Source organism: Nerophis ophidion, linkage group LG05 (assembly GCF_033978795.1).
Source record: "Nerophis ophidion isolate RoL-2023_Sa linkage group LG05, RoL_Noph_v1.0, whole genome shotgun sequence".
NCBI classification, from domain to species: Eukaryota; Metazoa; Chordata; class Actinopteri; order Syngnathiformes; family Syngnathidae; genus Nerophis; species Nerophis ophidion.
The window spans coordinates 16,586,701-16,658,789 of NC_084615.1; the positions used below are offsets into that span (position 1 = coordinate 16,586,701).

Below are 72,089 nucleotides of genomic sequence, written 5' to 3' on the forward strand. Positions count from 1 at the left end.
GCGGGCGCCTTCTTGTACGCCGTGGCTTACTGGGGCAGCGGGCTGAGAGCAAGGGACACAAACAGACTGGACAAGTTGGTAAAGAAGGCCAGTAACGTGGTGGGAGTGGAGCTGGACTCTCTGGCGGTGGTGTCAGAGAGGAGAAGTCTAGCAAAACTCCTAGCCGTTATGGACAACACCTCCCACCCACTACACTTGGACATTGCAGAGAATGAGCATGTTCAGTGGAAGGCTCAGACTCCCAAAATGCAACACGGAACAACCACTGACATGAGCCATCAGACTGTATAATGCATATGTTCCTTGACTGCACTTAAATGTAGAATATATGTACAATATATTTATATTATATTATTATCATTGTTTATTGTGAGCGAACTGTGGTGCTGAAATTCCCCCAGGGATCAATAAAGTACATTCTATTCTATCTCCCACGGCACACCAGACAATATCTCACAGCACATTACTGTGCCGCGGCACATTGGTTGAAAAACACTGCCTTAAGTGACCTCAGAGACTCGCGCGTCTAATTATATCTCTGATCCTCTTATCACAGCGGAACATCTCACACATGCCAGCGGCCCCGTTATCAATTTATTAATACGTCCATTTTTCTTATTAATACAACATTTTCACTATTTGCACTTTGTACACAGAAGGTAAGTAAGGCCAGTCAGCCCAGAAAAACAGGTGGAAGAATGTAACGTCTTCTTAAAAATTGGTCATTTAAATAAAATCCTGTACATGAAATCAAGAGGGAAGTCTAGTGTGTATGTGTTCCAAACAAGTCACTTCCAGGGTTGCTTAGAAAACCATCAAAACAAGCCGTTCAGAAGCACAGATGTGTGTCAAGCTTGGCCTCTCCAGGTAAAAGTGCACTGCTCCTGCACACGTTTGGCAAATCCAACATTTCCACAAATATTTGACATAGTCAGCGGCGCCTGCGGGGGGAGGGGAGCTAGGCTCAGAAGAAAAATGAGCGTCATGTCGACAACGCAGCTTGCAGTTTGTCTCTGGAATATCAAATTCATAGTTAGAAGGTAAAGAAAAGTGAATTAAAACAGTTTGCAGAATCAAACCATTATTTGGATTGAGTCTTCAGGAATAATTGGTCAAAGTATAAGTCAGAAGAGCTTTCTAGTCACTTGCTACAAAAAGGGGCTTTAAGATAACTTATTTTTCTTTTGTGTCTTTTGGACAAAAGTTCAGCGTTCCTCCCTTCAAGGTGAAGTCTTTTGGAGAAAAGTTCCTACTTCTTGTGGGAGAATCCAAAGCTTGTGTCTAACCGTTCCTTCAAAAGCGAGTCCAGCTCTTGTCTCTCTTCCCATCATGCAATGTGCTCTCCTTCTACTCGCCCGCCGTTCTTCAGGCGAAGAACACGACAAAAACGATGAAGAAGACCACGAGGACCAGGAAGATCTTGATCATCAGCCAGCGATTGGACGACACCGACTGGAAGTACTTTAGGATCTCGGAGTGGGCCGCTTCCACGTTGAGCTGAGAGTCCTCCACGTTGGAATCGATCCTAGATTCATGACGCAGCACATTAACAAACGGAGAGTCAAAAATAAAATAAACAAATGTCCAGCAACCTTTGGATGGTCTCCTCCTGCTCCTTGACCATGTGGGCCAGCTGCTGGAAGATGGAGCCCAGTTCCACGATGGTGCTCTCGATGTTCTGCATGGTGTCAGCACGGCTCTGGATGTAAGAGTCCTGCCAACATACTCACGCTTACTACCGTACACTTTTTAGAACAGACCCGAGTCTTCAACATGTTCCAGACCCAGGACCCCTAAACTGATTTACAGAAGGATCAGGGACCCCCTACTTATTAAACTTGTATGAAATTATACTTGCATGTACGTGCAACTGCTCCGAAAACTACACCCTTGTTATGAAATACTTATGCAATATTCAAATGATAACACTATTACGGCGCTAATCATTGGCCAGCGCGCACAGGGCGGCAATCATTAGTTAGCAACTAGGGCGCCAAACGCTGGCAGGCAGCCAGGGCGCCGAACGCTGGCAGGCAGCCAGGGCGCCGAACGCTGGCCGGCAGCCAGGGCGCCGAACGCTGGCCGGCAGCCAGGGGGCCGAACGCTGGCCGGCAGCCAGGGGGCCGAACGCTGGCCGGCAGCCAGGGGGCCGAACGCTGGCCGGCAGCCAGGGGGCCGAACGCTGGCCGGCAGCCAGGGGGCCGAACGCTGGCCGGCACCCGGGGCGCCAATCGTTGGCCGGCACCCGGGGCGCCAATCGTTGGCCGGCACCCGGGGCGCCAATCGTTGGCCGGCACCCGGGGCGCCAATCGTTGGCCGGCGCCCGGGGCGCCAATCGTTGGCCGGCGCCCGGGGCGCCAATCGTTGGCCGGCGCCCGGGGCGCCAATCGTTGGCCGGCGCCCGGGGCGCCAATCGTTGGCCGGCGCCCGGGGCGCCAATCGTTGGCCGGCGCCCGGGGCGCCAATCGTTGGCCGGCGCCCGGGGCGCCAATCGTTGGCCGGCGCCCGGGGCGCCAATCGTTGGCCGGCGCCCGGGGCGCCAATCGTTGGCCGGCGCCCGGGGCGCCAATCGTTGGCCGGCGCCCGGGGCGCCAATCGTTGGCCGGCACCCGGGGCGCCAATCGTTGGCCGGCACCCGGGGCGCCAATCGTTGGCCGGCACCCGGGGCGCCAATCGTTGGCCGGCACCCGGGGCGCCAATCGTTGGCCGGCACCCGGGGCGCCAATCGTTGGCCGGCACCCGGGGCGCCAATCGTTGGCCGGCACCCGGGGCGCCAATCGTTGGCCGGCACCCGGGGCGCCAATCGTTGGCCGGCACCCGGGGCGCCAATCGTTGGCCGGCACCCGGGGCGCCAATCGTTGGCCGGCACCCGGGGCGCCAATCGTTGGCCGGCACCCGGGGCGCCAATCGTTGGCCGGCACCCGGGGCGCCAATCGTTGGCCGGCACCCGGGGCGCCAATCGTTGGCCGGCACCCGGGGCGCCAATCGTTGGCCGGCACCCGGGGCGCCAATCGTTGGCCGGCACCCGGGGCGCCAATCGTTGGCCGGCACCCGGGGCGCCAATCGTTGGCCGGCACCCGGGGCGCCAGACGCTGGCCGGCACCCGGGGCGCCAGACGCTGGCCGTCAACCGGGGAGCCAGACGCTGGCCGTCATCTGGGGCGCCAGACGCTGGCCGTCAACTGGGGCGCCAGACGCTGGCCGTCAACTGGGGCGCCACACGCTGGCCGTCAACTTGGGCGCCAAACGCTGGCCGTCAACTTGGGCGCCAATCGCTGCCCGGCATCAAGGGCGCCAATCGCTGGCCGGCGACTAGGGCGCTAACCGCTAGCTAGCACCTAAAGCCCTAATTGCTAAAGGGCAATTACAGTCCTAATTGCTAGGTGGCAACTAGTGCGCTGCCGAACATGCTCCTCTGCCCGTAAAACCTGCAATGTCACAAAATGACTACGACGTGCCATCATGCCCGTTAAAGAAAAAAAAAAGGGGGCGAGGACCGGTACTTTTTAGAGGCGGTGTAGTACCGAATATGACTCATTAGTATCACGTACAAGCCTGGTGTAGACAGGTTGAGTTTGAGGGTTTGAGTGCATGTGTGAACCAACCTGCTCGTCAATAAGCTGCAGCTGCAAGGGATTGTTAGCGTGCGAGTCCATGTCGATGGCAACGTCGCCCAGACTCCTGGACTCATCCTGCATCAGGACTGAACTCTCTGGGGAAAAGACAAGAAGTGCAGACCAGGGTTCACGTGTACGGTAAGTCCTCATTGATAGAGGTGAGGAAAGCAGAAAAGAATGGGCGGGGCTTATAAGTGTAAGCTTGTGATAATTCATCATTATGAACGCTGAGAGAGTCAAGCGGTCCAGGGAAATACCTTTTACATTTGAGGTTGTAAAGCCCTGGTAGTCATTGCGCGGCTCGCGAGCTGCATGCGGCTCCTGGGCCCCTTTTTTGCGGCTCCCTAAAATATTTGGTCATTTTTGCATTACAGAGGACCAAATGCAGGGGAAGAGTCATTCACATGGATGTCTTTCTTTTCACAGCAGCTGGGGGGTTTCCCCAAAAGCACACTGGCAGTTAAGTGTTGAGTTTGCTATTCAACTGATGTGCCCGGTCTAACATTACGTGTAGAAACCACAAACTGTGTCCTTGTCACATGCTGAGTTTGGCTAATGAGTCATGTCTGTCACTTTTCTTCTGCATGGTAAACATTTTTGGGGAATTTCCTTTTGTCCACAAATGTTATGGGATAACATTCATTTGCCTTTTTTTTGCATTCTAAATTTGAAAATAAAACACTAGCAACAAGTCGCCAACAATACAGGTAATGTGGACTCCATCTATTCCGCCTAATAAGCCCTCGAAAAAAAACATTCAAAAACCTCCTTCAGCATTTCATATACATGCTGTAAGTACAGTGGGGCAAAAAAGTATTTAGTCAGCCACCGATTGTGCAAGTTCTCCCACTTAAAATGATGACGGAGGTCTGTAATTTTCATCATAGGGAACACTTCAAATGTGAGATGACAGAATGTGAAAAAAAAAAATCCAGGATTTCACATTGCTGGAATTTTAAAGAATGTATTTGTAAATTATGGTGGAAAATAAGTGTTTGGTCAATCATTCAAAGCTTTCACTGATGGAAGGAGGTTTTGGCTCAAAATCTCACGCTACATGGCCCCATTCATTCTTTCCTTAACACAGATCAATCGTCCTGTCCCCTTAGCAGAAAAACAGCCCCAAAGCATGATGTTTCCACCCCCATGCTTCGCAGTAGGTATGGTGTTCTTGGGATGCAACTCATTATTCTTCTTCCTCCAAACACCACGATTTGAGTTTATACCAAAAAGTTCTATTTTGGTTTCATCTGACCACATGACATTCTCCCAATCCTCTGCTGTATCATCCATGTATCCATTTTGGTATAAACTCAACTTGTTTGGAGGAAGAAGAATACTGAGTTGCATCCCAAGAACACCATACCTACTGTGAAGCATGGGGGTGGAAACATCGTGCTTTGGGGCTGTTTTTTTGCTAAGGGGACAGGACGATTGATCCGTGTTAAGGAAAGAATGAATGGGGCCATGTATCGTGAGATTTTGAGCCAAAACCTCCTTCCATCAGTGAGAGCTTTGAATGGTTGACAAAATACTTATTTTCCACCATAATTTACAAATAAACTCTTTAAAATTCCTACAATGTGAATTCCTGGATTTTTTCCCCACATTCTGTCTCTCACAGTTGAAGTGTACCTATGATGAAAATTACAGACCTCTGAAATCTTTTTAAGTGGGAGAACTTGCACAATCGCTGGCTGACTAAATACTTTTTTGCCCCACTGTATATACGTAATGTAGTTACAGGCACGCTCATATGTAAGAGTAATAGTATTTTGGTCACTTTTACAGTAATCTATTTATTTTTATCTGCACTTTATTGCCGTTTTGTCCTGCACTACTATGAGATAATGCACCAAAATTTCGTTCTTATCTGTACTGCAAAGTTCAAATTTGAATGACAATAACAGGAAGTCTAAGTTTAAGTTAAACATTGTCAACATTTGTTGGGGGGTGCATTGATTCGACAAAGCGCATTGAGTTTTTCCTTGCCCTGATGTGGGATCTGAGCCGAGAATGTCGTTGTGGCCTGTGCAGCCCTTTGAGACACTCGTGATTAAGGGCTATATACATACACTTTGGTTGATTGATTGATTGCAACATTTCTTATTTCCTCTAAAAATAACAACTCCCACTAATCCTGGCAGACTTCAGGGGACTTTGGGACAAACGATGATCAGAAGCTTATCTTACGAACAAACTACAAGTTTGAGAAGCTGGGTGTTAAGCAGATCTAGCCCTAGTGAAACATTAAGCATCATGTAGCAGCATTGCTTGGTACTAAACAAGAAATAGACTACAAAACAATCACTTATTGTTCACAGTCCGCTACGGATGTATACACAGTACCGGTATTTTTGGTCCCGGTTCCTTATTCAGTGGATCCTCCTGGACCGTGAAGATTCTGGACTAAATGCTACTACTGTCTGTATTTCTTTTTTATTCAGCTGACCGTCGTAATTTTGACAACGCTGTCACATTCGGTTCAGCTGCATACACATTACAACATCAGGATTATGAGTAAGGAGCAACTTTAGACACAAGTTTGTAACAACATTCATCCCCATAAGTCCCTCAAAGTCACGCATGCTAGTAAGAGTTAGTTTCAAGTGAACACCAATTAGCTCACGACCGCCACTACTGCACTTCAACAACCTTCCTCATAACTATTCAGTCAATTTTAATCCACTCAATTAAGTGAAACATTTAAGTACTGTATTTTCCGCACTATAAGGCTCACCTAAAAACTTAACATTTTCTCAAAAGTGCGCCTTATAATCCGGTGCGCCTTATATATGGACCAATATTGAGCCACAACAAGTCTCACAACTACGGTAAGCAGCCGCCGATTTCATTTTCTCCCGTAGGAGAAGAAGCGCAGGGTGCATGCTGGGATATATGACTGCGCCAGGTGTGCCGTTTTCATTTCCATTTGTGTGTTTATGAAAAGACCCCAAAATGGTTCCTATTGAGAGACATGATTTCAGGGAAGCAGGAATTGTCACTGAACCCCTAGACAACAGCAGCAACACTGACTCCATTAACGACGTCTCGAAAAAGTGCAAAGCAATAACAATATATCAATAACTCAACGTTGCTCAAACGATAATGTCACACAACACAACACACAAAATAAACATGTAAAGCTCACTTTATTAAGTTATTCCTCATTCACGAATCCCCCGAATTCTTCTTCTTCAGTGTCCGAATTAAACATGCCACAAGAGGTCTCGCAACTACGGTAAGCAGCCGTCTACCTTATTATCCCCCGTAGAAGAAGTGCGCTTCTTCTTGTACGGTAAGCAGCCGCCTACCTTATTTTCCCTCGTAGAAGAAGAAGCGCGCGGTCCATGCTGAGCTATATGACTGTGGGAGGCGTGCCGAGTTTAAACTCAAGTGATCAGTCACATAGTAGAACACGGGAAAAGAGCAGCAGCGAGATAATTTAACATTAACAGCAGCGACACTGACTCCTTTAATGACGACTTCGACGAGACGGAGCCGGGCATGTGGGATGAGGTATTTGCTCAACTGTTTGATTCGAACACTGAAGGAGAAGAATTTGAGGGATTCGTGGATGAGGAATAACTTAATAAAGTGAGCTTTACATGTTTATTTTGTGTGTTGTGTTGTGTGACATTATCGTTTGAGCAACGTTGAGTTATTGATATATTATAGCTTTGCACTATTTGGAGTGTTACTATATTGTGATTGCACTAAGGTTTGATTTACCGTAACAGTATCAGACTGTTTTTTAAGTGTTAATTGAATCGGGGTAAATAATAAAACAGCTGTTTATTCATTTTGGGAGTGAACGGAGTTGTCAGAACGCTGGTTTGTAATCTATTACTAAAGTTTGACTGACCTGACAGTTTTGCTGACATTCCCTTTAGCGCAGCTCCATATAATGGATGCATAACGTAACCCCAGCCTCTACTGTAGCATCTATTCTATGCGCCTTATAACGCGGTGCGCCTTATATATGGCCAAAATACTTTTCCTACATCTTTATTTACACCAATTACATGGAGTACTGCTAAGAGTATAGTACTGATAAGGAATAATGGTATAGTTTCAATTAAGTCTTAACGATATACAATCTTACTGTCTGCTCTCACAGGAATGCCAAGTGATGGAATGATTAATTTTTTCAGCACAATAACTGTGTTCCCTGTTCAGGTGATGACTTCATAATTAGGTAAAAAAAAATGCTGGGCTCAAACGAGCATTTTGTCGTGTCTTTGGGTTTAAGTAGACCAACTTCTTGACTTATGGCCACAACTTTCTATCATATAAGTGTGAGGCATGATTTATAATCTAGCACATTGTTTTTTAACCAGTGCCGTAGCACACTAGTGTGCCGTGAGATATTGTCTGGTGTGACGTGGGAAATGATGCTACATCACTTAATTGTTCCCAAAAAATATATTTGTAGATCAATAATCATCATCTGCAAATAATGTGCCGCCCCAAAAGGAACAAGCGGTAGTAAATGGATGGCTGGATGGAAATAATGGGCCGTTGTCGAGTGTCTGTACTGTCTGTAGGTGGCAGCAGGTAGTTCACTGCTTTGTAGAAGTCGGAACGCTTCGAAGATGGTTTGTCGTGAGACGGCGTTCAGGTAAAAAGAGGTATGCAACGCTGACACCAAAACAGAACAAAACGGAAAGGAAAAGGCAATGGCTATGCAAAACGAAAGAAAAACTGAACTGGCTCCAAAGGTAATAAAAACTAAATGCTGGACGACAGCAAAGACTTACAGCGTGTGGAGCAGAGATAGCGTCCACAAAGCACGTTCATACAAGACATGACAATCAACACTGTCCCCACAAAGAAGGTAAGCGTCCACACAACTGAAATAGTTGTTTGCCAATAGAAAGCAGGTCAGGCAATGGCACTTAAAGGAAGACGTGAAGATGGTACAGGAAAACGCCAACGAAACCGGAAGGGCCACCAAAATAACAGCACAAGACAGGAACGACAACATGGTGGAGTTACATTTTTTAACAATTTCTGCTGGTGGTGTGCCTCTGTATTTTTTATTTTATTTAAAAAAAATGTGCCTTGGCTCCAAAAGGTTGAAAAACACTGATCTAGCAAGAACTTTTACCAACTTGGGAGGCGATGCAGCAGCTCAGTAGAAAGCTTCGGTAGCTACGTTCCCTCTGTGATCAAGGTGCCGTGTTACTAAAAATAGTTCCTCAGCATTAGCTCTTTAAATAGCAATGTTGCTGATACTTGGTTAATATTCAGGTTGTAAACAGAGTATTGTTGGCCGTTTTTGAATGTTTTTAGAGGCGGAATAGGTTAATCCCACTAGCCGTATCGTACTACTGTTTTCTTCGATTTAGAATGCACAAAAAAAGGAGCAAGATGTGTTCTTGTTTCATCTAGGGACTGTGAATGAAATTCCAAAAAAAGTGCAATTTCCCTTTACTGAAGAAAAAATTACCACCCTGTTACATAATCAAATAAAATTAAGATTTGCTCGCCTTCAATCAATATAAGTCACTGTGAAGTAAAGCATATTGCTTGAAAATGGAATGAATGAAAGCTGAATTTAACTGGCAGAGTCAAAGCAGGTTCTGTTAGGCAGCTAAATGTTGCTCCATAAATAAATGGATAACATTACTAAATGAAGCTATGACAAAGACGTGTTCACTGCTAATCTTCACTTTGAAATACATCGTGTGTAATGCTCGGGTTTGGATGAGGTTAACTTTAACTTAGAATACAATGTGTGTAATGCTGGGGTTAGGATGAGGTTAAAAGATGCAAGTATTAAGTGGAATGCATGTGACAGCAGGGCTTGCACACTCAGTAGGGACACACTGATGGTCCAGCTTACATTTTAGACACAAAAAATGTGTTGAGGGACTGATTTGAATCACCACAGAGGGAACATGCCCTCAGGAGCATTAACGTAAAGTGCTGTCTTTACCCCCTTATGCCAAAACATTACTGTGAGCAAAATCACAGCAAGTCAATTAGTAGTGCGGAGTTGAGAAGAGACTGAACTTACTGAAGTTATTGGCCATGAGTGGAGAGGCAGCAGCAGGAGGCTGAGAGAAGTGCTCTCTCCTGCTGCGCTGCTGCTTCAGGTTCTGTGTGCAAACACAAGAAACATGCTATGAAGGCAACATGACCCCCAAATGAAGATTGCACACTTACAGGTGGTCCTAGTTTTACGCCGTTCTGTTACATAACATTTTGTGGTTATGAACGCACTACGATCAATTGTTTATTCTCTACAAACAAAAAAATGGTTTCTTGTGCAAGTTGGACTGATACCTAGTAGGAATCAGGGCTGGGCGATATGGCTTTTTATTTAATATCTCGATATTTTTAGGCCATGTGACGATACACCATATATATCTCCATATTTTGCCTTAGCCCTGAATGATGATTCTATGTGTCTACATTAAAACATTCTTCTTCATACTGCATTAATATATGCTACTTTTATGCAGAGAGGGAAATAACAACTAAAAGTGTATTTATTAAGCAGTTATTAAGCAGTGGCACAAACATTCATGTCATTTCCAAAACAGAAAGTGCAAGATTGTCAGAGACATTTTAAAACAAGCTATGAGTGCACTTTTGTGCAAGATGTCACTAAGATGACATATCAAAACAACACTCAATTAAAGTGCACTTTTTGTACAGAACGCCACTACAATAGTTTGGAGCAAATAAAGTGCACTTTTGTGCATGATGTCACACAAGATATTTTAAAAAGTGCCAAATAAAAATGTTCTGCATAATAGGAAATCAAATAGTGTATTTCTGCGGACGTTATGTCTTTCTGTTGACTATTTTTTTCATACGGTTTTGATGTGGAAATGGTTGCTTCGGCATTTTGTTGGTGTGGCACCGAACGGAGATGTTGACATGCGGAGTTTCAAGCACTCATTCTCTAGCGCGGGGGTCAGGAACCTTTTTGACTGAAAGAGCCAAGAAGTCAAATATTTTAGAATGTCTTTACTTAAGAGCCATATAATATTTGTTTAACACTGAACACAACTAAACGTGTGCATGTTTAAGTAAGACCAACATTTCTAGAGTATAATAGGTCTCTTATTCTTTGTAATAACATTGTTATTCTGAAGCTAAATGTGGAGGGGGAGTGGCCTGCGGGCCTGCAGCGAAGCAAGGTGTTGCCAGGATCGGCCTTGAAATCAGCTACAGGTGTGTAGATGGCCCACTTGGGCCTTGTTATGTAATCATCTGTCGCACTGTTATAAGCAGCAGCCAGGAGGAGAGACGGGGTTGGGGCTGGAGCTGGAGTGCGAGCGAGAACAAAAGAGAAAAAGACAATTGCTGGAAAGCAACAGAGACTAATTGAACAATAAAACAATATTGTAACCCTGAAACAGGCTCTCATGTCGGTGCTTGGTGGTCTGAAGAACCCCCAGGAGGACAAGCCCTACACTAACCTATAATAAATAAATAACTTCTTACCTTTAACCTAACTTCTTGAACAGGTGCGGTAGAAAAACGGATGGATGGATTAAAAATGCATGAGAATGTTTTATATTTTGAACGTTATTTTTAACACTGTGATTACAAGTGGAATTATTCATTATTTATCGTATTAAGCAATGTCAGCTCAGATTTATCCGAGAGCCAGATGCAGTCATCAAAAGAGCCACATCTGGCTCGCGAGCCATAGGTTCCCTACCCCTGCTCTAGCGGGTGACTTTTCAAATGATGCTACATAAGTCGAACAGCTACTTTTTGTAGCAACGCTTTTGCCGCATACTTGACATTTTGCTTATGTCTGTTCAAAATCCTCCCGCTTGAAGCCAAACCACCGTCAGATGATGGACCCCATGCTGTTTTTCTTGGGAATTGCCTATTCTTCTTTCATTTCTTACCAGATTCGCACCTTCTTTCTCTTGTATTACCGCTAGCACCACAGCTAACGTTACCCATACTGCTACCTCTCTGATCCGCGATGGCGTATGAGGTTGCACGCGAGACAGTATGTGGCGTATATAAGAAAGTGCGCTTGTTTTATGTCTTTGTGAGAAGGAGAGACAAGACAGAGTGAGAAAAGCCTGTAGTGTAATGCCCGCAGCTAAAAGCAACTGCGTGAGAACGTATACTCCAATATCACCATATAGTCATTTTCTACAAAGCACAGACACAAACCAGCGATATATCCAGTATATTCCATATATCGCCCAGCCCTAGTAGGAATTATATCACTTTTCTTTTTTAAATTAACTTACCATCTTTAACCTACATTACATGCCTCGCATCTTTAACTTAGATTACAGCCCTCAATCGTGAGGCCGACTTCTGTTGTCAGTGCGCCAAATAAAACGAAAGTGAAACGTGAAGTAAAATTAGGCAAGGTAAAACACTTAGTGGAGAAATGTCCAGACCGAGCCGCTCACACATCACGACCATCATGAAGGATAAAGATTGCATCTTTAAACATGTGAATAGTCTTTTACTAGGAAATGGACATTGGCAACTAAGTAGTTGCCTCATTTTTCATTCCATGTACATGCCAACCACAGGGATAAAGGTAGTTAATTTTATTTGACCCTTGTCTTTAATATATCTATCACAGTATTTCAGATGGTCTTAATGTGTTGTGTGTACACTGTGAGTGAATTGGGTCTTCCTTTTGGTAAAGATTTGGCATAGGTTCTGACTGACACTAAAACTCAAAATTACTCAACTCAAATCGCAGTTGTAGGAACAGAACTGGTTTTTCTATACCAAAGAAATTTGACTACTGACCTCGGTTCTGACTTCCAGGACTGACTTGAAGTCATTGGACATTGAAGCCAGTTTAGACTAGGGAGGGGAAAAAAAAAAAAAAGAATCATTCATTTTGGCCACACGTCTCAAGGTTTACTGTATTTGTAGAACATCTTAGTTAAGAACTTGGCCAACATTAGGTTAAAACCGGGCTACAAAATGACCAACACTGATAGTGTATGGAATGTTACCTGTAAGGACACCACTATTGTGTTGGAGTGGGTTTGGATGTGTTTTCCACCTGGAGCTCCACGAGACCTGATCAACTCTTGCAGCTGTGCTATCTGTTTGTTTAGGCTGTTGATGTCCTATAAAAATAAACATTTGATCTCCATTTAAATGACACAAAAAACAACTGTATCACGTGACTAGCTGTTGACTCACTTGTTTAATAATATACGTTAGCTCCTCGATCTCCACAGCCTTGTCATCAAATAGAGATTTTCTTTTGGCCACTAATGACACAAGCAGCATAAAAAGAATAAGCACATAAAAGCTGTTTACAAAAAAAAAAAAAAAAAAGCACAGGAATGACATTTTTAGCTTACATATTGTGAGCTTTTCCAGCTTGGCAAATGTATTGCTTAGGTCTTTTCCAATTCTCCTACAAGCAAACAAAAGATTAGTGTGTGTCAATAACATTATAAACAACAAACATGTTTGTGAGAGTGTTCGTTACATGAGGGAATTAACCACAGTAGAAAATAAGATGCAACATTAGCAGAAAATAAAAATGTCAATTTTATGAAACCAAGTGATGCCACTCACTGAATATTCTGTGTGTTATGTGATTAAATATTTGTTAAAACCCCAAACCAGACAAAAAGTCTTTTTTATTACAGAAACTTACTTGGCCATGACTGTGAAGTCACTGCGCTGCCTGAGAGCGCTGAGAGCTGGTTTATTGGGCTGCACTCCATTCTAGGAAAACATTCAAGCATAGTAGATAGTGATACATTGTTATATTATTCACAGAGCAAATATCCCTCCTTTAAAAATGCTCTTAGAGATGACAATGAGCAAATTCAACCACGGTTTCTTGCTCGCGACTATAATGATATAGTGAAACTTGTGAAAAATGTCTCTCCTTTTTTTAATGATAAGGTTGCTTCTATTCGGGCAAATCTTTCTCATTTTCCATTAAGTTTTAATGTGGCCACTCAGTGCTCGACTGTGTTCTGTCACTTTGAGCCTGTGTCCATGCCTGAACTTACAGGAATAGTCGGCAAGCTAAAACCCTTGTCATGTCCCACAGACCCAGTCCCCCTTCGCTTTTTTAAAGAAATCTGGGACACTATTGACTTGTCTGTTAGGAACATCATCAACAGCAGCTTGAAGATATTTTTAAGAAACATGGAGTGTTTTATCACTTTTACGCAGATGACTGCTAAATTTATATGCCGATTTCAGAAAGCCACGGCTCTCTGACACCCCTTCTTAACTGTCTATGCGACGTCAAGGCTTGGTTAGCCCAGAATTCTTTCATAATGAATGAGGGAAAAACGGAAATTTTAGTTTTTGGTTCCGCCCTCACTGACTTGGGACCATTGCAAAATTATGTGTGTGACTATAGACAGCGATTTTAAACTAGACAAGTCAATGGCGTTTTAAAATCGTGTTTTTATCACCGTCTTTTAGTAAAGGTTAAACCATTTTTATCTTTTAACCTTTTTGAACAAGTCGTGCATTCTTCTATTTCAAGTGGCCTGGACCACAGCAATGCACTTTATGCTGGCATTAGCCAAAAATCTCTCTCCCGGTTGCAGTTAGTCCAGAAGGCAGCAGCACGACTTTTAACAGAGGCCAGGAAACGCCAGCATATAACTCCAATTCTTCAGAGTTTTCACTGGCTCCCTGTTCATTTTAGAATTGATTTTAAAACATTGCTGATTGTTTTTAAATCTTTACATGGACTGGCACCTCAATATATCTCAGACCTCATCCAAATTTACATTCCTGCACGCACTCTGAAGTCTGAGAGCCAGTTCCAGCTTGTGGTGCCCAAGACCAGACTTAAAACAAGGGGAGACAGGGCCTTCTCTGTGGTCGACCCGAAGCTCTGGAACACTCTGCCCCTCCATGTTCAAACTGCTTACACAGTGGAGTGTTTTAAGTCTCGTCTTAAGACCCACTTTTATTCTTTGGCTTTTAACACTATGAGTTGTGTGGTCCCCTGTCCTCTGTGGTTTTTTTTTTTTATACACTTTGATTTCTATTTTACTGTTTTAATTGATTTTACCCTTTAAAATAGTTTTTAATCATATTTGTTTTTATATTGTTTTTTTAATTTTTTTTGTATTATTCAGTCATTGGTGGAGCATAATATTGTTTTTTTTAATATTGTTTTTAACATGGCTGTGCAGCACTTTGGAAACGTTATTGTTGTTTGAATGTGCTATATAAATAAAGTGGATTGGATATTTGGTAAGCACTCGGGTCCTGTTTCTGTCAGCAGACCATATAATGCTCAGTTCAGCGTAACATAGTGCCATGAAGTGGACATGTACCTTGATGACTTCACGCATCTAAACCATTCTGACCTATTCTAGGTCACATACGCACGTAGGACCTTTTCCTACTAAGGGCTTATCAGCTGAGACGTAGCAGAAAGTGTAACAAATTGCATAAAGACGACAAAAAGGCTTCCAGAGCTTTGCTGCAAATAGACCCCGTTTCTAAAAAATTCACTGAATTATAAATCGGCAATACAACCCTTTTATCATTAAAAACAAATTGCTAGGTACTATTTGTTTAATTATACTGTATTCACAATCCTGGGCTTTTATATTTAAGGGTTTGGATTTGCTAGTTTGGTGACATTACATGCAGTGTTTTGGTGCATCTGCATTCCAACTAGACTTCAGGACTGAGAGGCATCTCTAAGTTCACGGTTCAGTGGACATGAGACCATCTGTCAGAAAAATTGTATAGAAGTTATCACACAACTTCTGTGTTACATTGAGTTCTGGTCCCCTGCGAGAAAAAAAAAGATGTCTTTCATCTTGTAAAACTCCACTGTGTGCGATGTGACATGGAGGTGTCGGTTTCTTTGATCCATTGTCAGCCACAGGAAGATTTTGTCCTGACCCGAGATCTAGAAAGCGGAGAGGGAGCAGGACCTGACACGGCTCCAGGCACCTTTTCTTTGTACTGTTTACGACCCACCTCCCCTTAGGAGCAGCTGCTTAATGTAATGTCATGTAGTCAGAATAATAAAGGAGTGCGTTGGTACTGCCTTCAGAGCGTGGTGGGAGACTGCGCGAAGTTGCAGCCCAGACCTTTCTCCTCATGAGCTAAATTGAATCCTGTCTGTTTGATTTCTTTGCTTCTCGTCTGGTCTAATAGATGTCATCAGTGTTCGAACCTGACACAGGCTTAGCAGAGCATAAGGACTAGTTTTTGGTTTAAAGAATGAGCTCTGCAGAAGTACCTGAAATGTGAAATCAAACCATTGAGGTCTTGCAGAGAAATTTATTAAAAAAAATCTCGTTTTGCTTCATATATCCAAACAAGCCGCTTGGAATTTGCCCAATTTGTGACGTTTTTCCAAGCTGTGACGTCAACAGTTATCTTTATATATGGTAGAGATTTACCCAAAGTGCTATGCACCTGGCCACCATTGCCGTCCAGCGCTGTAGTTTTTTTCCCCCATTTCTTCTTGTTGTAGGACACGCTGGATCGTGCACACACATGCATCCTGCTGCCTTTTCTAATACAACTTTGCTTATAATTATGACGTATATTTGTTAGTAGATTCAATATGGAAGCGCTAAAACTCCAACATGGCTGGTGAGGAAAAGACGGAGTCAATGTGGAGGCACGTAAATAAGGCCGCCCACAAAACTGCATCCTAAAGAGACAGTCAAATAGAATCAAAGCAAAATTTTGACCAATGTCTACGTAACATGTTACGTAGACCACAAAAAAACGTTTTTAAATGTAGAAAAAAAACCTATGACACCTTTCACCGAACAAAATTGTTTTAAATGTAAACACCCTACAAATAAAACAAACCAGATCCATGTCAAGGACAAAAGCAGAAAAGATGTAAACAAGCAACCAAAATGAGCAGTTACGGAGAACCACAAATGTGTACTTCTCAAAAGGCACTTTTTCACCGCAGTAACTTTTACTTGAATTTTCCCCGTTTACCCTGGTGAATACAGTTCTCCCTGTGTTTCCACTAAAAACTACCTGGGTAGATTTACATTTTCCAAGACCTATTTTTAGTTCCTGCTAGCTAAGTGAGAGTTAGGCAGGTTCTTAGAACTTTCGAGGAGGCGGGCTGTGCGGTCGACCGGTGATTGGTTGAATACAGTTTTAAAATACCCAACTTTCTTATTTGTTGTGTATTTATTTTACAACAAAAGGAGAAAAAAAACAACAAAAGGAATTTGTAACTTGTAGGACATTTTGTGCGGCATCTGCGTGGAACCACTTTGCAGTTTTAACTGAGCTGCGGTCTTTAAACCATATGCAGTTTAATGATTATTTTTCTTAAACTTCATTTTAGTACGCAAAGTTGACAGAAGAATATGAGGTATTCAGACAGACTTTGTTGGATAAATGTGAAGTAAAGGAGGCAGGACACAAATGGAACTAAGGCAAATCACATTAAATGTTCACTTTTTACCTTGTTACAAGCTGTAAATGTAGTCAGTGACATGCCAGTTGTCTTATTAGCCTCAGCCCGAGTGAACCAAATGCTCACAAGCCAACGCTAAATCCGATGTGTTCTTGTTGCCTTTTGATAAACACTGACTTTGTCTTTATAAATTGTTATTCACAGCTCAAATAGACCGTAAGGAAACGCCTGACCCTCATGAATTACCATCTGCCGAGGGCACAACTTCCTGACTCTTTATAAACAATTTGATACGGTTGGTTTTTAATTTGTATTATTTTGTATATTATTACTTTGTATTTCATTTACTTACACTACAGTAAAAAATATAACCTAAAATTGTGTGCTTGTTTACATGGTATCAGTGGAGAAACATACTAAAACCAGACCTTCATACGTCATCAGCCGAATTTGTACTAACTACCCTGAACTGTGAAATGCAGTGGAAATATAAACCACATATTTCTACAGGAACTTTTCGTTCCTGGTACTACAGGTTCTAGGAACTTAAATGTCCTGAAGTAGAACAAAACTTATACAAGCAATTGAATGGTTCCATCAACCCACTTGGGCGGCAGGCAGGGTGTGCACAGCCTGGACAAGTCGCTAACACAGATAGAAAACCATTAACACTGACATTCACACAATAGGGCCAATTCAATCAATCAATCAATCAATGTTTACTTATATAGCCCTAAATCACTAGTGTCTCAAAGGGCTGCACAAACCACCACGACATCCTCGGTAGGCCCACATAAGGGCAAGGAAAACTCACACCCAGTGGGACATCGGTGACAATAATGACCCAGTGGGATGTCGGTGACAATGATGACTATGAGAACCTTGGAGAGGAGGAAAGCAATGGATGTCGAGCGGGTCTAACATGATACTGTGAAAGTTCAATCCACAATGGATCCAACACAGTCGCGAGAGTCCAGTCCAAAGCGGATCCAACACAGCAGCGAGAGTCCCGTTCACAGCGGAGCCAGCAGGAAACCATCCCAAGCGGAGGCGGATCAGCAGCGCAGAGATGTCCCCAGCCAATACACAGGCAAGCAGTACATGGCCACCGGATCGGACCGGAATTAAGGCTATGTCCACACTAAGTCATTTAACCCTTTAAAACTAATAATTATTTAGCTAAAGCACCGGTACAGTCACACTAAACCAGCGTTTAAAGGCCTATTGAAACCTACTACTACCCACCACCTCCCGTCCAAAGGCAAAACCCAGTAACTCAATTTTGGTCAAAACTGAGCTGATAATTTTGGAGTTCCTAGGTGATATGCTTTACATTAGTGTATGCGATATTGTAATTTGTTCTGTAAGTAAGCTGTTACGCGCATGGCAGGACCAAGCAACTACCACATAACCGCGTAGATACAACAGAAAAACCTAGTATCTCAAGGGACCACTCGAAGCTTCTTTGTCAGTCGCCTTATTGTCTTTAATGAGACATTTGCACGAATGGGGGCCGATGGTCAAACTGATTATGTGATATTATGGCACGAGGGGATATTTGGAAGATTGGCCCAGGACGTTGCAAGCACCTTCATTAAATGTATTGTTCTTGATTCTTCCCCTTGCATACTCTTTTGGGCGGATAACTGTGGAGGTCAAAATAAAAACTGAACGCTGTACACGGCTCTTGCCCAATGTGCAAAAGCAGAATGGGGCCCACCCGAGATTGTGATAAAATATCTGGAGAAAGGGCACACGTTCATGAGAGCAGATTCAATCCATGGCTCAATCGGCAAGAAAATGAAAGCTCAAGAAAACATCTATACATTTGATGACTTTGTAGATCTTTGTAAGACAGCATCAAGATAAGATTGGTTTTCCTTTGTTTTCTCAAAATCAAAATACGGGAGCCATGCAGTCTGATAGTTTATATATCAATGATGAAATATTAACATTGAAACACATGCCAATACGGCCTTTTTAGTCTACTAAATTGCAATTTTAAATTTCCCGGGAGTTTCGTCTTGAAAACGTTGTGTAATGATGACGTGTACGCAAGACGTCACAGGTTTTTAGGAAGTATGAGCGCTACGCACACACACAGCTAAATGTCGTCTGCTTTAACGGCATAATTACATGGTATTTTGGAGATCTGTGTTGCCGAATCTTTTGCAATTTGTTCAATTAATATTGCAGAAGTCAAAGTTGCAAGATGGAGTTGGGAAGCTTTAGCCTTTAGCCACACAAACACACGGTGATTCCTTGTTTAAAATTCACAGTTGAAACTTTCCTATGGATCACAGTGGACATGGATCCCGAATACATGTCAACCAGCAGGTTTCGGTGAGAAAATTGTGGTTAAAAAAACGCCATTTACCGGATATCAGCTGAGCTTGCGCCTCCCATAACGCTGCCGTCGACTTCCCTGGGACACTGCGCGTCAACACCCGGCCGTGGCTGTACACTTCCGACTATCATGTACTGTTAAACTCACTAAAACACTAGCAACACAATAGAAAGATAAGTGATTTCCCAGAATTATTCTAGTAAATGTCTCTAAAAACATATAAATCCGTCTCAATGCAACGTGGTTGAAAATTGCGTTGTTTTTTTTCTTCTAGTCCGTCGCTATCAATATCCTCAAACACAAATCTTTCATCCTCGCTCAAATTAATGGGGAAATTGTCGTTTTCTTGGTCCGAATAGCACTTTTTGTTGGAGGCTCCCATTAAAAACAATGTGAATATGTGAGGAGCCCCCACACGTGTGACGTCATCGTCTGCGACTTCCGGTAGAGGCAGGGCTTTTCTCCAGTTGCAAACTTTATCGTGGATGTTCTCTACTAAATCCTTTCAGCAAAAACATGGCAATATCGCGAAATGATCAAGTATGACACACAGAATGGACCTGCTATCCCCGTTTAAATAAGAAAATCTCATTTCAGTAGGCCTCTAAGGTCCCCCTCCTCGGACAATTTCTGACACGGGTAACTGAGCCGTGTATTTCTTGAATCACTGGCACTTAGCTTTGTATGGACTCATTGATCGTTTACAAACTGAGTTCGGAGAGGAAGTGACGCCAGAAAGATCGCGCCCCACACAGGAAATGACGTCAGAAAGAACGTGCCACAGCCAGCAGCATAACAAATCGGTTTCGTAACTTGGAGGTAACTACTGGAAATATGGAGGCGAGTCATCCACACATGCCTGTATTTCTTCTTTTGTCTATACAGACGCTTGTGGAAATCACACATGGATACCTTACGTGAAAGTCATTGCAGCTATTTGCGATACAACACTTCTCAGACGGCAAGAGAACTTTCCAACGTCCAAGTCAGCTGTGATTCTATTCAGCTAAAAATGTCCATTTGTCGAAGGAGAGACAACGAGAATGCAGGCTCCCGTGGATGTGATAAAAAAAGGTAGCGTGCTTTGTAGTACTTGGCCGTCGAGGGAAGACTACGGAAAACGGCGAATGCTTTTAGACTGGGAAAGCAGACTGTATCAGTTATTGTCCGCCATGTATGTTGCCGACTCAACTAGGTCCAGAGTATACAAAGTCACCAAAAAGGAATGGACAATGAAGAGGAGGGGAAAAGAGTGAGGAGTGTCCTGACCTGATATCTAGTTCCCGAGTTTGATTGATGTAAAATGTTCTTTGTCACATTGTTTACTTGTCTAATAAAAATGTAATTAATGTATGATGTCTCAGGCGTGATTGACTACAACAGGGTCCCAGAGCACACTGGATTCCAGTTCATTGAAATACCACAACACTGGATATTGTTCAGATAAGTTACATTTAAAGGGGAATATTATCACAATTTCAAAAGGGTTAAAAACAATAAAAATCAGTTCCCAGTGGCTTGTTTTATTTTTCGAAGTTTTTTTCAAAATTTTACACCTCCCGGAATATCCCTAAAAAAAGCTTTAAAGTGCCTTATTTTCGCTATCTTCGAAACCACTATCCATTTCCCTGTGACGTCATACAGTGCTGCCAATACAAACAACATGGCGGTTACCACAGCAAGATATAGCGACATTAGCTCGGATTCAGACTCGGATTTCAGCGGCTTAAGCGATTCAACAGATTACGCATGTATTGAAACAGATGGTCAGATATGGAGGCAGATAGCAAAAACGAAATCGAAGAAGAAATTGAAGCTATTGAGCGAATAGCTCAGACAAAACTGCTTTTAACTCACTGTAGGACTGTCATACACACATGAAACAAAAACCTCAATATAGGTCTCATTGAGACATATTTCTACACTGACAACCCGCAATTAAAATCAACAGGAAGTTTGCTATTCCCACTTCAATACAACAACTGCATTACAGTCTCAAAATGGCGGCACCAAGGCGTCCTTATAAAATGCCCAAGCCACGTTACAAGTGTTATTACTAGGAGACTGATGTATAACACATGTGTATACAACTTTTTCTCTGTGTAATAATCCATCCATCCATCTTCTATCGCTTATCTGGGCTTGGGTCGCGGGGGCAGCAGCCAAAGCGGTCCCGTCCATCGCTGCTTGCAGCTTTAATTTTCTCTTGATTTTGAAGACTGACTTTTTGCAGTGTGATCTCATGAACGTTAATTAGCGGCATCAGCCTTTTTTTTTTTAAAGGGCAACATTATCACAATTTCAAAAGTGTTAAAAACAATAAAAATCAGTTCCCAGTGGCTTGTTGTATTTTTTTAAGTTTTAAAAAAAATGTTACCGGTCCCGGAATATCCCTAAAAAAAATCTTTAAAAGGTCTTGATTTTCGCTATTTGCGATGCGACTGTCCATTTCCCTGTGACGTCATACAGGGCTGCCAATACAAACAACATGGCGGTTACCACAGCAATATATAGCGACATTAGCTCGGATTCAGACTCGGATTTCAGCGGCTTAAGCGATTCAACAGATTACGCATATATTGAAACAGATGGTCGGAGTATGGAGGCAGATAGCGAAAACGAAATTGAAGAAGAAACTGAAGCTATTGACCGAATAGCTATTGACGCCATTTCGCCCATAGCATGGCTGCCTTATTAGCATCGCCGGTAAAATGTGCGGACCAAACAATCAGGACTTTCGCATCTTGTGACATTGGAGCAACTTAAATCCGTCGATTGGTAAGTGTTTGTGTCGCATTAAATGTGGGTATCTAGTTTCAAATGTACATACAGCTAGCGTAAATAGCATGTTAGCATCGATTAGCATAGCATGTTAGCATCGATTAGCTGGCAGTCATGCCGTGACCAAATATGTCTGATTAGCATATAAGTCAACAACATCAACAAAACTCACCTTTGTGATTTCGTTGACTTTATCGTTGCAAATGCATCTGCAGGTTATCCATATATCTCGGTGCCATGTCTGTCTTAGCATCGCCAGTAAAATGTGCAGACACTCTGGCACATTCAATGGGGGTCTGGCGGCAGATTTCTTGCCAGTGGTGCAATTTGAATCCCTCCCTGTTAGTGTTGTTACACCCTCCGACAACACACTGACGAGGCATGATGACTCCAAGGTTCCAAAAAAATAGTTGAAAAAACGGAAAATAACAGAGCTGAGACCCGGTGTTTGTAATGTGAAAATGAAAATGGCGGGTGTATTACCTCGGTGACGTCACATTCTGACGTCATCGCTAAAAGACCGATAAACAGAAAGGCGTTTAATTTGCCAAAATTCACCCATTTAGAGTTCGGAAATCGGTAAAAAAAAATACATGGTCTTTTTTCTGCAACATCAAGGTATATATTGACGCTTGCATAGGTTTGGTGATAACGTTCCCCTTTAAGAAGTTGCACACAAAGCAACAATGGAGGTGACTATGATGTGCGCATTTTCCGAGCATGCGTATTAGGTCGCGTTGCGTCGGCCGATGAAGGGGTTGAGAGACCACACACACAATGGTCTTAAACGCCCATTGTGTGTGTGTGTGTGTGGACAAGGGATGAAGTTTGTTAAGAAATTATTGATGTCAATGCCATTATCGAATACTCTTATCGAACCGATTCCTTATCGAATCTCTTATGGAATCCAGATAGGTTGTTGTGTGTGCACTGAGTTCCAAAAGCCACAGATGTTATGTGACTGGGCTGGCACACTTTTTGTATGGAGGAAAGGCGGACGTGACTGAGGACAGCATGCGGAAGTTTTAGCGCGAATGTTTAAGGTGAGAGAGGACGCAACCAGTGAGCATATTGTGCTATGTGCGTTGTAAATAAAAAAAATTGCCTGCAAACACATCACCAACATGGACGAGGTGCTGCTCTCTTTCCACATCCCGGTGGAGAAGAAGGGGACCAGCACAGGTAGCCAATCCATACGCACACCGGGGAAAGAGAAGTCGGCTTTTACTTTTTCCGAGGAACGCCACGGCAACAAGACTGACTTTGAAAATGAGGCGAGGGAATCTGGCGTGTTTGATGGAGAACTTGCCCAGCTATTCATTTGGGACACAGAAGATGAGGACTTTGATGGATTTGTGGATGAGAATTGATCAAAAAAATTATGCGAGTACATTGATAAATACTTCAATAATGTACAACCCTACTTAGCTTTGTTCCTGCTGCCTTTTTAAAACAGTGTATGTTTTAAGCTAACGTAAGTTTTAACATGCCTGCGCCCTATTTAAGCGTCAGATACAGAAATAGCACCCGTAGCTGACACGGTGCATTTTAGTACGGTGCTCCCAATGGTCGCGAAAATACGGTATAGTGGCTTCGATAACGGGAACCTGTTCTCATAAAAGGGATTCCAATCCACGGAATCGGTTCTTTTCTTATCAAACAATCGGGAGAACCGGTTTCGAACATCATCCCTACCAGAGGTGGGTAGAGTAGCCTGAAATTGTACTCAAATAAAATAACTGTTACTTTAGAGATTTATTACTCAAGTAAAAGTAAGGAGTAGTCACCCAAATATTTACTTCAGTAAAAGTAAAAAGTATGTTGTGAAAAAACTACTCAAGTACTGAGTAACTGATGAGTAACTTGTTCGTTTAATGATGACGGCAACAAGTAATGCACAAAAACATAAAATAGCAATAAACCAATTCAGAGCCAGGAATATCTCTTAAGCAACTAAAACAATAATATATATTATAAAATAATATATATTTGGCTTTACACCGTAAATTGAAAATGAATTTTCCCTTTGTAACCTCATTATACTATTGGCTAAGTTTTATATTCATAAATGTAAGTTTCTCAATACCCGACCTGTTTTTTGTGCCTTTAAAAAAGATTTAGAACTCTACATTAAAACACTCTACCTCTAACAACCAAAAAGTTGTGAAAACGATGATGCTGTGTTCCAAATTTAAGTTATTTAATGAGATTGAATGAGCCTATGGCTTTGCACTTTGTTTATACTATATATATATATATATATATATATATATATATATATATATATATATATATATATATATATATATATATATATATATATATAACTATATATAGATATACATATATATCTATAGATATATATATATATATGAAATTATTTATAAATATTGAAATTTATAAATAAAAGGTTTATAAAGAAAAAAAGTGCAGTTAATTATGTGACCGCCTGGCTCTGTTTGATTGGTGAAAGGGAGTCAAACGTCACCAGTGACTGCATTTGATTGGTGAAACGGAATCAAACATCACCAGTGACTGAGTTTGATTGGTGAAACGGAGCCAAACGTCACCAGTGACTGCATTTGATTGGTGAAACGGAGCCAAACGTCACCAGTGACTGAGTTTGATTGGTGAAACGGAACCAAACGTCACCAGTGACTGCATTTGATTGGTGAAACGGAGCCAAGGGTCATCAGTGACTGAGTTTGATTGGTGAAACGGAGCCAAACGTCACCAGTGACTGCATTTGATTGGTGAAACGCAAGCATGTGATAGATCCTACTTTGAAGGTCTGTCGGACAAACCAAAGCAAACAAAGCATGCATTAACAGATTGATAAAAATCGGTTGCGAGCTGAATGTAGATAAATGGAGCGGAGTAAAAGTAGCGTTTCTTCTCAATAAATATACTAGAATAAAAGTATGTTGCATTAAAACCACTCTTAGAAGTACAATTTATCCTAAAAGTTAACCAAGTAAATGTAACGGAGTAAATGTGGCGCGTTACTACCCACTTCTGATCCCTACACATTCCCCACCCCACAATCCAACACACTTGACGCAAATCCCATAGGGTAGATGGACGGATGGGCAGCGCCTGAGAGCTGCAGCCCTCCACCATGGCTCCCCACTCCCTCCCGTCTGTTGCTAGTTATCTGGAGATGTACGTTGTAATACGTATATGTACTTTGCTATGGAGGTTTTTTCCCACTCCAGACTGGGCCCCCTTAGAAGCCCAGTCTAGATAGCATTTTTTTTTACTCATCCTTCCACAGCGTTTACATTTTTCCCATCTTTTGTGGCGACCCTTCAGCATTCCTGTTCTGTAACCCTGTACACTGTTTGTTTGTCTTATCTTGAAGGGGTTTGTGCTGAAAACAAAGTTTAGTTGTACTTGTGCAATGACAATAAAGACCTACCTAGGTGGGATTTACCCTGGATAACCTTAGCCTAGTGTAGAGGGGCCTAAGTGTTGCCAATCAGCCTATCCCAATTTGTTAAAAGCCTACTCAAGTGAGATTTTCTTGTTTAAACAGGGATAACATGTCCATTCTATGTGTCATACTTGATCATTTTGCGATATTGCCTTATTTTTGCTGAAAGGATTTAGTAGAGAACATCGACGATAAAGTTCGCAACTTTTGGTCGCTAACAGAAAAGCCCTGCCTTTACCGGAAGTCGCAGACGATGACCTCACCCGATGATGGCTCCTCACATTCTCACTTTGTTTTTAATGGGAGCCTCCAACAAAAAGAGCTTTTCGGACCGAGATAACAATTGCCTGTACCGGAAGTAGCGGACGATGTGCGCGTGACGTCACGGGTTGTGGAGCTCCTCACATTGTTTAAAATCTTGGCCACCAGCAGTTAGAGCGATTCGGACCGAGAAAGCGACGATTTCCCCATTAATTTGAGCGAGTATGAAAGATTTGTGAATGAGGATAGTAAGAGTGAAGGAATAGAAAAAAAAAAAAACAGGGCATTGGGAGCGATTCAGATTTGTTATTAGACACATTTATTAGGATAATTCTGGAAAATCCCTTATCTGCTTATTGTGTTACTAGTGTTGTAGCGATATTATACTGTCGTACCTGAAAGTCGGAGGGGTGTGGTGACCGCCAATGTCTCTGAGGGAAGCCATGTTTCTCGACGAGGTGAAGCGAAGGCAGCCGGTCAGGCCGGGCTGAGTTTTTTTCCCCCCTCCTCCACGGTGAAGCATTCCACGTTCGGGGGCGGCCGGTCGGAGGAGGCAAGACAGTCAGCAGCTGCCTCTTTGACGGATGCATTATGAACGACGCAAGCTCCGCTCATGTGTACAGTAAGAGCCGACTTATTACTACAATTTCCTCACCGAAACCTGTCGGTTGACATGTGGTCGGGAACCATGTTCGCTTGACCGCTCTGTTCCATAGTAAAGCTTCACCTTCGGGAAGGTAAACAAAGAAACACCGGCTGTGTTTGTGTTGCTAAAGGCGGCCGCAACACACCGCTTCCCACCTACATCTTTCTTCTTTGACGTGTCCATTATTAATTGAACAAATTGCAAAAGATTCAGCAACACAGATGTCCAGAATATTGTGTAATTATGCGATTAAAATAGACGACTTATAGCTGGGATCGGTGCTTGATCAAAATGTCCACTACAATCCGAGACGTCACATGCACGCGTCATCATATCGCGACGTTTTTAACAGGATACTTCGCGCAAAATGTAAAATTGCAATTTAGTCAACTAAAAAGGTCACATTGGCATGTGTTGCAATGTTAAGATTTCATCATTGATATTTAAGCTATCAGACTGCGCGGTCGGTAGTAGTGGGTTTCAGTAGGTCTTTAAAGAGGACAGTGAAGCTTTAATATGGAACAGAGCGGTCAAGCGAACATGGCTCTCTAAGACATGTCAACCGGCAAGTTTCGGTGAGAAAATTGTGGTAATAAGTCGGCTCTTACCGTAGACATGAGCGGAGCTTGTGTCGTTCCTCCTGAAGCTGCCAATGAGGCAGCTGCGACTCTCTTGGCTCCCATGTGGCTTCCCTCAGAGACGCTGGCGGTCACCAAACCCCTCCGACTTTCAAGTATGACTATATTATCTCACTAAAACACTAGTAAAACAATAAGCAGATAAGGGATTTTCCAGAATTATCCTAGTAAATGTGTCTCATAACATCTGAATCGCTCCCACTGCCCTAGTCTTTTCTTTTTTCTTCTAGTCCTTCACTCTCACTATCCTCATCCACAAATCTTTCATCCTCGCTGAAATTAATGGGGAAATTTTTGCTTTCTCGGTCCGAATCGCTCTAGCTGCTGGGGGCTATGATCGTAAACAATGTGAGGATGTGAGGAGCCCTACAACCCGTGACGTCACGCGCACATCGTCTGCTACTTCTGGTACAGGCAAGGCTTTTTTATTAGCGACCAAAAGTTGAGAACTTTATCGTCGACGTTATGGCAATATCGGGAAATGATCAAGTGTGACACATAGAATGGACCTGCTATCCCCGTTTAAATAAGAAAATCTCATTTCAGTAGGCCTTTAAAGTAGACTACTTATAACTGGGATCGGGGCTGGAAGAAAATGTCCGGTACAATCCGAAACGTCACACGCACGCGTCATCATACCGATGTTTTCAACAGGATACTTGGCGCGAAATTTTAAATTTCAATTTAGTCAACTAAAAAGGCCGTATTGGCATGTGTTGCAATGTTAATATTTCATCATTGATATATAAGCTATCAGATTGCGTGGTCGGTAGTAGTGGGTTTCAGTAGGCCTTTAAACCAAGCCGTAGACAAGAGCCCAACTCACCTGTCTGCCTTGGAGAGATTTACAGGCCGACTGGAACTCGATGGTCCGGTCACGGCACGTCATCTTGTCGCCGGTAAACGCTCAGCAGCCCCACGGCTCGTCAAAAAGCCACTTGGAAGTGCAGCACCCTCGTCGTGGAGCGGACCTGGGGAAGACAAACAACAAGGCTGATTGTTGGACACATACTTTCTATTTGGCAATGCAAGACGTGGCGATGACGTCACTCATGTTGACTGACTCACAGATGACGTAGCAGCTGTTTGCCGATGCTAACTTCAGCTAGCTGTTCGCCTACTCAATGTTAAAACATTACACTGTGACGATAAATTATTGTAGACATGGTGAAAAAATAACATCTTCAGCGAGTTACTTTCCAAAGTTGCTGCCAATGTGACATTAAAGTGTGTGTAGTTGTAGGCCGTCATTACGTCACACAGCTGACCGGCTAACGTTAGCATTAGCAACAGAGGAGCTAACTGGTCCTTCTATACGGCTCCTTTCGCTTTCCCTCGCTCAAACTCGACACAACATACCACACTAACCTTGGTTGACGCGGAAACAATGCACACAAACCAGTTAATACTTACTTGTGAGTAAATCACACCATTTTCAGAGAGCTGGCGATGGAGGAGGGAAAAAACACAAGCCGACTTTAAAGTTTCGATCCGGGGCATTTCCGGCTTTGACGTCACTGCCACGTTTGCTTAAATGGACGGTCGGTGTAGGTCCGAGTTGTCGCCGCTAGAGGCCGCCACACAACCACCTCTGCAGCCCGGTGAGGGAAGTACGTGTCAAGATACTGTCACTCAACAGGTGATAAGGAAGAAAATAGAAGTCAAATATGACTATATATATATATATATTTACATATATATATATATATATATTAGGGGTGTGGGAAAAAATTGATTCGAATACGAATCGAATCGAATACATTGTACATCCATTGCTTTCGTCCTCTCCAAGTTCTCATAGTCATCATTGTCACCGACGTCCCACTGGGTGTGAGTTTTCCTTGCCCTTATGTGAGCCTACCGAGGATGTCGTAGTGGTTTGTGTTGTGGTTTGTGCAGACCTTTGAGACACTGGTGATTTAGGGCTATATAAGTAAACATTGATTGATTGATTGATTCTCATTTGTTTTAAAATCCATATATATACATATGTTTTTAATCAATCCAACAAACCACTACACAGCAATACCATAACAATGCAATCCAATTCCAAAACCAAACCTGACCCAGCAACACTCAGAACTGCAATAAACAGAACAACTGAAAGGAGACACAAACACGACACAGAACAAACCAAAAGTAGTGAAACAAAAATGAATATTATCAACAACAGTATCAATATTAGTTATAATTTCAGCATAGCAGTGATTAAAAATCCCTCATTGACATTATCATTAGACATTTATAAAAAAAATTTAAAAAAAAGAACAATAGCGTCACAGTGGCTTACACTTGCATCGCATCTCATAAGCTTGACAACACACTGTGTCCAATGTTTTCACAAAGATAAAATAAGTCATATTTTGGGTTCGTTTAATAGTTGAAACAAATTTACATTATTGCAATTAGTTGATAAAACATTGTCCTTTACAATTCTAAAAGCTTTTTACAAAAAAATCTACTACCCAGCTAGCATGTCAGCAGACTGGGGTAGATCCTGCTGAAATCCTATGTATTGAATAAATACATAATCGTTTTGAATCGGAAAAATATCGTTTTGGACTCGAGAATCGCGTTGAATCGACAAAAATTGATAAAATTGATAAATAATCGAATTGCGACGACAAGACTCGATATTGAATCGAATCGTGGGACACGCAAAGATTTGCAGCCCTAATATATATATATATATATGTATATATATATATATATATATATATATATATATATATATATATATATATAGTCCAGGGTGTGGGCTGCACAGTGGAAGAGGGGTTAGTGCATCTGCCTCACAATACGAAGGTCCTGAGTAGTCCTGAGTTCAATCGGGATCTTTCTGTGTGGAGTTTGCATGTCCTCCCCGTGACTGCGTGGGTTCCCTCCAGGTACTCCGGCTTCCTCCCACTTCCAAAGACATGCACCTGGGGATAAGTTGATTGGCAACACTAAATTGTCCCTAGTGTGTGAATGTGAGTGTGAATGTTGACTGTGTGTGTTCATCACTCCGCTTGACAAAATTGGTGCAGTTCAGCTAAATTGGTTGGTTTTCTGACGTGGACTTGTTTCTTCAGCATTGTCCATACGTTTAAGTCAGGATTTTGGTAAGGCCATTCTAAATCCTTCATTGTAGTCTGATTAAGCCTTTCTTTTACCACTTTTGACGTTTTTATGGGGTCACTGTCCTGTTGGAACACCCAACTACGCCCAAGACCCAACCTCCAGTCTGATGATTTTAGCTTGTCCTGAAGAATTTGGAGGTAATCCTCCTTTTTCATTGTCCCATTCACTCTCTGTAAAGCACCAGTTCCATTGGCAGCAAATCAGGCCCAGAGCATAACACTACCACCACCGTGCTTGACAGTAGGCTTGGTGTTCCTGGGATTAAAGGCCTCACCATTTCTCTTCCAAACATATTGCTGGCTATTGTGGCCAAACAGCTCCATTTTTGTTTCATCTGACATCACATGGACAAAGATAAGACCTTCTGGAGCTTGTGGATGGCTGCCAAAAGCACCTTATTGCAGTGAAACTTGCCAAGGGACATGTAAGAAAGTATTAACATTGCTGTATGTATACTTTTGATCACATTTTCAGTAGAGTCATAATAAATTCATCAAAGAAGCAAACTTCATGAATATTTTTTGTCACCAACAAGTATATGCTCCAATCACTACATCACAAAAAAATGTACATTTATCCTGTTCCTAACCATCTTTAGTGATGTGGAAGGTGGTACCTGCATGGAAAAAACCCACACAAAAACATTGGAGAACATGCATACTCATCAAAGAGATTCTAACTGAGATTGAAAGCCGACTCTCCAGCCTTGCAGGCCAATACCACACTGCACATGTGCAGTACACTCCATATAGTGATGTACACTATAGGTAATATCAACCACGGGGGCCTCGGTCTTGGTCTCTGGCACAGGTACCCGCATCTGCTGCCTGACATGTAAAAACATGCAAAAACCACAAAAATGCCCTCACCTTTTTCTCAACCCCCTCGACTCCAAACAAGCAAGGGATCGACCACATGTGCTCGTCCACGCTCCCCTTCACTGGTATAACATTTAACTACACTGGTATAACATTTATCCACCCTCTTCTTACCCTAATGTACCTCATCAGTTGTAGTTTAGAAGACATATTTTAACCCCATTAGCAAATTGTGTTCAAAAAAAGGAAAGAAAGGGTAATTTTACAGTACAATTTACAGTTGTCCTTCGTTTATTGCCACTTAGACAATGTTTATTGATTTAAAAGGGAAATTGTTCCACACAGTAGCTAAGTTACATATATATATATATATATATATATATATATATATATATATATATATATATATATATATATATATATATATATATATATATATGTATATATATCAATAAGAGAAATACTTGAATTTCAGTGTTTACTTATTTACACATATACACACACATAACACTCATTTACTCATTGTTGAGTTAAGGGTTGAATTGTCCATCCTTGTTCTATTCTCTGTCACTATTTTTCTAACCATGCTGAACACCCTCTCTGATGATGCATTGCTGTGTGGCACACACAAAAGTGCTTTCATCAAATGCACTAGAGCCTTTGAATCTTCCATCTCTCCCTAGCATGGCCCAAAACCGGTCAATCTTTGCTTCCTGAGGAAGATCTTCACTGCCATGCACTTGGTAGTCCACTACTTCTTCCCGGAGGCTATCCAGGTACAATCGCAGCTGCGGCTTGGAACTTACAAGCGTATTTCTTCATCTTACTCATCGTCGGCGTCGCTGCGGCTATATCTTCCTTGTTCTTCTGCTTCGTCTCCTTGTTGTGTGCGCAGTTGTGCACTGCACTCTCTAAAAGCCGTATATGTTATTGTCACATATGCGTCTACAGTAGATGGCAGTATTGTCCCGTTTAAGAGTGTCACAACATTGCTTTTTACGTCAGACAAACTATTTTACGGTAGACGAAAACGTGACTGCTGTTGTTGTGTGTTGTTACCGCGCTGGGAGGATGTTAATGAATCTGCCTAACAATAAACCCACATAAGAAACCAAGAACTCGACCTCGATCATTCTACAGTTATAACGTCATTGGGCAGTTACGCTGTTTATATTGTGGGAAAACGGACGTGAAAACAGGCTGTCCTCACTCAAAATATACCATACCGTAAACCGGAATGCTCAAAATAATTAAATAGAATAAGTAGTGTAAACTTAAAAAGTTGTTAAAAGTTGTACTTACTTAAAAATGTTGAGTGTGAGTAACATTTTCCTTCTTTTTAAGTTGACTGAACTTGTTATTTTCAATTGATATTCACTTGTTTGCAGATTATTTAACTGCTACTTAAAATAGTTAACTCACAGTTGCTTAAAACTCAGTGGATTAAACATCATTTTGTCTTATTTTGAAAGAACACATCATTAAATTGAATCAAGAATAAATTAAGAATGACTCAATCGCATTATAGATTTGTATTGTTATTATACTCTCTCTGTGTATGTGTATATCAATTATTATTACACGCACACACACACAGAGGAAGTGCTTTTATTTTGTAGCATTTGCGGGCACTTTCTCTTCAGGTAGCAGGCAGGAGGAGTAACATTTTTGAGTTGACTTAATTGGAAAGTGTAATTCAATTATAATTTAAAAAGCACGTTCAAAATAAACCCCAAATATTTACGAGCTGATATACTCAAATATTTGAGTCCATGAACTCAAAAAATATGTTTTGTTTTGAGTTTTGCTTCCTTATTGTGGTCTACAGTGTACAAATATAAATACATATATGTAATATTTATATATTATATATACGGTATATAATACATACTGATATATTATTATATAATATTTTTATATAATATATACAATATATAACATATCCCAATTACCATGTGCGGAGAGGCGGAGTTGACGGGCCGATGGCGGGGCAGGGCAGCCTGGAGCCCTGCCCAAGATGGCGGCAAGGAGGCAGAGAATGCGGCTGAGCGGAGAGGTGGGGCGTGCCGGCAGCGACGCCGCCGCAATCTAATTCAGGTGCGTGGCTCACACACCAGGAAACGATTAACATTTCTCCTTACGCTGCATTAAAGGGGAGAAGGAGGAGAGAGCGGGGCAGGAGTTGGAGAGCCTGCAGCAACGGATGAGGAGCGAAAGCAAGAGAGAACAGCGCACGAGAGACCACTACGCTGAAAAGCGACCGAGGAGCGAGCAGCAGAGAAAGAGCTGAAAAGCGATCCGACTTGTAGACAAGCTTTATTTGAAAAAATGAAAGAGTCAAACCTGCTCGACGATCATGTCCTTCCTGAGTGGTCCATGGAACCCGCACAACAACGGGAAGAGTGTGTCACACCATGTACAATATTACAGTATATAAGAAACAGCTCCATTTTAAGTCCCCTTTGCTGGTGCTGCTCCCCCAACAAAGCACTGCAAACTATAGGGCCCTGGCCACAACAGACTTATAAAAGATATCCAACACACATTAAATGACCTAAGCTTCCCCAGGGAAAAGAGTCTGCTCATGCCCTTCTTGTAAACAGCTTTGCTGTTGTCCTTCCAGTCCAGTCCGCTGTTCAAGTGGAATCCCAGGTACTTGTACTGCCCCACCACTGCCATCTCCCGGCCCTGGATGTTGATGGGCTCCACAGGGGTGATTTTCTTCTTGAAGTCCGTTACGGTTCCGGACATGACCGCGATAAATTAATTTCTGCCAAGATGCATGATTGTAAATCAAACATTTTCATGGCTGGAGTATAAAAACCTGTTTAGTGCCTTTAAAATGTGTTTTTCAACGTCACAACAGCCCTCTTATGAAACAGTATAATTCAGTCACCTTTACCTCTACTTTCTCAGTCTTTGTTGCCACTTGTGCCAGCTTTTTTGAAACACGTTGCAGGCGTCAAATTCCAAATGAGCTCATTGTTGCAAAAAATAACAATGTTTTTCAGTTCAAACGTTAGATATCTTGTCTTTGCAGTTTATTCAATTGAATATAAGTTGAAAAGGATTTGCAGATCATTGTATTCTATTTTTATTTACCATTTACACAACGTGACAACTTCACTGCTTTTGGGGTTTTGAACATCTAAAAGTGCTTCAATAAAAAAAAAAAATCTATATTTAAAACATTAAAATAGATGAAATACTGAGACTAAAACGCTACCAGTGGCGCATAAAAAAACACAAAACATGCAAAATAGTGTGGTTTATAACAACGTCTGTTTATTTTAAAACTTAAAAAAAAAAGTGAATTAATTTGAGTGTGTTTAAGTACTTTTTTTAGCCCATTCGACAATACATAGATAATAATGATAACCCTGATAGTTTTGATCATCCATCCATCCATCCATCTTCTTCCGCTTATCCGAGGTCGGGTCGCGGGGGCAGCAGCCTAAGCAGGGAAACCCAGACTTCCCTCTCCCCAGCCACCTCGTCTAGCTCTTCCCGGGGGATCCCGAGGCGTTCCCAGGCCAGCCGGGAGACATAGTCTTCCCAACGTGTCCTGGGTCTTCCCCGTGGCCTCCTACCGGTTGGACGTGCCCTAAACACCTCCCTAGGGAGGCGTTCGGGTGGCATCCTGACCAGATGCTCGAACCACCTCATCTGGCTCCTCTCGATGTGAAGGAGCAGCGGCTTTACTTTGAGCTCCTCCCGGATGGCAGAGCTTCTCACCCTATCTCTAAGGGAGAGCCCCGCCACACGGCGGAGGAAACTCATTTGGGCCGCTTGTACCCGTGATCTTATCCTTTCGGTCATGACCCAAAGCTCATGACCACAGGTGAGGATGGGAACGTAGATCCACCGGTAAATTGAGAGCTTGCGGCTCAGCTCCTTCTTCAACACAACGGATCGGTACAACGTCCGCATTACTGAAGACGCCGCACCGATCGGCCTGTCGATCTCACGATCCACTCTTCCCCCACTCGTGAACAAGACTCCTAGGTACTTGAACTCCTCCACTTGGGGCAGGGTCTCCTCCCCAACCCGGAGATGGCATTCCACCCTTTTCCGGGCGAGAACCATGGACTCGGACTTGGAGGTGCTGATTCTCATTCCGGTCGCTTCACACTCGGCTGCGAACCGATCCAGTGAGAGCTGAAGATCCCGGTCAGATGAAGCCATCAGGACCACATCATCTGCAAAAAGCAGAGACCTAATCCTCCGGTCACCAAACCGGAACCCCTCAACGCCTTGACTGCGCCTAGAAATTCTGTCCATAAAAGTTATGAACAGAATCGGTGACAAAGGACAGCCTTGGCGGAGTCCAACCCTCACTGGAAATGTGTTCGACTTACTGCTGGCAATGCGGACCAAGCTCTGGCACTGATCGTACAGGGAGCGGACCGCCACAATAAGACAGTCCGATACCCCATACTCTCTGAGCACTCCCCACAGGACTTCCCGAGGGACACGGTCGAATGCCTTCTCCAAGTCCACGAAGCACATGTAGACTGGTTGGGCAAACTCCCATGCACCCTCAAGAACCCTGCGGAGAGTATAGAGCTGGTCCACAGTTCCACGACCAGGACGAAAACCACACTGTTCTTCCTGAATCCGAGGTTCCACTATCCGGCGTTTTGATCATGACATCCCTAATTGTTTACGTTTTTGTAGGCTATCAGTGGCCTAGTGGTTAGATTATCTGCCCTGAGATGCGTAGGTCGTGAGTTCAAACCCCGGCCGAGTAATAACAAAGACTATAAAAAATGGGAGCCATTACCTCCCTGCTTGGCACACAGACTCAAGGGTTGGAATTGGGGGTTAAATCACCAAAAATGATTCCTGGGCGCTGCTACCGCTGCTGCTCACTGCTCCCCTCACCTCCCAGGGGGTGAACAAGGGGATGGGTCAAATGCAGAGTCATACCAAAGATTATAAAAATGGGAGCCATTACCTCCCTGCTTGGCACTCAACATCAAGGGTTGGAATTGGGGGTTAAATCACCAAAAATAATTCCCGGGCGCGGACACTGCTGCTGCTCACTGCTCCCCTTGCCTCCCAGGGGGTGAACAAGGGGATGGGGCAAATGCAGAGTCATACCAAAGACTATAAAAATGGGAGCCATTACCTCACTGCTTGGCACTCAGCATCAAGGGTTGGAATTGGGGATAAATTACCAAAAATGATTCCTGGGCGCTGCTACCGCTGCTGCTCACTGCTACCCTCACCTCCCAGGGGGTGAACAATGGGATGGGGCAAATGCAGAGTCATACCAAAGACTATAAAAATGGGAGGCATTACCTCCCTGCTTGGCACACAGCATCAAGGGTTGGAATTGGGGGTTAATTCACCAAAAATGATTTGCAGGCGCGGACACCGCTGCTGCTGGGGGATAAATTACCAAAACAATTCCTGGGCGCTGCTATCGCTGCTGCTCACTGCTCCCCTCACCTCCCAGGGGGTGAACAAAGGGATGGGGCAAATGCAGAGTCATACCAAAGACTATAAAAATGGTAGCCATTCCATCCCTGCTTGGCACGCAGCATCAAGGGTTGGAATTGAGGGTTAATTCACCAAAAATGATTTGCGGGCGCAGACACTGCTGCTGCTCACTGCTCCCCTCACCTCCCAGGGGGTGAACAAGGGTGATGAATCAAATGCAGAGAATAATTTCGCTACACCTAGTGTGTGTTTGTGACAATCGTTGGTACTTTAACGTTATCTTTTATCATCACAGCAGACTTAGTAACCATGTTGTAGTTGTACTTACCCGCCAGGTTGTGTATTTCTTTGCAAACATGCAGTTCCATTTCTGCTTCTATGGTTGTTGTCATGCATTCGGTCTCAACATTTTTTTTTTGTACGATTTTAGAGGCCTACTTTATATATACAAACCCTGTTTCCATATGAGTTGGAAAATTGTGTTGGATGTAAATATAAACAGAATACAATGATTTGCAAATCCTTTTCAACCCATATTCAGTTGAATATGCTACAAAGACAACATATCAATCAATCAATCAATGTTTACTTATATAGCCCTAAATCACTAGTGTCTCAAAGGGCTGCACAAACCACTACGACATCCTCGGTAGGCCCACATAAGGGCAAGGAAAACTCACACCCAGTGGGACGTCGGTGACAATGAGAACCTTGGAGAGGAGGAAAGCAATGGATGTCGAGCGGGTCCAATATGATACTGTGAAAGTTCAATCCATAATGGATCCAACACAGTCGCGAGAGTCCAGTCCAAAGCGGATCCGACACAGCAGCGAGAGTCCCGTTCACAGCGGAGCCAGCAGGAAACCATCCCAAGCGGAGGCGGATCAGCAGCGCAGAGATGTCCCCAGCCGATACACAGGCAAGCAGTACATGGCCACCGGATCGGACCGGACCCCCTCCGGACCCCCTCCACAAGGGAGAGTGGGACATAGAAGAAAAAGAAAAGAAACGGCAGATCAACTGGTCTAAAAAGGGAGTCTATTTAAAGGCTAGAGTATACAAATGAGTTTTAAGGTGAGACTTAAATGCTTCTACTGAGGTGGCATCTCGAACTGTTACCGGGAGGGCATTCCAGAGTACTGGAGCCCGAACGGAAAACGCTCTATAGCCCGCAGACTTTTTTTGGGCTTTGGGAATCACTAATAAGCCGGAGTCCTTTGAACGCAGATTTCTTGCCGGGACATATGGTACAATACAATCGGCAAGATAGGATGGAGCTAGACCGTGTAGTATTTTATACGTAAGTAGTAAAACCTTAAAGTCACATCTTAAGTGCACAGGAAGCCAGTGCAGGTGAGCCAGTACAGGCGTAATGTGATCAAACTTTCTTGTTCTTGTCAAAAGTCTAGCAGCCGCATTTTGTACCAACTGTAATCTTTTAATGCTAGACATGGGGAGACCCGAAAATAATACGTTACAGTAGTCGAGGCGAGACGTAACAAACGCATGGATAATGATCTCAGCGTCTTTAGTGGACAGAATGGAGCGAATTTTAGCGATATTACGGAGATGAAAGAAGGCCGTTTTAGTAACGCTTTTAATGTGTGCCTCAAAGGAGAGAGTTGGGTCGAAGATAATACCCAGATTCTTTACCGTGTCGCCTTGTTTAATTGTTTGGTTGTCAAATGTTAGAGTTGTATTATTAAATAGAGTTCGGTGTCTAGCAGGACCGATAATCAGCATTTCCGTTTTTTTGGCGTTGAGTTGCAAAAAGTTAGCGGATATCCATTGTTTAATTTCATTAAGACACGCCTACAGCTGACTACAATCCGGCGTGTTGGTCAGCTTTAGGGGCATGTAGAGTTGGGTGTCATCAGCATAACAGTGAAAGCTAACACCGTATTTGCGTATGATGTCACCTAGCGGCAGCATGTAGATGCTGAAGAGTGCAGGGCCAAGGACCGACCCCTGGGGAACTCCACACGTTACCTTAACGTAGTCCGAGGTCACATTGTTATGGGAGACACATATATGATGTTCAAACTAATACATTTTTTGTTTTTGCAAATAATCATTAACTTTAGAATTTGATGCAGCAACACGTGACAAAGAAGTTGGGAAAGGTGGAAATAAATACTGATAAAGTTGAGGAATGCTCATCAAACACTTATTATGGAACATCCCACAGGTGTGCAGGCTAATTGGGAACATGTGGCTGCCATGATTGGGTATAAAAACAGCTTTCCAAAAAATGTTCAGTCTTTCACAAGAAAGGATGGGGCGAGGTACACCCCTTTCTTCCACAAGAGCGTGAGCAAAAAGTCAAACAGTTTAAGAACAACGTTTCTCAAAGTGTAATTGCAAGAAATTTAGGGATTTCAACATCCACGCTCCATAATATCATCAAAAGGTTCAGAGAATCTTGAGAAATCACTCCACGTAAGCGGCATGGCCGGAAACCAAAATTGAATGACCGTGACCTTCGATCCCTCAGACGGCACTGTATCAAAAAACCGACATCAATCTCTAAAGGATATCACCACATGGGCTCAGGAACACTTCAGAAAACCACTGTCACTAAATGCAGTTTGTCGCTACATCTGTAAGTGCAAGTTGCAAAGCAAAAGCCATTTATCAACAACATCCAGAAACGCTGCCGGCTTCTATGGGCCCGAGATTATCTAAGATGGACTGATGCAAAGTGGAAAAATCCACATTTCATTTCAAATTGTTTTTGGAATTATTCGACATCATGTCATCCGGACCAAAGGGGACGCGAACCATCCAGACTGTTATCGACGCAAAGTTGAAAAGCCAGCATCTGTGACGATATGGAGGTGCATTAGTGCCCAAGGCATGGGTAACTTACACATCTGTGAAGGCACCATTAATGCTGAAAGGTACATACAGGTTTTGGAATAACATATGCTGCCATCTAAGCGCCGTCTTTTTTATGGACGCCCCTGCTTATTTCAGCAAGACAATGCAAAGCCACATCCAGCACGTGGTACAACAACGTGCCTTCGTAAAAAAAGAGTGCGGGTACTTTCCTGGCCTGCCAGCAGTCTAGACCTGTGTGGAGACCCCGGACTGTTGAACGACTGAAGCTCTACATAAAACAAGAATGGGACGGCGTGGCGCAGTGGCAGAGTGGCTGTGCGCAACCCGAGGGTCCCTGGTTCAATTCGCACCTAGTACCAACCTCGTCACGCCCGTTGTGTCCTGAGCAAGACACTTCACCCTTGCTCCTGATGGGTGCTGGTTAGCGCCTTGCATGGCAGCTCCCTCCATCAGTGTGTGAATGTGTGTGTCAATGGGTAAATGTGGAAGTAGTGTCAAAGCGCTTTGAGTACCTTGAAGGTAGAAAAGCGCTATACAAGTACAACCCACAAAGAATTCCACTTTCAAAGCTTCAACAATTAGTTTCCTCAGTTCCCAAACGTTTATTGAGTGTTGTTAAAAGAAAAGGTGATGTAAGACAGTGGTGAACATGCCCTTTCCCAACTACTTTGGCACGTGTGGCAGCCATAAAATTCTAAGTTAATTATTATTTGTAAAAAAAATAATACGTTTATGAGTTTGAACATCAAATATGTTGTCTTTGTAGTGCATTCAACTGAATATGGGTTGAAAATGATTTGCAAATCATTGTATTCCATTTATATTTACATGTAACACAATTTCCCAACTCATATTGAAACAGGGTTTGTATATTACACATATCATTTCAAATATGCAAATTGTACACCAATCCAGGAGCTGCTTCTTTGTATATGTATTTTTTTCTAAATTGAATAATGTATTGTATGTTTATTCATATTGAAAATAGTGCAGGGAAAAAGGGTGGGAATACACAAAGCGACAGAAAACACGCAATCAGTTTTTATCTCTGAAACCGACTTGTGAAATCTCATTTCCCATCCTGGCTTCCAGACCGTGAGAGCTCAAGGTTGATGTCCTTCAGCGGACCGTGACAGATGAGGCCCGTGTTTATGTTGGAGATAATGCTGTTAGTTTGCTCTGTAAATGGCAGAAAAAAAAAGTGTCCTTTGTGTTCACGTTGGATGTCGAACAAACTTACTTTCCTGTTTGCTCGGCAGAAAACCGCCACATACGGCACACAACTTGCCAGTATCATCCTTGCACAAACTTGGTTTCTCTTTTTTCGTTTGGTGTCCTTTGTGTCTCACACACACACCTCTTGTATTTATTACCTTCTTGAGACCTCCGAAAAATGCCCTTATATATCTAGAAAGGACCACCCTTTCTAGATATATAAAGAAATGTATTTACAGCGTGAATAATATTACATACTATGCAAAAATTAAAAAAACCTGTTGTGAAAAATAAGTTTGAATTTCACAAAATAAAGGTCCCAATTTCACCAGAAAAACTTGGAATTTTGAGAAGTATTATAACAAAAGTCGTAATTTTACTCAACGCAAGTCAAATTTTTACAAGAAAAAACTTAACATTTGTGCAATGTTGTGATAAATGTTGGAATTTTACTCAATAACAGTCCAAATTTTACAAGAAAAGCTTATAATGTTGGCAATTTTATGAAAAGAGTCGTACTTTCACTCGACAAAAGTCACAATTTTATAAGAACGCTATACAATTTTGGCAATATTATAATACTAATCTAAATTTTACCTGGCAAAACAACAAACAACAAAACAAAACAAAAAATCACTATTTTACCAGAACAACAAATAAATTGGCAATAATTTGACAAAAGTCAGAATTTTATACGACAAATGTCCCCATATTGCATTAAAAAGTCATAGTTTTATATATAAAAAAATAATAATTTTACAATTAAATATTGCAAAATTACATGACAAATTGTTCCAAATTCTATAAGAAAAAAGTCGACACATTGTTAATTTCAATTTTAATTTTTTTGTTTGTTTTTCATTGGTTTTTAATCTTCATCATTTACTTCAAGTTATTACAGTATATGTCTATATTTATATGCGTTAAAATGTTTAATACATTTTGGCCAAAGAGGGAGCATTTCAATTTCTTACACACACATGTTATTTCATATGTTGACCAGTGGGGGGACATTGTCTATTACAGGGGTCACCAACGCGGCACCAGGTCGCCCGTAAGGACCAGATGAGTCGCCCGCTGGCCTGTTCTAAAAATAGCTCAAATAGCAGCACTTACCAGTGAGCTGCCTCTATTTTTTAAATTTGATTTATTTAGTAGCAAGCTGGTCTCTCTTTGCTTGACATTTTTAATTCTAAGAGAGACAAAACTCAAATAGAATTTGAAAATCCAAGAAAATATTTTAAAGACTTGGTCTTCCCTTTTTTAAATAAATACATTTATTTTTTTACTTTGCTTCTCATAACTTTCAGAAAGACAATTTTAGAGAAAAAATACAACCTTAAAATTGATTTTAGGATTTTTAAACACATATACCTTTATACCTTTTAAATTCCTTCCTCTTCTTTCCTGACAATTTAAATCAATGTTCAAGTAAATCTGTTTTTTTTATTTTAAAGAATAATAAATACATTTTAATGTAATTCTTCATTTTAGCTTCTGTTTTTTCAACAAAGAATATTTGTGAAATATTTTTTCAAACTTATTATGATTAAAATTCAAAAAAATTATTCTGGCAAATCTAGAAAATATGTACAATCAATTTTAAATCTTATTTCAAAGTATTTTGAATTTATTTTAACATTTTTCTTCAGGAAAATCTAGAAGAAATAATGATTTGTCTTTGTTAGAAATATAGCTTGGTCCAATTTGTTATATATTCTAACAAAGTGCAGATTGGATTTGAACCTATTTAAAACATGTCATCAAAAATATATATCTATTGTGAGAAATCATTAAGATGATCAGTGTTTCCACAAAGATAAATATCAATAATTATTAACAATAACATAGAGTTAAAGGTAAATTGAGCAAATTGGCTATTTCTGACAATTTATTTAAGTGTGTATCAAACTGGTAGCCCTTCGCATTAATCAGTACACATGAATAATGTATACATACTATGCAAACATTAAAAAGCTTGTTGTTAAAAATGAGTTGGAATTTCACAAGAAAAATGTCACAATTCCACAACTAAAACTTGGAATTTTGGCAGTGTTATAATAAAAGTCGTAATTTTACTTAGTGGAAGTCAAATTTTCAGAAGAAAAAACTGAACATTTGTGCAATATAATAATAAAATAATTTTACTGAATAACAGTCGCAATTTTAGAAGAAAAAGCTTATAAGTTTGGCAATTTTGTGAAAAGAGTCATAATTTTACTTGACAAAAGTCACACTTTTATGGTAATACTTAGACATTTTGGCAATATTATAATAATAATCGAAATTTTACTTGGCAAAATTATAAAAAAAGTCATAATTTTACTCAAAAAATGTCAGTGGTTTACAAGAACAACAAAACAATTGGCAATATTGTGATAAAAGTGTCAGAGTTATTTGGTGTCGAACCCCAAGATGCAGAGATGGAGGCAGGCATGGAGTGAGCAAACATGATTTAATTTAAATATTAGAACAAGAAGAAACAAAAAGCACGCACGTGGGCGGAATAACAAACTAAGAGAGCTAGCACTGGGAGCTAGAAAAACAAAAAGGAACTTTAGCATGGAAGCTAGAGGATAACACACAGAAAAACTGGAAAGAGCTAATGGCTAACAAAAACAGCTTACCGCTATGACAACCAGGACAAGATGTAGCGCGACAGGTAATAGCTGAAATGATGCCAGACACGACAGGTAGCAAAGACAAGAGTGACATGAGGCAACGACAATACAAATGACAATACAATACAATGATCCAGCAACTGACACAAGACAAAGGAGGTACAAATAGGAGCCGGCTGATTGGCAACAGGTGTGGCCAGATGCCAATCAGCCGCAACTGAAGGGGAACACAGCACTCAGGGAACAAGACAGGAAGCTGACAAAATAAGAGCACTAGACAGGAACTAAGGACAGGAAATACTAAACACACTGAGGAGAAACAAGACAGGAAATTGACAAATTAAGAGCACTTGACAGGAACTAAAAGACAGAAAATACTAAACACAGGAAATGCAGAGGAAAAAACTAAAACATAGACAAACTGTCAGGGGCAAGCCTGACAAAAAGTCAGAGTTGTATATGAAAAATGCCATCATTTTGTATTAAAAAGTAATAATTTTCCCTAAAAAAATATTTTTGCAAGAAAATGCAGCAATATTACAGAAACAGAAGTAATATGAGAGATTGTTCCCAATTTCATCAGAAAAAAGATGACACATTGTGAGGAAAAGACTGCTTTCAGTAAAAAAAAAAAATGTTTATCTTTACGTTCATAATTGTTTTTTAATCTTAATCATTTACTTCAAGTTATTACAGTATGTCTCTATATACATATGCATGTATTTATTTTTATACATTTTGGCCACATTTCAATTCCCCACACACACTTGTTATTTCATATGTTGACCAGGGGGGGTGTTTTAAATTTTTAACACACATGTTATTTCATATGTTAACCATAGGGGGAGCACTTTTAAAAGCGACTCCCAGACCATTTGAAAAATCCCTCCTTTTTGGGACCACCCTCATTTTGACCAGCAGGGGTGCACATGAGACATTGTCTATTAGATGCAACACATTTCAATTCCCTACACACACTTGTTATTTCATATGTTGACCAGAGGGGGGGGGGGGGGGGGGGGTAGCGTTTTACACTTTTAACACACTTGTTATTTCCTATATTAACCAGAGGGGGAGCACTTTTAAAAGCGACACACAGACCATTTGAAAAATCCCTCCTTTTTGGGACCACCCTCATTTTGACCAGCAGGGGTGCAAATGAGACATTGTCTATTAGATGCAATGTTATTGGGACCATCATTTATGTTGTCACTTCTTCACACCTCCTCATATGGAAGATACTGTTCCATCTTTGTGTCTCAAGAAGGCTGCAAATACAAGATCTCACACACACACGCACGCACGCGCACACGCACACACTCACACACACACACACACACACACGTACACACACACACACACACACACACACACACACAGGAGTCGCTGATAGCATCAGACAACACACACTCGGGGGCCAGATAAGAGTTCAGTACCTGCTTCTACACAGCTGCTGCTACAAAAAAGGGAGGAAAGCGGGCTGGAGCGTACTAGCAAAACACCAGCAGACGTGGAAAAATACAGGAAACGAGACCGATGGATGAACCGAGAGGACGACTCTGCAAAGTGAAGTTTGCAGCACAGAAGAGGCCTGCTGCTGCACTTGAAGGTGACATGGTGCATCAGGCAGAGTGAGGACATCTCTCCTCTACAGTGACGCATGACTCACTCTGTCCCTTTCACTCGCCATCCTGCAGCTATTTATAGAACTGCAACCATGATGCCGACAGAGAGCTTGGCAGCAGCATTTCCCTCCTCTCCTCTCTGCCATGTCACCTTCCTCTGCACCCTCATTAATAACAATTAGCACACCGTTCAGGACTAGAATGTTACCACCAAGCAAGGTTATCTGCACTCCTGTCTTGGCACTTTTCTGCCGGGCATCACCCTGACAGACCGTGTCAACATTTTGTAGTCGTAAATGCAACCACAATAACTCAGTGTGATGTAGTGCAAATGATAAAGTTCAGGTTCAAACACTGATGACATCTATAAAACAGACAAGAAGCAAGGAATTAAACAGAGACAGAATTCAATTTAGCTCAATTGAGGAGAAACATCTGTGCTGTACTCTTTGTACAGTCTCCCACCACGCTCTGGCAAAATGGTTGCACGCCTCCTCTTTTATTTGGACTTTTGCCTAATTACAATAGTGAGAGTCCACTCCATAGTGGATTAAACATAATAGTGTGAGAGTCCAGTCCATAGTGGGTCTAACATAATAGTGAGAGTCAGGTCCATAGTTGATCTAATATTATATTGAGAGTCCAGTCCATAGTGGATCTAACATAATAGTGTGAGAGTCCAGTCCATAGTGGGTCAAACATAATAGTAAGAGTCAATCAATCAATCAATCAATGTTTATTTATATAGCCCCAAATCACAAATGTCTCAAAGGACTGCACAAATCATTACGACTACAACATCCTCGGAAGAACCCACAAAAGGGCAAGGAAAACTCACACCCAGTGGGCAGGGAGAATTCACATTCAGTGGGACGCCAGTGACAATGCTGACTATGAGAAACCTTGGAGAGGACCTCAGATGTGGGCAACCCCCCCCCCCTCTAGGGGACCGAAAGGAATGGATGTCGAGCGGGTCTAACATGATACTGTGAAAGTTCAATCCATAGTGGCTCCAAGACAGCAGTGAGAGTCCCGTCCACAGGAAACCATCTCAAGCGGATCAGCAGCGTAGAGATGTCCCCAACCGATACAGGCGAGCGGTCCATCCTGGGTCCCGACGAGCGGTCCACCCCGGGTCCCGACTCCGGACAGTCAGTACTTCATCCATGGTCATCGGACCGGACCCCCTCCACAAGGGAGGGGGGGACATAGGAGAAAGAAAAGAAGTCCATAGTGGATCTAACATAATAGTGAGAGTCAGGTCCATAGTTGATCTAATATTATATTGAGAGTCCAGTCCATAGTGGATCTGACATAATATTGAGAGTCCAGTCCATAGTGGATCTAACATAATAGTGAGAGTCCAGTCCACAGTGGATCTAACATAATATTGTGGGAGTCCAGTCCATAGTGGATCTAACATCATAGTGTGAGAGTCCAGTCCTTCCTCTGCACCCTCATTAATAACAATTAGTACACCGTGCGCTCCTGTCTTGGCACTTTTCTGCCGGGCATCACACTGACAGACCGTGTCAACATTTTGTAGTCGTAAATGCAACCACAATAACTCAGTGTGATGTAGTGTGGGTCAAACATAATAGTAGGAGTCCAGTCCATAGTGGATCTAACATAATATTGTGGGAGTCCAGTCCATAGTGGATCTAACATCATAGTGTGAGAGTCCAGTCCTTCCTCTGCACCCTCATTAATAACAATTAGTACACCGTGCGCTCCTGTCTTGGCACTTTTCTGCCGGGCATCACACTGACAGACCGTGTCAACATTTTGTAGTCGTAAATGCCACCACAATAACTCAGTGTGATGTAGTGCAGATGATAAAGTTCAGGTTCAAACACTGATGACATCTATTAAACAGACAAGAAGCAAGGAATTAAACAGAGACAGAATTCAATTTAGCTCAATTGAGGAGAAACGTCTGTGCTGTACTCTTTGTACAGAGTCCCCCCACGCTCTGACTTTCCCTAATTACATGGCAACAGCTGTTTGTCATGAATTGATTTACGTGGACCCTGACTTAAACATGTTGAAAAACTTATTCGAGTGATACCATTTAGTGGTCAATTGTACGGAATATGTACTAATAACAGTTTCAATCAATCAATCAAAATCTAAAGGAAGGTAAACAGCCATGGCCTTTGGTTATAAAACAGATCAAAGAAAAGGTGCTTGGAGGGGTGCGGGGGTCAGGTCCTGCTTCATCTCCGCTTTGTAGATCTTGGGTCAATCAATCAATCAATCAATCAATGTTTATTTTTATATCCCTAAATCACAAGTGTCTCAAAGGGCTGCACAAGCCACAACGACATCCTCGGTTCAGAGCCCACAAAAATGCAAGGAAAAACTCACAGCCCAGTGCGACGTCAATGTGAATGACTATGAGAAACCTTGGAGAAGACAGCAGATGTCCATAGTGGATCTAACATAATAGTGAGAGTGCAGTCCATAGTGGATCGAACATAATAGTGTAAGAGTCCAGTCCATAGTGGATTGAACATAATAGTGTAAGAGTCCAGTCCATAGTGGATCGAACATAATAGTGTGAGAGTCCAGTCCATAGTGGATCTAACATAATTGTGAGAGTCAAGTCCATACTGGATCTAATGTAATATTGAGAGTCCAGTCCATAGTGGATCCAACATAATAGTAAGAGTCCAGTCCATAGTGGATCTAACATCATAGTGTGAGAGTCCAGTCCTTCCTCTGCACCCTCATTAATAACAATTAGTACACCGTGCAGGATTAGAATGTTACCACCAAGCAAGGTTATCTGCACTCCTGTCTTGGCACTTTTCTGCCGGGCATCACACTGACAGACCGTGTCAACATTTTGTAGTCGTAAATGCAACCACAATAACTCAGTGTGATGTAGTGCAAATGATAAAGTTCAGGTTCAAACACTGATGACATCTATTAAACAGACAAGAACCAAGGAATTAAACAGAGACAGAATTCAATTTAGCTCAATTGAGGAGAAATGTCTGTGCTGTACTCTTTGTACAGTCTCCCACCACGCTCTGGCAAAATGGTTGCACGCCTCCTCTTTTATTTCGACTTTCCCTAATTACATGGAAACAGCTGTTTGCCATGAATTGATTTACGTGGATCCCAACTTAAACACGTTGAAAAACTTATTCGGATGATACCATTTAGTGGTCAATTGTACGGAATATGTATTGTACTGTGCAATCTACTAATAACAGTTTCAATCAATCAAAATATAAAGGAAAGGGGGTTGTAACAGCCGTGGACTTTGGTTACAAAACAGTTCAAAGAAAAGTTGCCTGGAAGGCGGTGGGGGTCAGGTCCTGCTTCTTCTCCGCTATGTAGATCTTGGGTCAATCAACCAATGTTTATTTATATAGCCCTAAATCACAAGTGTCTCAAAGGGATGCACAAGCCACAATGACATCCTCGGTTCAGAGTCCACAAAAGGGCAAGGAAAAACTCACAGCCCAGTGCGAAGTCAATGTGAATGACTATGAGAAACCTTGGAGAAGACCGCAGATGTCCATAGTGGATTTAACATAATAGTGAGAGTCCAGTCCATAGTGGATCTAACATAATAGTGTAAGAGTCCAGTCCAGAGTGGATCTAACCTAATAGTGTGAGAGTCCAGTCCATAGTGGATCTAACATAATAGTGAGAGTTCAGTCCAGTCCATAGTGGATCTAACATAATAGTGTGAGGGTCCAGTCCATTGTGGATCTAACATAATAGTGAGAGTCCAGTCCATAGTGGATCTAACATAATAGTGAGAGTCAAGTCCATAGTGGATCTAATATAATATTGAGAGTCCAGTCCATAGTGCATCTAACATAATATTGCAGGAGTCCAGTCCATGGTGGATCTAACATCATAGTGTGAGAGTCCAGTCCTTCCTCTGCACCCTCATTAATAACAATTAACACACCGTGCAGGATTAGAATGTTACCACAAAGCAAGGTTATCTGGACTCCTTTCTTGGCACTTTTCTGCCGGGCATCACACTGACAGACCGTGTCAACATTTTGTAGTCGTAAATGCAACCACAATAACTCAGTGTGATGTAGTGCAAATGATAAAGTTCAGGTTCAAACACTGATGACATCTATTAAACAGACAAGAACCAAGGAATTAAACAGAGACAGAATTCAATTTAGCTCAATTGAGGAGAAATGTCTGTGCTGTACTCTTTGTACAGTCTCCCACCACGCTCTGGCAAAATGGTTGCACGCCTCCTCTTTTATTTCGACTTTCCCTAATTACATGGAAACAGCTGTTTGCCATGAATTGATTTACGTGGATCCCAACTTAAACACGTTGAAAAACTTATTCGGATGATACCATTTAGTGGTCAATTGTACGGAATATGTACTAATAACAGTTTCAACCAATCAATCAAAATCTAAAAGGAAAGTAAAGAGCCGTGGCCTTTGGTTACAAAACAGTTCAAAGAAAAGGTGCCTGGAAGGGGTGGGGGGGGGGGGTGGGGGGGGGGGGGGGTTGCAGAGTCATACCAAAGACTATAAAAATGGGAGCCATTACCGCCCTGCTTGGCACTCATCATCCCAGGTTGGAATTGGGGGTTAAATCACCAAAAATTGTTCCCGAGCGCTGCCACCGCGGCTGCTAACTGCTCGCCTCACTTCCCAGGGGGTGAATAAGGGGATGGGTCAAATGCAGAGTCATACCAAAGACGATAAAAATGGCAGCCATTAACTCCCTGCTTGGCACTCATCATCAAGGGTTGGAATTGGGGGTTGAATCACCAAATGATTCCCGAGCGTGGCCCACGCTGCTGCTCACTGCTCCCCTCACCTCCCAGGGGGTGAACAGGGCGTGGGTCAAATGCAGAGGACACATTTCACCACACCTCGTGTGTGTGAGACAATCATTGCTACTTTAACTTAACTTTATAATTAGTGATTCCTACTTTGTGATATCTCATCTATCACGGTCACGTCAGGGACCAATTAATCGCAATTTATTTACTTATTGATGATCCTCCTGGTAGGAGTGTATCTCTTTATGGAGGATGCCTGTGCGTGACTTAGTTTAACGTGACAGACAGTCACCATACCATCCTTGCCAGAATCGGGTCAGGGTCCAGTGACGACCGGGGGCCCTTTTCTGCTGCAGCCTTCTTCCACCGTTGTGGTCGTTCTTAAATCTACCGTCTTCTGCCTGCTCCGCCGTTGAGGTTTTCACCGTAACCCTGGCTCGGGGGCAGTCAGGTACTCGGCCTATGGCGAGGGCCACCTGGGGTAACAGTAGTAAAGGGCTTCAGCTCCTGGTGCCCCAAGACCCCATTATGCCGGATGCATAATAACCGCAATAAACGAGGGACATTACTTAAATAAATAAAAATGCTGCGTGGGGTTATGTTTGTCCTGGAGCAGATTCTGACTCAGCAGAAGAGATAAGAGGGAACAATATTTTGTCTCAAAACACCGGCTGTCCCTCTCTCACTCCCACGGTGGCAGCCACACCACCGAATGAAAAAAGGTTTTCTCTAGAAGAGGAAAGAAGCGAGAGGTTTGTATGAAAAATAAGAGCTTTAATAACATCTGCAACATGGTGCTTGTACCAAGACATTTGATGATAATGACGCGGGACACAAGTCGACAGGGGACGGCAATGACGTGGTTCAAGGGCACAAATGGCGTAGCAGCAAAGGAGAGTTCTGCAGTATGTTTCTGCAGGGAAGCGCGTCCAAAAGGAAAAACGCGACGAGATGTGAGAGGTTATAAAATGTTAGTTCAGCAGCCATGAGGACACATCTATTGCTACAGTAGAATTGTGCAGATACAAAGCACAATAAAGTCCAATAGAGACATTAAGACAGTAGAAAGGTCTGAAAGAGATGTGATGCTGGAAGGTCAAAAACCACATTTTCGTTTCATTGCCTTAATATCCAAATCATTTTAAAGGGGAACTGCCTTTAAAAAAAAAAAAATGCTATCATCCTTATGTGAGACATTGTGTGCATTCTAATTTGTAAAAACCGGCCAGTAAGAGGTGGGTAACGATCATACTTGCCAACCTTGAGACCTCCGATTTCGGGAGGGGGGGGCGGGGTGTGGTTGGGGGCGTGGTTAAGAGGGGAGGAGTATATTTACAGCTATCCATCCATCCATTTCCTACCGCTTATTCCCTTTGGGGTCGCGGGGGGCGCTGGTGCCTATCTCAGCTACAATCGGGCGGAAGGCGGCGTACACCCTGGACAAGTCGCCACCTCATCGCAGTATGTGTAGAAATCTTTATTTATAATTGAATCACTTGTTTATTTTTCAACAAGTTTTTAGTTATTTTTATATCTTTTTTTCCAAATACCGTTTTTCCTTGAATTGCCGCCGAGGCGCTAATTAATTTAAAACCTCTTCTCACTCCTGCGCTTACCAAAGGCATGCGGTAAAAGTAAGCATGCGCTAATTGTTTTAAAACCTTTTCTCACTCCGGCACTTACCAAAGGCATGCAGTAAAAATTTGAGTGTGATGTAAGATTGGACCTTAAATCCTACTGAATAGCTCTTAATCTTCTTCCCTTTATGCGATTTCAAATAACCGGTATTGAAATCAGCCTCCTCCATTTTGAAAATGACGACAGGGGAAGTGTCACCCGTGACATCACGAGTTTGACCCGGCGGTAATACTAAGCATGCGCTAATTATTTTGCAAAGCGAGTTTGAACCTGCAGTAATTCAAGGCAGGCGCATACTATATGCCCTGCGGAAATTCAAGGAAATATGGTAGTTCAAGAAAGACCACTACAAATGAGCAATATTTTGCGCTGTTATACAATTTAATAAATCAGAAACTGATGACATAGTGCTGTATTTTACTTCTTTATCTTTTTTTTTTTCAACCAAAAATGCTTTGCTCTGATCAGGGGGTACTTGAATTAAAAAAATGTTCACAGGGGCTACATCTCTGAAAAAAGGTTGAGAACCACTGCTCTAAAAGCCGTAGATGTTATTGTCACATATGCATGCACAGTAGATGTCAGTATTGTCCTGTTTAAGAGTTTCAAAACATTGCTGTTTACGGCAGACAAACTGCTTTACGGTAAACAAATACGTGACTGCTGTTGTTGTGTGTTGTTACCGCGCTGGGAGGACGTTAATGAAACTGCCTAACCATAAACCCACATAAGAAACCAAGAACTCGCCCTCGATCATTCCACAGTTATAACGTCATTGGGCAGGCACTCTGTTTGTATTGTGGGAAAGCGTACGTGAAAACAGGCTGCCAACACGTCACGTGGCCTCCAGCTCCGCCTGAATTTCGGGAGATTTCCGGTAGAAAATTTGTCCCGGGGGGTTTTCGGGAGAGGCGCTGAATTTCAGGGGGTCTCCCGGAAAATCCGGGAGGGTTGGCAAGTATGCAGTAGCCAATCTAGGTAGCCTGATGTTAACGAGACTGTGATTGGATACCCACTTGTCGTTCCAAAGTGAGAATCCAATCACAAGTTGCAACTTAGCAGAAAGCAGGAATTGTTGACCCACAAAGAAGAAGAACCAAATGTTGATTATGTGGCAGATATACATTTGCAAGGCCATTTTCAAGAAGGATATTTAAAGAGAAACTACATCTTGTAAGACCATGACAGCAATCAGAATTCAGCTAACTTATGTTGTTAGCTGGACCAAATCTGCTTCAGAATCAACAATGTCTGTGCACTGTAAGTGAGCAGGCACATACAGTTGATAGACAATTGCCATAGCCGATCAGATCACAAGTTGTTGACAGTAGCCTATCTTGGTAGCCATATGTTAGCGAGACTGTGATTGGATACACATCCGGACCCTTTGTGGATGTATTTGAGAACACATACAGTTGATAGACAGTCGCGATCAGATCACAAGTTGTTGAAAGTAGCCCATCTAGATAGCCTGATGTTAACGGGACTGTGATTGGATACTCACTTGTCATTCCAAAGTGAGTATCCGATCACAAGTTGCAACTTAGCAGGAAGCAGGAAGTGTTGAGCCACTAAGAAGAACAACCAAACGTTGATTAGGTGGCAGATATATATTTGCAAGGCCATTTTCAAGAAGGATATTTAAAGAGAAACTACTGTTATGATCTGCTGCCCGGATCTTAATATGTTTTAGGTATTGAGTCTTTTTTGTACTATGTTCTGCTAATGTTTGACTTAGTTACTGGTTGTACTTCCTTGTTTATCCTGTCACCATTGTTACTCATTAGATTCATCTGCCTCTTGCTTTTGACGCGCACCTGCCTCTTGATTACTGTCTTTATTTAAGCCTGCCTTCTTTGTCCATTCGTTCTTGCTTCCTAGTTTGTATTTCACAACAGTGACGACTCTGATTCCGACCCTGTATTCCTGTTCGCAACCAGCTAGCTTCCACGCTAAGTCTTTGTTGTTTCTCTAGCTCCCATGCTAGCTCTTTTGTTTTGCCTTTTGTGCCTTGTGCAAGTTATTCTGTTTCATAGTCTGTTTTTATGTTAAAATAAGTCAGTATTTCTTACCTTCACGCTGTGTCCGAAGCCCGACTGCATCTCTGAGAGAAAGACCCGCATCACTACGATGCCACGTAATCGCCACAACTACATATTAGAATTCAGCTAACTTATGTTGCCATGCTGTACCAAATCTGCCCAGCGCCTTCATGATCAACAATGTCTGTGCGCTGTAAGTGAACGAGCACATACAGTTGATAGACAATTGCCATAGCCGATCAGATCACAAGTGGTTGACAGTAGCCTATCTAGGTCGCCTGATGTTAACGAGACTGTGATTGGATACTCATCCGGACCCTTCGTGGATGAATTTGAGAACACATACAGTTGATAGACAGTTGCAATCAGGTCACAAGTAACGGTCTAGTTAGCTTGATGTTAACGAGACTGTGTTTGGATACTCACCCGGAACCTTCGTGGATGAATTTGAGAACACATACAGTTGACAGACAGTTGCAATCAGGTCACAAGTGACGGTCTAGTTAGCCTGATGTTAACGAGACTGTGTTTGGATACTCACCCGGACCCTTCGTGGATGAATTTGAGAACACATACAGTTGATAGACAGTTGCAATCAGGTCACAAGTGACGGTCTAGGTAGCCTGATGTTAACGAGACTGTGATTGGATACTCATCCGGACCCTTCGTGGATGAATTTGAGAACACATACAGTTGATAGACAGTTGCAATCAGGTCACAAGTAACGGTCTAGTTAGCTTGATGTTAACGAGACTGTGTTTGGATACTCACCCGGAACCTTCGTGGATGAATTTGAGAACACATACAGTTGACAGACAGTTGCAATCAGGTCACAAGTGACGGTCTAGTTAGCCTGATGTTAACGAGACTGTGTTTGGATACTCACCCGGACCCTTCGTGGATGAATTTGAGAACACATACAGTTGATAGACAGTTGCAATCAGGTCACAAGTGACGGTCTAGGTAGCCTGATGTTAACGAGACTGTGATTGGATACTCATCCGGACCCTTCGTGGATGAATTTGAGAACACATTCAGTTGATAGACAGTTGCAATCAGGTCACAAGTGACCTTCTAGTTAGCCTGATGTTAAGGAGACTGTTTGGATACTCACCCGGACCCTTCGTGGATGAATTTGAGAACACATACAGTTGATAGACCGTTGCAATCAGGTCACAAGTAACGGTCTAGGTAGCCTGATGTTAACGAGACTGTGTTTGGATACTCACCCGGACCCTTCGTGGATGAATTTGAGAACACATACAGTTGATAGACAGTTGCAATCAGGTCACAAGTGACGGTCTAGGTAGCCTGATGCTAACGAGACTGTGATCGGATACTCATCCGGACCCTTCGTGGATGAATTTGAGAACACATTCAGTTGATAGACAGTTGCAATCAGGTCACAAGTGACCTTCTAGTTAGCCTGATGTTAACGAGACTGTTTGGATACTCACCCGGACCCTTCGTGGATGAATTTGAGAACACATACAGTTGATAGACAGTTGCAATCAGGTCACAAGTGACGGTCTAGGTAGCCTGATGCTAACGAGACTGTGATCGGATACTCATCCGGACCCTTCGTGGATGAATTTGAGAACACATTCAGTTGATAGACAGTTGCAATCAGGTCACAAGTGACCTTCTAGTTAGCCTGATGTTAACGAGACTGTTTGGATACTCACCCGGACCCTTCGTGGATGAATTTGAGAACACATACAGTTGATAGACCGTTGCAATCAGGTCACAAGTAACGGTCTAGGTAGCCTGATGTTAACGAGACTGTGTTTGGATACTCACCCGGACCCTTCGTGGATGAATTTGAGAACACATACAGTTGATAGACAGTTGCAATCAGGTCACAAGTGACGGTCTAGGTAGCCTGATGCTAACGAGACTGTGATCGGATACTCATCCGGACCCTTCGTGGATGAATTTGAGAACACATTCAGTTGATAGACAGTTGCAATCAGGTCACAAGTGACGGTCTAGTTAGCCTGATGTTAACGAGACTGTGTTTGGATACTCACCCGGACCCTTCGTGGATGAATTTGAAAACACATACAGTTGATAGACAGTTGCAATAAGGTCACAAGTAACGGTCTAGGTAGCCTGATGTTAACGAGACTGTGTTTGGATACTCACCCGGACCCTTCGTGGATGAATTTGAACAGAGAAACTTGTTTTTTCGCTGGCGTTTATTTACAAGTTAGAATGCATAAAAAAACGACAAACATATGTTTTCTTGTCTTACACAGCGATTGTGAACGGTAGGCACTATCAATTTTTTTTTTTTAATAACTGCAATTTTCCTTTAAAGCCATTAATGATGTCATAGCGCCTCGTCTCTTTCAGGTGGAATGTTTTTTATCAAATGTCACACAAGACTCCATTTTGGGCAAGGATGAGTGCTTTACAACCTAACACAAAAGTGCAATTTCTGTACTGCACTCACCAAAAAATATTCTGCTTACAAAATGCGATGTGTGTGTGAGTAATTACATCATTGTGCACAAGTGGAAGTGAGGGTGTACACTTATAGTTAGAGGCCTACTGAAATGAGATGTTCTTATTTAAACGGGGATAGCAGGTCCATTCTATGTGTCATACTTGATCATTTCGCCATATTGCCATTTGCTGAAAGGATTTAGTAGAGAACATCGATGATAAAGTTTGCAACTTTTGGTCGCTAATAGAAAAGCCCTGCCTCTGCCTCTACAGCTTATTGCTCGGTTAAGAAGGTAGAAAGCAGTAATACTTGGTCACTGTAGTACAACAGAGAGGTAGTGATGGAAGTATTTACAGTAAGAGCCAACACTGAGTAAGACGGCAATATTTTCTTCTATCGTCTTTGCCGGCGGCGTTCGGCATTTATTACCAGACTGTTCTAGAACCCTGTGTGTGTGTGTGTGTGTGTGTGTGTGTGTGTGTGTGTGTGTGTGTGTGTGTGTGTGTGTGTGTGTGTGTGTGTGCACAGGGACAGAGTGGAGCACATGACACACAACTCTGGCTTTGGCTCGTCACGCCGCCTGAGGCCTCGTCCTTTCTGCATCCAACACGGTCTAAGCGCCGGTCCCACCACCGCATTCCGCAGCCATTCAAAAAAAAATAAACAAAACAAACAAAGCAAAAAAAACAACAAAAAAAAACAACAAGCTTTCAGCGCAGTGGGAATGGCTTGACACATGATGATGTAGAAACCCCGTTTCCATGTGAGTTGGGAAATTGTGTTCGATGTAAATATAAACGGAATACAATGATTTGCAAATCCTTTTCAACCCATATTCAGTTGAATGCGCTACAAAGACAACATATTTCATAATCAAACTGATAAACTTTTTTTTTTTTGCAAATAATCATTAACTTTAGATTTTGATGCCAGCAACACATGACAACGAAGCTGGGGAACATAGAAATATATACTGATAAAGTTGAGGAATGCTCATCAAACACTTATTTGGAACATCCCACAGGTGTGCAGGCTAATTGGGAACAGGTGGGTGCCATGATTGGGTATAAAAGCAGCTTCCTTGAAATGCTAAGTAATTCCCAAACAAGGATGGGGTGAGGGTCACCAATTTGTAAGCAAATTGTCGAACAGTTTTAGAACATTTCTCAACGAGCCATTGCAAGGAATTTAGTGATTTCACCATCTAATTTCCGTAAAATCATCAAAAGGTTCAGAGAATCTGGCGAAATCATTGCAAGTAAGCGATGATATTACGGACTTTTGATCCCTCAGGCGGTACTGCATCAAAAACCGATGTGGAGAGGCGGAGCCGACGGGCCGACAGCGGGGCGGGACATGCTCTGGCCCTGCTCAAGATGGCGGCCAGGAGGCGGAGAATGTGGCGGAACAAAGAGGCGGGGCGTGCCGGGAGCGACAACGCAGCAATAAAAATCAGGTGCGTGGCTCACACACCGGCTCACAATCTGCCAATCTCCTCGCGGAGTATAAAAGGGGAGAAGGAGGAAAGATCAGAGGAAGAAGAGGTGGAGTGTCTGCAGCACTGCAGGAGAACGAACAAGAACGATCCCAGAATGAGCCCCAAATGAGGACGACGACAACGGAATTTTTCAAATCGGTGGAGAAATGTCGAAGTAGTAACATTTTTAATTGAGAAATGGTGTAAAGGAATTCCCGAAATTCCGGGAAAACCGGGAATTTTTCCAGTTTGAAAAAATGTTTTGATGTTGGAACTGTTGAAAAATGTGGAAGGAGTAGTTGCCAGAAAAAAGGGACAAAATAAGGTTTGAAAAAATGGGAATTCTTTGAATTTACATTTCCCCAAAATTTGGGAATTTCAGGAAAAGCGGGGATTTATTGAAAATGGTAAAAACTTGAATGGTCTGAATGAGTTGGAATGGTTGGTGTTGGATTTTTTCAAATCGGTCAAGGAATGTTGAAGTAGTAACATTTTTAATTAAGGAATTCCCGGAATTCCAGAAAAAACGGGAATTTTTCCAGTTAAAAAAAACAACTTAGTTTTTGGTACTGATTAAGAGGAAGGTTTGGACGGTGGAACGGTTGAAGTGGGTTAAAATATGTGGAGGAGTAGCTAAAAAAGGTCTAAAAAGGGTTAGAAAAAATGGGAATTCTGGGAATTCCTGGAATTTTTTTTTTGCTTGGAAAAATAATACTTTGAATGTCCAGAATGGTGGAATGAGTTGAAGGTGGAATGGTTAAAATCGGTTGAAAAATGTGGAAATAGTGGAAGTTTGAAAAATGGAATGGGGAAAAATGTCCCGGAAAACCTGGAATTCTGGGAAATCAGGGAATTTTCGGAATTTGTCAAGGGAAAGCCAACGATGCTCGAATGTTGGAATGGTTGAGAAATGTGGGAGGAGGAGTCGCCAGAAAAAAGGGACAAAAAAGTTTAAAAAAATAGGAATTCCTTGAATTCGAATTTCCCCCAAATTTGGGAATTTCAGGAAAAGCGGGAATTTTTTGAAAACGGTAAAAACTTGAATGGTCTGAATGAGTTGAAATAGTTGGTGATGGAATTTTTCAAATCGGTCAAGGAATGTTGAAGTAGTAACATTTTTAATTAAGGACTTCCCCGAATTCCAGGAAAACCGGGAATTTTTCCAGTTCAAAAAAACAACTTAGTTTTTGGTACTGATTAAGAGGAAGGTTTGGACGGTGGAACGGTTGAAGTGGGTTGAAATATGTGGAGGAGTAGCCACCAAAAAAAAAAAGGTCAAAAAAGGGTTTGAAAAAACGGGAATTCTGGAAATTCCTGGAATTTTTTTTCAGCTTCGAAAAATAATAGTTTGAATGTCCAGAATGGTGGAATAGGTTGAAGGTGGAATGGTTAGAATGGGTTGAAAAATGCGGAAATAGTGGAAGTTTGAAAAATGGAATGGGGAAAAATGTCCCGGAAAACCCTGAATTCTCGGTAATCTGGGAATTTGCGGAATTTGTCAAGGGAAAGCCCATGATTCTCGAACGTTAGAACGGTTGAAAAATGTGGGAGGAGTAGCTGCCAGAAAAAAGGGTCAAAAAGGGTTTGAAAAAACGGGAATTCTTGGAGTTCCTGGAAAAAAATTTGAGCTTGGAGAAATAATAGTTTGAATGTCCAAAATGGTAAAATAGGTTGAAGCTGGAATGGTTAGAATTGGTTGAAAAATGTGGAAATAGTGGAAGTTTGAAAAATGGAATGGGGAAAAATGTCCCGGAAAACCTGGAATTCTGGGAAATCTGGGAATTTTCGGAATTTGTCAAGGGAAAGCCCACGATTCTCCAATGTTGGAATGGTTGAGAAATGTGGGAGTAGGAGACGCCAGAAAAAAGGGACAAAAAAAGTTTTGAAAAAATAGGAATTCGTTGAATTCGAATTTCCCCAAAATTTGGGAATTTCAGGAAAAGCGGGAATTTTTTGAAAATGGAAAAAACTTGAATGGTCTGAATGAGTTGAAATGGTTGGTGTTGGAATTTTTCAAATCGGTCAAGGAATGTTGAAGTAGTAACATTTTTAATTAAGGACTTCCCGTAATTCCAGGAAGACCGGGAATTTTTCCAGTTAAAAAAACAACAATTTAGTTTTTGGTACTGATTAAGAGGAATGTTTGGACGGTGGAACAGTTTAAGTTGATTGAAAAATGTGGGTGGAGTAGCTCCCAGAAAAAAAGGTCAAAAAACGGTTTGAAAAAAAGGGAATTCTGGGAATTCCTGGATTTTTTTTGTGCTTGGAAAAATAATAGTTTGAATGTCCAGAAAGGTGGAATGAGTTGAAGGTGGAATGGTTAAAATCGGTTGAAAAATGTGAAAATAGTGGAAGTTTGAAAAACGGAATGGGGAAAAATGTCCCGGACAACCTGGAATTCTGGGAAATCTGGGAATTTTCGGAAATTTGTCAAATTTGCCCACGATTCTCCAGCGTTGGAAAGGTTGAAAAATATGGTAGGAGGAGTCGGCAGAAAAAAAGGGACAAAAAAGCTTTGAAAAAAACGGGAATCCCTGGAATTTTTTCGAACTTGGAAACATTATAGTTTTAATTTTCAGCATGAGTGGAATATGTTGAAGGTGGAATGGTTTGAATTGGTTGAAAAATGTGGGAATTGTGGAACTTTGAAGAATGTTCCTTTGATTTTAATTGGAATTTCCCCAAAATTTGGGAATTTCTGGAAAAGCAGGAATTTAAAAAAAATTAAAAAATGGTAGAAAACAAAAACTTGAATGTTGTGAATGAGTTGAAATGGTTGGTGTTGGAATGTTTCAAATCGGTGGAGAAATGTTGAAGTAGTAACATTTTTATTTGAGAAATGGTACTAAATGGCAACACTAAATTGGCCCTAGTGTGTGAATGTGAGTGTGAATGTTGTATGTCTATCTGTGTTGGTCCTGCGATGAGGTGGCGACTTGTCCAGGGTGTACCCCGCCTTCCGCCCGTTGTAGCTGAGATAGGCGCCAGCGCCCCCCGCGACCCCGAAAGGGAATAAGCGGTAGAAAATGGAAATGGTACTAAGGAATTCCCGGATTTCCAGGAGAACCGGGAATTTTTCTAGTTCGAAAAAACAACTTCGTTTTTTGTCCTGATTAAGAGGAAGGTTTGGACGTTGGAACGCTTGAAAAATGTAGGAGGAGTCGTCGCCAGAAACAAAGGACAAAAAAAGGCTTTGACAAATGTCATTGAGGCTTACACTCCATTATCAACAATGTGCAGTAACATCATTACTACAATATGTGTACTACAACATGTGTACTACAACATGTGTACTACAATATGTGTACTACAACATGTGTACTACAATGTGTACGACAACATGTGTACTACAATATGTGTACTAGTATATCTGTACTACAACATGTGTACTACAACATGTGTACTACAATATGTGTACTACAACATATGTACTACAACACGTGTACTACAACATGTGTACTACAACATGTGTACTACAATACGTGTACTACAACATGTGTACTACAACATGTGTACTACAACACGTGTACTACAACATGTGTACTACAATATGTGTACTACAACATGTGTACTACAACATGTGTACTACAACACGTGTACTACAACATGTGTACTACAATATGTGTACTACAACATGTGTACTGCAACATGTGTACTACAATGTGTACTACAACATGTGTACTACAACATGTGTACTACAACATGTGTACTACAATATGTGTACTAGTATATCTGTACTACAACATGTGTACTACAATATGTGTACTACAACATGTGTACTACAACACGTGTACTACAACATGTGTACTACAAGGTGTGTACTACAATATGTGTACTAGTATATCTGTACTACATGTGTACTACAACATGTGTACTACAATATGTGTACTACAACATGTGTACTACAACATGTGTACTACAACACGTGTACTACAATATGTGTACTACAACATGTGTACTACAACATGTGTACTACAACACGTGTACTACAATATGTGTACTACAACATTTGTACTACAACATGTGTACTACAACATGTGTACTACAATATGTGTACTACAACATTTGTACTACAACATGTGTACTACAACATGTGTACTACAACATGTGTACTACAACACGTGTACTACAATATGTGTACTACAACATTTGTACTACAACATGTGTACTACAACATGTGTACTAGAATATGTGTACTACAATAAGTGTACTACAATATGGACTTATAAAGATTATGATGGCCACCTGCTCACTTCATATTGTGTGTGTGTGTGTGGGTGTGTGTGTGTGTGCGTGTCTGTGTGTGTGTGTGTGTGCGTGTCTGTGTGTGTGTGTGTCTGTGTGTGTGTGCGTGTGTGCGTGTCTGCGTGTGTGTGTCTGTGTGTGCGTGTCTGTGTGCGTGTGTGTGTGTCCGTCTGCGTGTGCGTGTGTGCGTGTCTCTGTGTGTGTGTCTGTGTGTGTGCGTGTCACTATGTTTGTGTCTGTGTGTGTGTCTCTGTGTGTGCGTGTGTCTGTGTGTGTGCATGTGTTTGTGTGTATCTGTGTTTGTGTGTGAGAGTGTGCGCATGTGTGAGTGTGTGTCTGTGTGTTTGTACGTTACTGCTGCTTAAAGTGCGAACTTTTGTGCGTGTGTGCATGCATGCGTGTGTGTATGTGTGTGTGTCTGTGTAAGTGTGTGAGTGTGTGTTTGTGTGTGTGTGTTCCTCCTGCTTTAAGTGGGAATGTTTGTGGGACTGTGTGTGTGTGTGAGAGTGTGTGTGTGTGTGTGTTCCTGCTGCTTAAAGTGCGAACGTTTGTGTGAGCGTGTGTGCATGCGTTTGTGTGTGTGTGTGAGTGTGTGTGTGTGTGTGTGTGAGTGTGTGTGTGTGAAAGTGTGTGTGTGTTCCTGCTTCTTTAAGTGCAAACGTTTGTTTGAGTGTATGTGTGTGTGGTTGTGTGACAGTGTGCGTGTGTGTGTTCCTGCTGCTTTAAGTGCGAACGTTTGTGTGAGCGTGTGTGTGTGCGTGCGTGTGTGTGTGTGGATACGAGTGTGTGTGAGAGTGTGCATGTGTGTGTGCGTGTATGTGTGTCTGTGTGTGCATGTGTCTGTGTGTATCTGTGAATTGATGAACGCGGACCCTGACTTAAACAAGTTGAAAAACTTATTGGGGTGTTATTATTTAGTGGTCAATTGTACGGAATATGTACTCTACTCTGCAATCTACTAATAAAAGTTCCAATCAATCAATCAATCAATCCTGTTGCTTTCAGTGCAAACGTTTGTGTGAGCGTGTGTGTGTGGGTATGTGTGTGTGAGAGTGTGTGTGTGTGTGTGATTGTGTTCCTTCTGCTTTAAGTGCGAACGTTTGTGTGAGCGTGTGTGTGTGTGATTGTGTTCCTTCTGCTTTAAGTGCGAACGTTTGTGTGAGCGTGTGTGTGTGTGTGAGTGTGTGTGTGTTCCTGCTGCTTTCAGTGCAAACATTTGTGTGAGTGTGTGAGTGTGCGTGCGCGTGTGTGTGTGCGCGAATGTGTGTGTGTTCCTGCTGCTTTAAGTGCGAACGTTTGTGTGAGTGTGTATGTGCGCATGCGTGTGTGTGTGTGTGTGTGTGTGTGTGTTCCTGCTGCTTTCAGTGCAAACGTTTGTGTGGGCGTGTGTGGGTCAGTGTGTGTGTGTGGGAATGTGTGTGTGTTCCTGCTGCTTTAAGTGGGAAAGTTTGTGTGAGTGTGTAAGTGCGCATGCGTGTGTGTGTGATATGTGTGTGTGCGTGTGTGTGCTATGTGTGTGTGTTCCTGCTGCTTTAAGTGTGAACGTTTGTGTGTGTGTGTATATGTGTGTGTGTGTGTGTGTGTGCGCGTGCATGTGTGTGTGTGCGTGTGGTGGAGCGCCGCCAGACCTCATTATTGTCATTCTTCTCACTGGCTAAAAGCGAGGCGAAGCGAGCGAGTTCTTTCAAAGTGTGAGGCGAGGAGAGATGGAGACAAAGGGCCCAAATTAAAGAGATGCTGCAGAGGCCCCTGCTCATGTGTTCATGCGTTAATGTGTTCATGTGTTAATGTGTTCATGTCTTCATGTGTCCATGTGCTCATGTGTCCATGTGTTCATGTGTTCATGTGCTCATGTGTCCATGTGTTCATGTGTTCATGTGCTCATGTGTTCATGTGCTCATGTGTTAATGTGCTCATGTGTTCATGTGTTAATGTGCTCATGTGTTAATGTGTTCATGTGCTCATGTGTTCATGTACTCATGTGTTAATGTGCTCATGTGCTCAGGTGTTCATGTGTTCATGTGTTCATGTGTTAATGTGATCATGAGTTCATGAGTTCATGTGTTCATGTGTTAATGTGCTGATGTGTTCATGTGCTGATGTGTTCATGTGTTCATGTGCTCATGTGCTCATGTACTCATGTGCTCATGTGTTCATGTGTTAATGTGTTCATGTGCTCATGTGTTCATGTGCTCATGTGTTCATGTGTTCATGTGTTCATGTGTCCATGTGCTCTGAATGAGGCCAGACCGGCACCCGGGATAACCCATCTGGGTCTTTCAGCGCCTGGGACCACCCGTACGCACGCACGCACGCACGCACGCACGCACGCACGCACGCACGCACGCACGCACACACACACACACACACACACACACACACACACACACACACACACACACACACACAGACACACACACACACACACACACACACACACACACACACACACACACACACACACATATTCTCCTACGTCCCGTCTGTTTGCACCTTTTATCTCCTCAGCCTGGCCTCCACGTGAACTTGGGTCCTGGTCCCCACTCTGCCTCCACAGATGTAGTCCCGAGTCTGAGAGTCCAGACCGGCTCCTCGGGAGGAATGTTTATCCATAAATCATAGGTGGCTTTCATCCCTGCGCTCGGGTTTGTGGTAACTGGGACGTGTCCGTGCATGAGTACTTGTACATGTGAGACACGTGACCTCGGTCTAGGTTGCTACACTGGTGGCTGAACTAGAAAAGGAGAGTCTGCCAACACTTCCTTTGGGTGGGTCTGGGGCGGAGGTGGACGTCGTCAAGTCTTCACCACGTCACACCTGGGGAGATACAGAGATGAGATCAGATGAGCGTGGGAGTGACGGTAGGCATGGTGTTCCTGGGATTCTCCTCCAAACACATTGCTGGGTATTGTGGCCAAACAGCTCCATTTTTGTTTCATCTGACCACAGAACTTTCCTCCAAAAGGTCTTATCTTTGTCCATGTGAGGTCAGATGAAACAAAAATGGCAATACCCAGCAAAATGTTTGGAAGAGAAAAGGGGAGGCCTTCAATCCCAGGAACACCATGCCTACCGCCAAGCATGGTGTTGGTAGTATTATGTTCTGGGGCTGTTTTGCTGCCAATGGAACTGTTGCTTTACAGAGAGTAAACAGGACAATGACATCCAAATTGTTCAGGACAATCTAAAATCATCAGCCCGGACGTTGGGTCTTGGGCAGAGTTGGGTGTTCCAACTGTCAGGCTTGTCCCTGACGGTTGGAGTATGTCTTAGTTTTTCCTGTGCATTTGTCTTTGTTTCCTGTCTTTAGTTCCTGTCAGCACTCTTATTTTGGTTTTGTTTCCTGTTTGTCTCCCTGACCTGAGTGTTGTGTCCCCTCAGCTGTGGCTGATTGGCACTTGGCCACACCTGGTGTCAATCAGCCAGACACTATTCAGACCTGCTTTCTCCTCCAGTCACTAATACCTGTGGATTTGGTGCTACTACTTGTCGCTGTTCCTGTATGCCGTGGACTGCTTTCCGTCTTTTTGTTCCTAGTTCCTGTTTGCCGGTTCCTGTTCCCTGTTTCCAATTTGTCCGTTCCTGGTTCCTGGTTTGTGTTTTTTCTTTATATATTGGGCATTAAATTATGTGTTCCTGCTCAATGCCTGCCGTCATCGCTGCATCCTGGGGTTCATCACCTACAACTCCTGACACCAACAGGACCATGACCACAAAGTAGTAAAGGAATGGCTAAATCAGGCTAAAATTAAGGTTTTTGAATGGCCTTACCAAAGTCTTGACTTAACCTCTTAAGACCCAAGCTGTTTGTTTACATGGTTTTATTTTTTAATTTCTCTTTGCTATTTGGGTTAATTGGACCCTCATTAGAATAAAAAGCAATAATAATCTTTTGATATGATGTGCTTAGTCCATAAGTACACAAACATGTACTTCATGTTTAGTGACATGCTAATTCTATTTTATACACTTCCCCCCCCCCCCAAATTCCATTCTATGTTATACTTTTCTGACACCACCAGATGGCAGTATAAGTGTCCACATAAGTGGCCATAAAACCCCAATTCAGTAGTGTACACAATTTTGGAAATAAGAGCTACAAGGTGTTGTCCACGCATGTGGCCACTAAGCCTTTAGAGCAGGAGTCGGGAACCTTTTTGGCTGAGAGAGCCTTGAAAGCAAAATATTTTAAAATGTATTTCTGTGTATCATATTTTGTGGTCACGTTCGGTTTTGTTTTCGATTCATTGGGCCCTCTTGTTTGTTTTGTCACCATGCCAACCCATCAGTGTTCACCTGTTATGTGTTCACGACTCACACACCTGATTTGTCTGGACTCACGCACCTGTCATCACTGCACCCATTTAAGCCTGTAGTTGCCAGGCAGTTAGCCTGGCGACATCACCCTCTACCACCTCCTACACACCCATGTTATCCATGCTGATGATCCATGCTCTTTCTCGTTCCCCGTAAGTTTTGTTATTCGTAACATAGTTTGCAAGTTTTGGTTTATGTCCAAAGTTAATGTCAGGGGTCACCAACCTTTTTGAAACCAAGAGCTACTTCTTGGGTACTGATTAATGTGAAGGGCTACCAATTTGATACACACTTAAATAAATTGCCAGAAATAGCCAATTTGTTCAATTTACCTTTAACTCTATGTTATTATTAATAATTAATTATATTTATATTTGTGGAAACACTGATCATCTTAATGATTTCTCACAATAAATATATAAAAGAAACAGATCAATAAAAAAAAAGAAAAAAAAGGTCAGACATTTTTTTCCTTCTACGGAAGGTTTTTTGTAGAGAATAAATGATGAAAAAAAAACACTTAATTGAACAGTTTAAAAGAGGAGAAAACAGGAAAAAAATGAAAATTAAATTTGGAAACATAGTTTATCTTCAATTTCGACTCTTTAAAATTCAAAATTCAACCGAAAAAAAGAAGAGAAAAAGTAGCTAATTCGAATCTTTTTGAAAAAATAAAAAATATAATTTATGGAACATCATTAGTAATTTTTCCTGATTAAGATTAATTTTAGAATTTTGATGACAAGTTTTAAATAGGTTAAAATCCAATCTGCACTTTGTTAGAATATATAACAAATTGGACCAAACTATATTTCTAACAAAGAAAAATCATTATTTCTTCTAGATTTTCCGGAACATTTTTTTTTTAAAGAAATTCAAAAGACTATTTAAATTTGATTCTACAGATTTTATAGATTTGCCAGAATATTTTTGGGGAATTTTAATCATAATAAGTTTGAAGAAATATTTCACAAATATTCTTCGTCAAAGAAACAGAAGCTAAAATGAAGAATTAAATTAAACTGTATTTATTATTCTTTACAAAAAAAATAAAAAAATACTTGAACATTAATTTGAATTGTCAGGAAAGAAGAGGAAGGAATTTAAAAGGTAAAAAGGTGTTTAAAAATCCTAAAATAATTTTAAAGGTTGTATTCTTTTCTCTAAAATTGTCTTTCTGAAAGTTATAAAAAGAAAAGTAAAAAAATAAATTAATTTCTTTAAACAAGTTTTTTATTGGATTTTCAAATTCTATTTGAGTTTTGTCTCTCTTAGAATTAAAAATGTCGAGCACAGCGAGACCAGCTTGCTAGTAAATAAATAACATTTAAAAAATAGAGGCAGCTCACTGGTAAGTGCTGCTATTTGAGCTATTTTTAGAACAGACCAGCGGGGGACTCATCTGGTCCTTACGGGCGACCGCGTTGGTGACCCTTGATATAGAGATTTAAAACTTGAATAATAATAAAAATAATATTACTGAATAATGACACATTTTTTATATATATTTTTTGACCAAAACCCTTTGGGGTCCCCTGGATCATTACTGAGTGGAGGCCAAAATGTATATATTTTTTATACATATATTTCATTGGTTTTTATAATAAAAATTATGAAAATGGCCCCTGCTTGCTTTGATTTTTCAGTGTGCGGCCCTCAGTGGCCCTACCCCTGCTTTAGAGGTTTAAATGTGTGGACAATGCTGAAGAAACAAGTTCATGTCAGAAAAGCAAGATATTTAGCTGAACTGCAGCAATTTTGTGGTGAAAAATGTAAGCAGAAGCTTGTGGATGGCGAACAAAAGCGCCTTATTGGAGTAAAACTTGCCAAGGGACATGTAAGCAAATATTAACATTGCTGTATGTATACTTTTGATTGCTCACATTTTCACTAGAGCCATAATAAATTCATAAAAGAAGCGAACTTCATCAATGTTTTTTTGTGAGCAACATGTATGTGCTCCAATCCCAAAAAACAAGAGTAGTAGAAATTATGTTCTTTACAAGTGTACGTAGACTTTTGACCAGGACTATACGTTGGTAGAGCTCACTCCTTTACTTTTTGAACATTCCACCAAGAACACAAGCGTCTTTGTCTTTTTGGGTGTGTTGTAATTTGTAAAGAAGGAGTCATAATGTCGCTAATGGGATTAATCTACTCCGCCTATAAAGCCTTGTTACAAAAAAAAAAAAAACATGCAAGAAGACTCCATTTCCATGTCGTGACGTGCATATTAACTCGGTACATAACTCGGTAATCCCAACCAGCATCAGCAAGTAAGTTGAACACAGCAGGAATGTGACTGTGCTCTCTTTCTTCAATGTCAACAAGAAATATTGAAGATTTAACAAAACATTTACACCAAAATCATGACTACCGTATTTCCTTGAATTGCCGCCGGGGCGCTAATTCATTTAAAACCTCTTCTCACTCCGGCGCTTACCAAAGGCATGCGGTAAATTTAGGCCTGCGCTTATAAATTTAGTTTGATGTAAGGATACCATCATGAAAAGGACATTTAATAAAAAAACGTTATTATGGTCTTACCTTTACTTATAAATGAAGTCCGTGCGCAGCTCCTTCTGATCAAAAGCATCGATAACTTGTTCATAGAAGTCTTCCTTATCTTTCTTCGGTTTTAAAAGTCTCTCTGTCTAGATGGAGATCTTCCTTTATTACCTCCTGCTTCGATTGAAAGTCCAGTTTAGAAAACTGTTTTATTTTAGATATGTAATCCTCCATGTTAAAAGTGCAAGCGAGAGGAAAAAATAAACGATCGCCGCCCAATCTTGCTGCTTGTTGTCACTTCTTCTGCAGCCGAGTAGTCGCAAGAAGGATCACTAGCGCCCTCTACCGCCAGGAGGCGGGAGTCATTTAATGACTCATATTTGACACACGCAGCTACGGTATATTAATAAAAAATTAGCTACTTACTGTTCTTTTTAGCATATTCAATAGCTTGGACCTTAAATCCTACTGAATAGCTCTTAATCTTCTTCCCTTTATGCGATTTCAAATGATTGAAATCAGCCTCCTCCATTTTGAAAATGATGACAGGTGAAGTGTCACTCGTGACGTGACGAGTTTGACCCGGTGGAAATTCTAGGCATATGCCAATTATTTTGCGAAACGAGTTTGACCCGGCGGAAATTCTAGACACGCGCTAATAAAAATAATGTTTTGCGAAACGAGTTTGATCCGGCGTTAATCCTGAGCCGGCGGTAATGCTAAGCAAGCGCTAATTATTTTGCGAAACGAGTTTGAACCGGCAGTAATTCTAGGCAGGCGCATACTATATACCCGGCGGCAATTCAAGGAAATACGGTATATCCAAGGTAGGGTTGTACCGTACACCGCTACTAGTATAGTACCGCCATACTAATGAATCATATTCGGTACTATACCGCCTCTAAAAAGTACCGGTCCCCGTCATGCCCTAAGTGAGATTTGAAAAAAGGTTTTATTGCATTATTTTATTTTATCCCTCTGGCTTTCATTTTTAGTTTGGCAGCTGTGTACTGACTCCTGTTTTTAAATACCTATCTTTATTCATTTAAAATATACAAACTTAAACAGGTATGTGATGCTTGAAACAGGATATAAACACTGTATAAGGGAGGGGTGTCGAACTTTTTGACTTAGGGGACACATTGGGCTAAGAAATTTGGCATGTAAAGGTAACAAAGAACACTGAATAAAAATATAATGCAACTATTTTGTTTTTGTTCCCATTTTATGGGTTGAACTCAAAATTTACTATGTACACAAAATATATATTCCTCTCAAAGATTCTTCACAAAACTCTCTAAATCTGTGTTAGTGAGCATTTCTTCTTTGCCAAGATAATGCATCCCACCTCACAGGTGTGGCATATCAAGATGCTCATGAAACAGCATGATTATTGCACAGGTGTGCCTTAGTATGCCCACGATAAAAGGCCACTTTGAAATGTGCAGGTTTATCGCACAGCACGATGCCACAGATGTCGCAAGTTTTGAGGGCATGGCGACCGCAGGAATGTCCATCAGCGCTGTTGCCCGTGAATTGAAAGTTAATTTCTTTATCATAAGACGTCTCCAAAGGCGTTTCAGAGAATTTGGCAGTACATCCAACAGGCCTCACAACTGCAATCCAAGTGTAACCACACCGGCCCCAGGAACTTAACATCCAACAGGTGCACCGTCGACACCAAGAGGGACAAGCGGTAGAAAATGGATGGCACTACGTAACTTGATACAACTACATGTCATTACATATCCAATGTAAAGTCAACATTCTTAAGTCAGAAGTGCACTTAATATATCTATTATTACCAATATAAACCAATTCATTGTCATTAACCTGAAATACACATGTCGGAAGTGCACTTTATATACCTATTAATTAATGCAATCTAAGTATTATTATTTACCACTACATCTCATTAGATATTCAATGTAAAGTCAACATTCTTAGGTTAGAAGTGCACTTTATATACCCAGTAATTACCAATTTTTTAAAATTTTCCTTTCATTTATTTCAGGAAAAAGGACAGTATATAACTATATATATATATATATATATATATATATATATATATATATATATATATATATATATATATATATATATATATATATATATATATATATGTATATATACACCAATTCATGGTCATTAACCTGAAATACACATGTTGGAAGTGCACGTTATATACCTATTAATTTATTCAATCTAATCATTATTATTTACCACTCCATCTCATTAGATATTCAATGTAAAGTCAACTTTCTTAAGTCAAAAGTGGACTTTATATACCTATTATTGCCAATAAATACCAATTCATTGTCATTAATCTGAACTACACATGTCAAAAGTGCACTTTATATACCTATTAATTCATTCAATCTAATCATCATTATTTACCACTACATCTTATTAGATATTCATTGTAAAGTCAACATTCTTAAGTCAGAAGTGCACTTTATATACCTGTTATTACCAATATATACCAATTCATTGTCATTAACCAGAAATATACATATTGGAAGTGCACTTTATATACCTATTAATTCATTCATTCTAATCATTATTATTTACCTCTCCATCTCATTAGATATTTAATGTAAAGTCAACATTCTCAACACTTTAAATACCAATTATTAACAATACATACCAATTAATTGTCATTAATCTGAACTACACAGGTCAGAAGTGCACTTCATATACCTAATAATTCATTCAATCCAAACATTATTATTTACCACTACATCTCATTAGATATCCAATGTAAAGTCAACATTCTTAAGTCAGAAGTGCACTTTATATACCTGTTATTACCAATATATACCCATTCATTGTCATTAACCAGAAATATACATGTTGGAAGTGCACTTTATATACCTAATGTATCAATTCATTCAATCTAATCATTATTATTTACCACTACATCTCATTAGATATTCAGTCTAAAGTCAACATTCTTAAGTCAGAAGTGCACTTTATATACCTGTTATTACCAATATATACCAATTCATTGTCATTAACAAGAAATATACACGTTGGAAGTACACTTTATATACCTATGAATTCATTCAATCTAATCATTATTTACCACTCCATCTCATTAGATATTCAATGTAAAGTCAACATTCTTAACACTTTAACTACCTATTATTAACAATACATACCAATTAATTGTCATTAATCTGAACTACACAGGTCAGAAGTGCACTTCATATACCTAATAATTAATTCAATCTAATCATTATTATTTACCACTACATCTCATTAGATATCCAATGTAAAGTCAACATTCTTAAGTCAGAAGTGCACTTTATATACTGTACCTATTATTACCAATATATACAAATTCATTGTCATTAACAAGAAATATACATGTTGGAAGTGCACTTTATATACCTGTTATTACCAATATATACCAATTCATTGTCATTAACAAGAAATATACACGTTGGAAGTGCACTTTATATACCTATGAATTCATTCAATCTAATCATTATTATTTACCACTCCATCTCATTAAATATTCAATGTAAAGTCAACATTCTTAACACTTTAAATACCTATTATTAACAATACATACCAGTTAATTGTCATTAACCTGAAATACACATGTCAGAAGTGCACTTTATATACCTATTAATTCATTCAATCTAATCATCATTTTTTACCACTACATCTCATTAGATATTCAATGTAAAGTCAACATTCTTAAGTCAGAAGTGCACTTTATATACCCAGTAATTACCAATATTTTTAAAAATTTCCTTTCATTTATTTCAGGCAAAAGGACAGTATATATATATATATATATATATATATATATATATATATATATATATATATATATATATATATATATATAT

The 72,089-nt window shown here is 41.5% G+C and overlaps 1 protein-coding gene across 2 annotated transcripts; it reads right to left on the reverse strand.

Moving 5' to 3' along the window:
• Positions 1–581: 581 nt before the first annotated feature.
• stx5a (syntaxin 5A) lies at positions 582–28,648 on the reverse strand. Of its 2 annotated transcripts, XM_061900208.1 has the most exons (12): positions 28,496–28,648; positions 27,909–28,053; positions 13,242–13,312; positions 12,940–12,995; positions 12,776–12,846; positions 12,583–12,699; positions 12,371–12,427; positions 9,639–9,720; positions 3,874–3,960; positions 3,605–3,711; positions 1,593–1,714; positions 582–1,525 (listed from the first exon to the last, which is right to left on the reverse strand). In XM_061900208.1, the coding sequence occupies exons 2-12, from the start codon at positions 27,969–27,971 to the stop codon at positions 1,366–1,368; spliced, it is 993 nt and encodes a 330-aa protein (XP_061756192.1). In that variant the 5' UTR covers positions 27,972–28,053; positions 28,496–28,648; the 3' UTR covers positions 582–1,365. The 2 variants fall into 2 exon arrangements, with proteins under 2 accessions (XP_061756192.1, XP_061756193.1); XM_061900209.1 differs by lacking the exon at positions 3,874–3,960.
• Positions 28,649–72,089: the final 43,441 nt, after the last annotated feature.

Excerpts from the sequence above, each read along its gene's own strand:
- stx5a (XM_061900208.1), bottom strand. The coding sequence starts at position 27,971 with ATGACGTGCCGTGACCGGACCATCGAGTTCCAGTCGGCCTGTAAATCT. Across the intron at positions 12,847-12,939 it reads GCTGGAAAAGCTCACAATAT|TGGCCAAAAGAAAATCTCTA; the intron begins GTAAGCTAAAAA and ends TTGTGTCATTAG. Across the intron at positions 3,961-9,638 it reads ACTCATGGCCAATAACTTCA|GGAGCCGCAAAAAAGGGGCC; the intron begins GTAAGTTCAGTC and ends CAAATATTTTAG.